The sequence below is a fragment of the Platalea leucorodia genome, assembly GCF_965183815.1.
Source record: "Platalea leucorodia genome assembly, chromosome: 4".
Taxonomy (NCBI): Eukaryota; Metazoa; Chordata; class Aves; order Pelecaniformes; family Threskiornithidae; genus Platalea; species Platalea leucorodia.
Genome location: NC_138826.1, coordinates 44,985,513 through 45,045,037, shown reverse-complemented (window position 1 = coordinate 45,045,037; position 59,525 = coordinate 44,985,513). Strand labels below are relative to the sequence as shown.

The 59,525-nt window shown below is 41.2% G+C and overlaps 2 protein-coding genes across 2 annotated transcripts; both read left to right on the top strand.

The window, feature by feature from the left end:
* Window positions 1–9,467: 9,467 nt before the first annotated feature.
* On the top strand, window positions 9,468–27,438 carry LOC309589007 (DBH-like monooxygenase protein 2; the record flags this gene model as incomplete). Its single annotated transcript, XM_082308842.1, is given in 13 exon segments — window positions 9,468–9,632; window positions 12,681–12,827; window positions 16,374–16,457; window positions 17,683–17,850; window positions 18,803–18,865; window positions 18,869–18,905; window positions 19,690–19,856; window positions 21,667–21,758; window positions 25,413–25,509; window positions 25,726–25,785; window positions 26,798–26,920; window positions 27,029–27,060; window positions 27,216–27,438. Coding segments are annotated over 13 exon segments (1,458 nt in total).
* A 4,561-nt stretch (window positions 27,439–31,999) lies between these two features.
* On the top strand, window positions 32,000–52,054 carry LOC309589287 (killer cell lectin-like receptor subfamily B member 1F). The gene is made up of 7 exons (XM_082309271.1): window positions 32,000–32,103; window positions 33,769–33,837; window positions 37,542–37,631; window positions 45,307–45,372; window positions 46,286–46,428; window positions 47,092–47,204; window positions 47,821–52,054. The coding sequence occupies exons 1-7, from the start codon at window positions 32,022–32,024 to the stop codon at window positions 47,963–47,965; spliced, it is 708 nt and encodes a 235-aa protein (XP_082165397.1). The 5' UTR covers window positions 32,000–32,021; the 3' UTR covers window positions 47,966–52,054.
* Window positions 52,055–59,525: the final 7,471 nt, after the last annotated feature.

The following is a 59,525-nucleotide window of genomic DNA, read 5'->3' as shown; positions in this document are numbered from 1 at the left end:
TGAAGTAAAATGAAATAGAATAGTAGTAATAGTAATAGTAATAGTAATAGTAATAGTAATAGTAACAGTAACAGTAACAGTAACAGTAACAGTAACAGTAATATAATACAATAATAATATACAAAGCAAGTGATACACTATACAATTGCTCACCACCCACTGACTGATGCTCAGCACGTTCCCGAGCAGCGATCGCTGCCCCCCAGCCAACTTTCCCCAGTTTATATACTGAGCATGACGCCATACGGTATGGAATAGCCCTTTGCCCAGTCTGGGTCAGCTGTCCTGGCTCTGCCCCCTCCCAGCTTCTTGTGCACTGGGCAGAGCATGGGAAGCTGAAAAGTCCTTGACTGGTGTGAGCACTACTTGGCAACAACTAAAACATCAGCGTGTTATCAACATTATTCTCGTACTAAATCTAAAACACAGCACTATAACAGCTACTAGGAAGAAAAATCAATGCTAGCCCAGCTGAAACCAGGACAGAAATGCAGCTGCTACTGTAGCAGTGATATTGCAGTAGTCCCAAGAGAAATAGGTGTTCATAGGTGTTAAGAGTCACCATAACAGCAAACTCCCGCAGGCTCTTTGTGCAAAAGGAAAACACAAAGGATATGAACATGGTCCTAACACAGCTCTAATATAACAGCGAGTAAACAAGCCCTCTGCCAGGGTACAGAGGTGACTGCGCAACAAAAGGCCTACAGCAGGTGTGCTCTCCTACTGAATAGAAAGTTAATGGTAACAGTCATCTCAGAGAAAATGGACTGCACAACGCAGTGTGACCATTCTCTTGGCTTCAGGCAAATCCTGGGACTCATGAAGAAACACCTGGAAGATGAGTGACCCAAGCAGGGCAATGGCCCATTATTGAGTGTAATTGAGCAGTGAATTACAAGGGTATTTTGACAGGCAAATATCATCCTGCTGTGGTGCAGACATTACTGGCAAGCAGGCCAGCTTGCAGTAGCAGAATTGTCTGTATCTCTGGCTTCAGAGAGGCTCCTTTGCAGCTGAACCCTCCTGGAGACTATAAAACGCTCCCACTCTTCACCAGAATGATGTACTGGGAAAAGTGAGTTCTGTTATGCACCGCATTTTGGTGATTGCACAGAATACCCAGGGTGGGTGAGCATCTTGTAGAATGCAGGCAGAGCTCCTATCACATTTCACAGAGGAGTCCCACCCCTGGTGGGAGCTGAATGAAGGACTTAGACTCATCACCAGTTTTAGGGAATATTCAGATAGGTTTTTGCAGATATTTGGAAAATATTTTGGCTGTTTGTTTGCAAGTAACACAGAAGATAAGAAGCAAAGGGTTTATGTTTAAGTGCAAACATTCAGTGTGGACTAAGAACAGCAAGAGTACTTATCCTGATACCACTTAACATAAAAGGTCAGATCCTTATACTTTGGAACTATAATTTGTACTGTTTCGATTCAGTTCATTCTCCATCTCTGCTGTGGTACGTTCACTTGAATGCTTAGGCTGCTCCAAGTTAAAATATCTGTCTTCTCATAATTGTGCACTTGTGTATTTGTCTGCTCTACCTCAGAGGCAAAGTTTGGCATCAATTATATCAAACTGCTCTTGGTTGTATTGCTCAGTCCTAATGAAGCTGTAAACCTCATTTGATGTATGGGCTGGAGCTGGGCTGGAGCTGCATTTTCTTCACAATTAATACATTTCAATAGCTTTTTGTAGTAAGCAGCACCATATTACTTCTCATGGCATATGCTGATGGGTTTTTCAAGGCATTCATAGAGTTGAGGGAAAAGTAACAAAGCCACCTAAGACTGCAATTCAGTTTGATTATCCTTCTATTTGCAGAAGGCAGACGGATGGTGTTTCACTGTAGCTAGCTGGCTGCCCTGCATTTCGTGTCTTCCCTTCCTTGCTGACCTGCTGTTGTTTTTTTAATTCCTTCAGCCTCCACAGTGGTTTCCATCTTGAAAATCTTTCCTAATAAGGGCTCTTTTCGATAACTGTTAGACTTTTTTCAGAGACGACAAAAATAAATAGAAATGACTTGGCAGAAAGATCTAGCCCTCAGGTATCATCACTGCTTTCACATTTCTCTGCAGAAACAAGCAGATGCAATAGATACAGGTAGCATTCTCTTCTCTGTGCTGTAAGATGACAGCCTTCAAAATGTTGAGAAGATAACCCTGACTCCCGCTCTGCTTGAGCCACCCACAGATCAGTAATGGAGCAGGCTCATAGAGAAAAGAAACACTAAGTGATCAATTTACTTAACTGAAGAGCCCAAACCATGCATCATGTTTTGTTTCTGTATGATATGGTGCCATTTTTAGCTACATTTGCCAAGAAAAGGAGGTGGCTGCTTTCTTTTCTGTCTCTGCACATTGATCTGCATATCTTCCAGTTGGTGTCCTCTTCCCCTGAGCTCTTCAACTTATTAACAGGTATTAGCTGAGGTAGGCAGAGGAACAGTGTTCTCAAAAGTATTTTGCTTCTGTATGCTACAGCTGACAGAGAAGTGAGACCCTCTATTAGCATTACCAGTGAGGGAAAGGCAGGAGAATGTGGTTATGGTCAGTTCTGCTGGCCCACTGAGCAGCATGAGAGTGCTGGCTGCCTGGGGAGCACATGCGTGATTCTGCATCACTGTAAGGATATGCTGCCCCTTGACGAGGAGCTGGGCGAAACAAAAGCCATAGGGAATGTGGGACATCATAGACAGAGCTGGGCATTTTACAGCTGAGATGACTGATTTGGGGTTTAAGGCTAGAAGGGGCATCATGGTATGGGGAAGCGCTGGGAAATTGTGTCATTGTGTTGAAGAGAAGTTGCAGGACCCAGCACTGTTGCAACAGTGGGTATTTACAGAATGTAGGACACAAATCTTTAGGAAATCAAGCTGTGAGAACAAAGGCTCAGTGAACAAGCTGTTACACCTCTTCCGTCATTGAAACCTCATTAAGAAAATGTTGATTGTAAAAAAATAATGATAATGCATGCTCCTAGACCTGCTGCCTTTCTGGAATTGAATGCATTTTGCAATAATTTCACTTTACCACCCTTCCTAGGAGGCTGCCTAAGTATAATTGCTATAAGTCAAATGCACAGTCACTGCCAGAGCCCAGACCAGACCATGGGGATCTTGCCATATTCTTCTTCATGCTGGATCCTGAATTAGTTCTTTTATTCAGGGTCAATAAAGATATCATCTGCAACCATCTTGAAACACCACAGTCCCAATTCACATAACGCAGAGGTGCAGCTGGTCGTGAGATGTTGCCTGTACACTGGTTTTGGATCCTTCGCTAGTGTTCTAATGCCTTCTAGTGTCACTACAGGTTGCATGTATTCAATTTTGAATGCATTGCTAACGGCTCTTCTTTAACCTCTCCCCTCCTATAAAAGAGTAATAAGTCCACCAAATACATCTGACGGAACAAAGCGTGACAGTGGTGAGATCTCTGTTTGTATCTAGAACATTGTATCTTAACCTGGGAGCAGAGTGCTTCAAGGTCATACCCCAGCCCAAATAACAAAAACTCAAAAGCACCTTATGTTATATAAGTGTAGAGTTGAGCCATGAGAATACAGCAGTATGTCTGTACTACATTGAAAAAAGAGTGAGTTTAGCAATTGCTTTACTGAATCAATGCAGCTAAGAAGCTCTCAGAACAATGTACAAGAAACCTAAAGCAGAGATTTTGCAGCTTGCTCCCCACTGCCCTTGTTTTGCATGGTTTTGATTTCACAACGCACAGTGCACACATAACATGTTATTACTCATGTAACATCTGTGTGAATAAGCAGGGATCATCTATCCTGGGGCAAGGTGCTAACCAGGAGTATAAATTATTTGTAATGCTGGCTTTTATCCATGTATCAAACTTTTACTATCTATTTATGAGAAAAAAAGTTAATGTTTGTCAGACTGGACGGATTAAAGCCATTTGAATTTTTCAGTCTGCAGAGAGACTTGGCAGAGAAACTGAGAGATGGGTCACATTATTTCCAGATTTTTTTTTTTTTTTTAAAAGCAGAACTGTCATAGTAAAATCATTGGTAGAGACACTTTCCATTCTCACCTTTCCATGCCTATTTCCAGACAACACATTGCTCAAACAACCTCTTCGCTTCCTCTCATGATCGTCCTGCTAGAAATGAATCTCTGGTTTTGCTGCCTGCCCAGGTCTGTGACCTCCACAAGTAGAGACCCTCCTGATTACTCCTGGTCTGCAGTGCAATGGTTTATCAGCAGGCATAAATTTCTGCAGCTATAGGTATACATGTGCCCTCCTATTTGTTATGTGACACAGCAAAAGCCAACTTGTCAGCCTGGGAACTGGTTGTCTTTCACCCTCTATCCTTCCCAGTGCTCTTAGCACTCAAATGTCAAGTCTGTCAGCAAAATGACTATGAAGACACTGTATTGTTTATACCTGCTCCAAGAGACCTTTATCCATAACCTATGATGCCCCTGCCCTCAATAGCCGGCCTGTTGGCCCTTTGAAGCTTGGGAAGGGAAAGGAGGCAAAAGGACTACAGTCCTGCTATTCCCCCTTCCCTAAATATCCCTCACATGCTCTTGTACTGTCTCTTTCCCTTCTAGCCTACTTTGCAAATTACTTAATATAAAGAGATTGATCCCCTCTCTATCCTCAGAGTTTTGTTTGGAGCATCCAAGATTTTCAGCCTGTGAAGAGAGAGAGGGCTTTTCTCAGCTACAGTGGGATGACTGCAGGAATGAGAGTATTTGTGCAACACTGCAATGGGAAAGCATGCCAATAGCAGTGAAAGACCTGAGAAATTATGTTAAGCAAAGGCGAAGTCCTTTCACGGGGTAGCTCATGAAAAAACCTCTGTCAGCACCTTTCCTTCAGGACGGCATGCTTTACTCAATGAGGAGCCTGTATCTCCTCTGCTTCTTGCCATGGCCTCCCTGTATGATTTCGTAGAAGCAGTCCTGCAGATGTGTGGCAAAAGGTAAGTCAGCTTGGAACCATCTTTCACAATGTCTACAGTTTTTTGAAACCTAGAGGATCTGGGATGGATGCAAACATGGAAAAGGAAGGCTGTCAAAGAAGTCCAGCAATGTGTGGTGCTGAATGCAAGGATATTTTTAGCCTGGCTACCAAAGGTTCAAGTTGTCACTCTGTCTGGGTATCAGTCTCCAGTCATTTTTAAACCTGCTGGTTAATTTTACTTCAAATAGTGAGCATAATATACTAACATATCATACAATGCCTTATAAGGGAGTATCACCCATCTCAGTATGATATAGTACTGTGCACCACACTGCAAAGTATAGCAATCATCTAAACTGCAGCAGCTCATAGGGCAACATGTTGCAACATAATGCATTTCCCAAATGACAGTAGTCCTGCATTGTCTTAAGGCCTCCTAGAGGACACAGTCAGGGAGAAGGATGGAGATGGGGAGGGACAAGAAGTGCTTGTCATACTTGAAACCCGAATTGCTGAGAACTGGGAAACAAAGTTAGTAAATTTTCTAATGCAGCCTTGCTTCTGCCCTTTTCAGCAGATAAGCTAATACACCACTAATCTACACACTTGCACTGTACCAATATGCCTTGTCCAGAGAATACGGAATGTTATAATTATTGCAAGCACTGTAACAAGTTCTATCAAGCAAACCTTGTTGTGGGCATGAGGCACAGAGTTCAGCTGCCTGCACTTATTCTAGTCTTGAAAACCTTGATTGTCTCACTGACATCCCCTGCTTCTTGCCACTGCTTACAACCCATTCATTTTCACCCAGGGAATTCCCTTTGCCACTGTCCTTTCACTTGCCTTTCATTAACATCCTCCTTTTATGTTCCCTTGGGTAATACAGCTAAGACCTTTTAAAGGAGGGTAATGAACTGATGTCAAAATAGTGGATATTCTGTTGACTGTGTATTGACTTGAGATACAGGATTGAGCTTCAAGCCTTGCTCCAAATACCACAACACATAGTCCAGAAGCTGGATATCAACCTACCAAATGTCCTTTCTTAATAGCTCATTTGGGCAATTGTTTCTTTTTCTCTTTTTTTTAGTTCTTAATTCCACTTGGAACTGAAAGCCTTCCCTGACAAACCGGTGTCAGTGTGGTATGTCTGTGTGAAAAGCTGTGGTTTCAGTACGTGCACATTTTTGGAGAAAAATATTTCATTTGAAAAATAAGTGACCAACTGTACTGTTTTACTGTTGTTCCCTTTACTGTCTAACAGGCAGTTGTCTTCCCACCATTTTGCTCTAAACCAAAATATAGCATATTTCCACAATTTCCATATTCCCCCCCAAAAAACAAACACAAAGTGAAGAAAAGGGTAGATTTTAATCTTAGTTTGAGCACAGCTGCAGAGCAGTGGTGCTTAACACCTTGATAAAATGAAAGATAAAGTCATAAAATGGTAATTTAAACCATTTTAAACAGCAATATTTAGTTTTGCTCCTGTCACCCATCATAGCAGAAGTGTCAACATTATTAGAGGTAGGCTCCTTTAACTATCCTTACACAAGAACATTGGCAGAAGTAGCTGTTTTTAAAATGCTGCCTTTCTCTTCTCCCTCATTAATCCCTCATTCTGAGGAGATATAAATGTGTTGTCCAGGCTTTTTATTGTCACTGCAGGCATGAATCTCTTGTCTTAACATATGCATAAATAGCTATTTTAGATGGCCTCGTGACTGAAGATAGCCACACAGAGCTGACAGAGATGAGAGAGGTATGGTAGGAAACCTGTGCCCTCCTGGAGCAGCAGGTGAGGCCAGGTGACGTACAAGCGGGTATCTCAAATGGAACTAGACACCTACGTGTGGGCAACTGAATTAGGTCTCCTAATTCAGGGCTCCTGTGACAGCTTATGAATAGGGATGCACCTGTATATGTTCAGACCTCTATATACCTAGGCATGTTACGCTCAAATTCAATCCTTCCCTAAAAGTCTCATAGCTAATCTTTAGCAAGATTTTGAAGTTTTTCACACTAAGTTTGGTTTTGGGGGTATTAGAACTGAATGTATCGAAATGAGTGATTAGCTTTATACTAAAAAAAATGAGAAGAAATTTAAAGGGTATAGAAATGTTGCATTTTGGATTCATTCCACGTCACTTAAGTAATTTAAAAAACAGTTGTTTGGTCTAAGTTAGTCTAGGTTCCCTCTACCACTGATCATGAAGGCAACCTAAATAAATCCTTTTGACTGGATATCCAATTTTAACAGCTGGCAGTCTTTGAGATGAAGGTTGCATTTCTTTCCACATTTCCAAAACAAGACTCTGTCACTTTTTTTTTTTTTTTGTAAAATGCAGTATTTTGTTAAAAATTGGCCTAAAAGAACAAGCAAAGGTGTTAAATAACCTCAACAGAAGGTCAAATATTGTGAAATGAAATACTGACATTGCTTCAACTGGTTGTAACAGGAATCCTATGCTTTCTACCCTGCACTGCAACAGGGAGTTGTTGAGCTGAGTGTCAGGGACATGTGTGCTGCCAGCAAAGGGTTTCAGCAGTGCAGTCTTCAGGGTCGTTTCAAAAGAGTACAGGGCATAACACTTTCATTCTTCTTCATCTCCCGAGTTTGTTGTACATCATTGTAATCCCCAAAGAGAAAACATCACTGCTTTCCTCTTCTTTCTGTGTGTCTCTGTCTGCCACACGAGGCAGATCCTCAAAAGTGCTGTTGCACCCCATGGTTCTGACCCTCCTTTCTTTTCACTCTTGGTTCCTCTATGAGGACTTAGTTTTCTAAAGGAAGGTGTTTTATCTTCTCTCCTCTACTCAGGTCATCTGTAATTTTATAATCTTCTTTGGCATGTTGCTCACTGCCAATCTGTGGTATCTTCCTGTTCCTGGATATCTCCTCCCATGCCCCTTGGCAATGGCATGCAAACACCACATCCTGCTCCATCAAAGAAACCATGCAATTCTAATCTTTGTCACACAGCTAAACCATCCCTCCTCATAATCCCAGGATAGTAATGTCTTCCAACAGTGTCTCAGTTGCATTCCCTAATCTCATGCTCCTTTCCATATGAGAAAGGGATTTTCTGCTTAAAAGAGTGGAGAACTAGCAACAGTGAAAATTTCACACACCAGCAGCTCTGCAAGGCACCCTAATGCAGCCATGCAGATTCCCTTCCCTTTTTTCCTTCCCCCTTCATCGTTAACTCTGTCTTTTGTTCTCCCCACAGAGGGGCTGAAGTCCCCCGGTTTTGATATCCTTGTGCCTTGAAATACTCACTTTGCATTACCATATCCCTCAGCTCTGCCTAGTGTCTCTAGAACAGTGTCTTGGGCCTCTCTGGAGCAGAGAAAATGTAAAATGTTGGCACTGTATTACATAATTCACAAAAGAAACCACAAATATACTTGCTGTCTACAGCAGGACTGTCAATCAAGTAACCTGGGATTGAAGCAATCTGTATGGAATTTGATCTGTTTAAGTCCTGTCCCTGAAGATCAGATTAGATATCTCTCCTTCTCTGCTAGTCATCTGTTCTGCAAGTACTTGTCTCAGCAGATTAATACAAATAGGCTTTTCTAGGCTTTCCTAGCAAATGTTTCCAAAGTAAATACGAATAAGCTACCACATCCTTCAAAATCCACAGACCCAGGCTATGTTTTCTAGTGGATTATGCAACTGGGCAAATTGGAGATGAGACGCACAAGGCACTTCCTGGCAGAACCAGTTGGAAACCTGCTGAGGCTCTTTGTTTTTCATATCATTACACTGAAGGTCTTAGGCAGTGCAACAGATGGTGCCCTCCTCTCCTTCCACTCATTCCCACCAAGGTATAGTGAATGGAGCAGAGGCATTTTTCTTATTCTGCTATTCCACTACCATCCAGGAGCCCCTTTTTATGTGCCACAGTAGCTTCCTCTGATAAGCCGTGGCACTAAGACTTACCAGCCCATTCCCAACAAACTTGCCAATAATCATCACACCAGTTAATAGGATGGCATAGTCAGGGTTCATTTCAGCATTTGCAACAGAAAGGCAAGTTAGTCAGAAGAGCCCCTTTTCCTTGGTGAGGAGAGCCAGAATTCACCCACCCTGAGGAGTACTGGGTAAAGCACTTTGTTGCTTTTTTTGGTTGTGTGGTACTAAATAGCTCTTAAAAATGTTTTAAGAGGTATATGGGATGGCCTAGTACAGTTTCACTGCGGCAGGGTGCCAGACATATTATGTAAAGTGTTGATCTTTCCTACATGTTAAACTGGATATAGAACAGTTGGTTTCCACTCCTCCTTTCTGGCAATAGGCCCAGCCTCATGCCCTTCTATATAAACTGGACCTCTCATAGCAGAATAGCTGCCCAAGGTATCAGCAAGACCCCGAAACTGCAGTGGTCCTGTTGATGATGGCAGTTCTCTTCTCAAGAATCAAGGGTATGCTCTTCCTCTTGTTCCTCCCCTGCTTTTGTTCTGGTCAGCCTGCACCTACACTGCTGCGTTTCTCCATCTTCCTGGATCCTTCAAACATGGTCTACTTCCGCTGGGACCATGAAGAACAGGAGCTGATGACATTTGAGCTGCAGGTCCATACAACTGGCTGGGTGGCATTTGGATTCAGCCCTCATGGAGAGTTGCCTGGATCTGACATCGTGATAGGAGGTGTCTTCCCAAATGGCAGCATCTACTTTGCTGTAAGTTGAAAAGACTTCCTCTGCATCCCCCTTTGCCAAGGGTCATGTTCCAAGTATATTGGCTTGAAAGCATATGGACTCAACTGGCTAAAGATAGATGTCCAAGGCCATTTGAGATCCTTAGTTGGCATGGCCTCAGACTGACAGTCCAGGAGAGCCCAGGTCTTCTGCAAGTCCTGTGTCATGCCTGCTAGCCCCATAACAGCTACCTGATACACCCTATGGTATCCCAGATGGCACTAGGTTATGTTTATTAAGCAAATAAACTGATCCCACCTGCAAGTCAAAACCACAGCTAGAACAGATTAGATATGACAGAAGCAACCACCTACCATGAAGCTGGAAGAGGCTGCTGGGAGTGTAAGTTCTGATTCATCCAAACCAGAGGTCAGCTGAGGCAGGAGTCAGATGCGAAACTCCCACGTTTTCCGTCATTGAAGCTCTTCAAAGGTTACTTTACTTGGTTTCCTCTGTAGTGAGTAAAGACATGTGTTCACCTCCAAAGGTTGCTTCTTCCTGTTGGTCTTAAATGTCTTACAATGGTCTTAAATGTAAAGGTAGCCACTAAGGATAGATGCCTGATGTTAAAACAGTTGGAGTTTAAAGGAACAAAATGCCACTGAGGGTGCTAAATAAAAAAAAAAAAAAACAGGCTGTTATTTTGTTTTGTTTTGTTTTGTTTTGTTTTGTTTTGTTTTGTTTTAATCATGAAAGAGAAACAGATAGTTTAATGTTATCCAGATACAGAAAGCAAAAGAGTTTACACTGGTGAAGTCTTTGCCAGTCACAATGATCTTGTTTTGTTCAGGTGTTTTCAGTTCCCTTTTCATACAACAGTAAAATGTGTTTTGCATTAAATATGTCTTGGTGCTTGTCTAAAATGGGTGAACTTTGGAGGGGGTGGGGTAGCTAGCCTTACTTACATTATTAGTTGTTTGCAAAACCACTTTTGTAATACCCAGTTTTGAAATCTCATTGTGATTGTGCCACAGACAGGGAAATTTTGGCTGTGAATGATGACAGGGAAAAAATTGTGATCAATTTAGAAGAAACATTTGTTCTTCACTTTTTTATAATGATTTTTTACAAAGTAATTTGGGATAAATCCGAAGCATTTATTTTCTCCTAAAAGAACATCCTGAAAGGAAAAACTGAAGTGTTTGGTTTCAAAAATATTAAATATTCCATTATTTTCAGAAGAGATATTTAACATTTTCAAAGTTTTTCTGCATTGGTAGCTGAAACTCTTTGTTTATGTTAAAAATAATTTTTGTTCTAGAAAAGTTTTGGGTTTTTTCAACTTCTTTACATATCAGAAAATATCTCCCAACTATTTAGGTCTGGAGACATTCCAGTAATCAAACACATTAATGACCACAAAAATCCACATTTGCTCAGTAGGCTGTATATCACACCCACTGAACCTGTGGAACAGACAGTTTGAAGGAAAAACATGCTAGTTACTGTAAATGGAGTTTAAGTGAGGTTTTCCATTTGTGTTCTTCCTTCTAACCCTCTCTCTCATACATCCTTGGGTTTTGTTTTAATTTTCCTCTTTACTACAACCATAACAAGTCATTATCTAAGTAATGTCCAATGGGTGAAAAACTTACCCAAAAGGCTTGTTTTCACAAAGTTGCCAATTTTTTTCCAGCTGCTTACTGCCTTCCTCTTTCATAAGGTATATTTAATTTTAAGTATTTTATTTATTTCAAAGTAGCTCATTTGCAGACTACTTATCTTTGAATTTTGATCTTTTAATGAGTGCAACATGTATTTCAAAACACTAGGAAAACAAAAGCTGTATTTATTGTACGTATGTATTTATTGTATTGTATGATATGTCCCTCTGTAAATGGGAGCATTTGGGTTAGAGAAAAATTGCTCAGAGTATTCTGAAATTCCAAATCCATGGATAAATTCAAGAAGAAGAAGGGATATTAGAGGAGATACTGGGAAATTTAGCAAAAGCTGTAAGCAGCTTTTGAAATAATCACTTAAAGGAACAGAGATAGGAGGAAAAAATACCAGGAAGGATTTCACATAAAAATATTCTTCCTTGACCAGACTGTTGTCTGGCAAAATTTTTCTCTTCTCTTTTATCCCTCCAAAGTTGAGTACTACAGCAAAACTTTTCAATGTAGCACTTAACAGCTGTACATTAGGGAGACATTTGCTTTATTATGTTTCAGGTTTCTCTTTGAGAGATTTTCATCCGCTGACTTCTCATTTCTGGTCATTTGAGCTCCTTTGCCACAAAAAATATGATGCTATCCCAGTCAGTCAGCTTGGAGCTTTACTCCTTTTTAACCTTTTTCTCTTTCCGTAGCTGTGTGTGTAGTCCCACCTTTTCACCTCGTATTTTCATAGCAGCAGTTATTGTGGCCCATTCTGTTCCCAGTGAGATTTCTACAGTAATTAGACATTTAGATGCTTTTCAAACTCTGCCTCATGTTTCTGTGCCTTTTTACCGAGTAACAATTGCATTTGATGACCTCATTCATGCATTATTTGTCTTTTTCGCTATGCCTATGCTGCTAAAGCTATTGGTTAGCTTGTAGTTTCTAGGAGAGCTTAGCATCCACAATAAGGCCCAGATTCCAGCTGGTATGGAAAACCTAAGAGTTAAAGTTGAAGTTTTGATATGCCCAAAATATTTTACTTTTGAACTACCTCTGTTTTTCACCAGGGCTTATTTTACTTCCCACCCTGTGTGGTTGAGCCAGATGTGCTAAAATGCCCCAGCGTGCAGCAGGTCACTCAGGGAGCAGGGAAGATCCTTTAGGATCCGTTCTATCCAGGCCATCCTCTGGGTGATGGAACCCAGGGGCTGCTCTTTCCCTGAGCAGCTGGATATAGCAGGGACTGGATGTGAGTTCACTTCAATTGGTTTGTGGAAATCATCAGTGAAAGCAGAGGAGCTTTTTGGAGAACGAAATGTTTTCATAATTACTGAGGTCCCACCAGTGGTGCTTGGAAACATGACTTCTCAGACCATAGGAAGTTCGTCTCTTCTCTTTATGCTTTTGACCACTGTTCCTTTTCCAGGATTGTCATGTGGTAGATGAGGCAACCCTTGAGGAAGATGAGAGCCAGGAGTACCAACTGCTGTCCGTGACAGAGAATGAGACCTCCACCACCATGCTGTTCAAACGCCACCTCCGGACATGTGACCCAAATCACCTCGATATCACAGTAAGAAAGGGGACTGCTCAAGCAACATCCCAGACAAACCTGCTCTCATGTCCCACTGTATTCCCAGATCCCCAGGATCAGATCTGAGAATGGCAGGTTTTTCTTACAACAGTGCAATAACAGGAATATACAGAAAAATATGGGACCATATGGCCACATTTATAATGCCCATTTCAAGGGCACTGTATTTATGTATTTGATGTTTTCTACAATGTTTTCCATCAAAGAATAGGGAAGATGATATAAATCTCAACATTTTCTTAAGCTTGAACACAGCTCTTCAAAATTTTGCTCATTTCCCTCTCTCTCTCTCATTTGCCACATATAAAAAACCCAATCTAGTACGGGAGATAAAGTTTTTATTTGCCTAGTATAAGGCAGTATTTCGGTAAGAATTATATTTAGAAAATTCAGAACGTTTTGATAATTTCAGTCCTTCTCTCTTGGAAGAGCTTCATACTGGTATGGACTGACATTAAAAACTTGGCCAATCCAAATCGGTATTTTAAGTCAGTTTTCAAAAATATGCTTTGCCAAAGTCGCAAGCACGTTAATGCACACAGTTTCAGAACTCTGCATACATATACACTGTTTACACCATTTCACCTTTACTTGAGGGACCTCTGGACAAATTAGCATTATCTAAGGTTTAGCCCACTCAAAAATGTTTGTCCAGAATTAGGTGTACATTCACCATTTTTCCAGAGTTCAAATACATGTGCAATTGACTGGATAGATGTCTTTGTAGTCACAAACCTTCTTAATGACCTTTACTAATTGAAAGAAATATAATCCCATTCTGAATGGGATTAACCTAGAGAGTTCAGTGGCTACTGCTGCCGCCACATGCTGGGGCAGATGCAGGCAGATCATTGATTGCATTCATGCTCAACAGTAGCTGCTAATGGGGAATCAGAGGACTAGTTTTGTTATCTTTTTGTGTAAGTGCCCTAGTAATCCTTTATAAAAATTGCCCAAAGTGCATTAACAGTGTATACAGATAAATGAACTGCACCTGCTTTCTCTAGGATACGCAAAGATCTGAAAATCTGATCTTTAGCACCACTGTACAGCTCCCATAGCTAGAACAGTATCCAGACACTCAGCATCTAAACATTTAAACATAAAATGATGCAGGTTCTGAAATCTTATCAAATCCCTTACAGCTCTTTTCCAGCTTTCTTTTATTTCACATACCAACACTTTAAATCCATACATGTTTCAATAATGCATGTGAAATGACAGTGGGTACAGCTTTCCTAGGGTCTTTTCTAGCCAGCACCCTCTTTTGGGAAAAAAAAAAAAATCATTTCTCTGTCTGGACAAGACAAATCTTGTGTGTTAAACTGCTTATTGTCTATTGTGTGTTCTGGCGTATTGTCTGAGTGTCTGGGTACGTACCAAATACAGTTATATTATTTTAGATTACTTTTAATTGCACATGGTTAGTATGTGGATTGCATTTTAATACGTGTAGCGCTATGAGGCATGTGATGTGGGGTGAATACCTGTGTGTGTGGTTGATGGGAAGGAATGAAGGAGACTTTCCAATGAAACACTCCCATTACAGATGGACACAGCACGCCTCGTTACTGCCTTTGGTGCTGATGACACAGTCCAATTCTTTAAAGGCCAAAGATTTTCCAAGTCTCTTTTCTTGATGAGGTACAGAGGCCCATCTGACTCAACTAACCCCAAAATATTCTTCACCTATGACCTGAGGCTGGATAATGTAAGTACTGGACAAGAGCTTTACTTGGCATGTTAAAAAATCTCCCCTTCTTCTACCCTTTTTTGCAAAATTGATCATGCCCATGCTGGAGGTTTGGATTGCCCAGGTCAAATAATGGACATGACTGATCTTGGAAACATGCAAATAGAGCTGGCGAGAGTAGGAATGAAGTGGGAAGGGAAGACTTGCTGCGTGGAGGTGTCCTGGTTTCAGCTGGGATAGAGTTAATTTTCTTCTTGGTAGCTGGTATGGGGCTGTGTTTTGGGTTTAGGATGAGAACAATGTCGAGGATACACTGACGTTTTGTTCTTGCTAAGTAGTTGCTAAGTGGTGCTCACCGTGGTAGAGGACTTTTCAGCTGCCCATGCTCTGCCGGGTGCACAAGAAGCTGGGAGGGGGCACAGCCAGGACAGCTGACCCAGACTGGCCAAGGGGCTATTCCATACCATGTGACGTCATGCTCAGTATATAAACTGGGGGAGTTGGCCGGGGGAGGGGTAACAATCGCCGCTTGGGGGATGGACTGGGCATCGGTCGGCGGGTGGTGACCAATTGTAGAGTTATCACTTGCTTTGTATTACTATTGTACTATTATTACTTGTTATTATTATTATTGCTATTATTATTATTACTACTGTTCTATTTTTATTTTACTTTAGTTATTAAACTGTTCTTATCTCAACCCACGAGCTTTCTCCTTTTGCTCTTCCGACCCTCTCCCCCGTCCCACCGGTGGGGGAGTGAGCGAGCGGCTGCGTGGGGCTCAGTTGCCAGCTCGGGTTAAACCACGACAGGAGGGTAAAGCGCTTATAGTTTAGGAAAATGCTGTAAGGTGTATCCTGTTCCCTTGACTCTAGTCAAACACAGGTTGTGGTGCTATTGAATCGCAATATCACTATTAACTTGGGCATGTATGTATACAGGTCTATTGTCACATCCATGTAGACCCATAGAAAAATATCTATAATATACTGAAGATATTTACTGATTCCCATCTTAGTTTTGTGGGAACTACACAATATCACAGAGAAGAGAAATAATGGCAATACATTTAAATGCTTTGTGACAAGTCTGGCTAAGAGCTCAGAAAATGCAATGCGCACTACTGCGTGCGCTGCCTCCAGTATTAACTTATGCAGCATCTCAGTGTCAGATATAAGGATTTACCAGGAGAGCTGGAGGCCCCCATTAGCATCACGTCGTGGTACATGCGCCATCCTTGTCAAATGGAGCCCAAAAGTATCAGCTCAGTGTGTTATTGCATTAACACCTTCCTTCTTTAACAGCATCAGCCCACGCAGTCAGCACTCACTCAAGACAGCAGCATCTGCTGATCAGCGTGGGCAATATTCCATAGTAAAGAAGGGCACTATTTTTATGTAAAGATTTGTGGGATTAGTGCTATCATGTGTTCTGCTTGTGACTCCAGAAAACAGGCAATTAAAAATGTTGATTGAACAGAATGGACGTTTCCTATGCTCAGTGCATGTTACAATAGGCAAATTAGTAATGCAAATCCCTTTCGGAAAAATACAGAAAAAATCTGAAAGAAAAAGAATTTAAGACCTGGTAGAGCTGACAAATGTGTTTGTCCTTCACCAGAATAGAGTTTCATCTTCTTGACCCTTTAATCCTCTCACTCATTGCAACAAAAAACCAACCAGATGTTTGCTAAATGCATCATCATTCCTGCCCCCTCCACTTCTGGATCTCGTTCTCCTTGCACTGCCTCCCTTTGGCTTCTCCAGTTCCCTGTGCGCATTATTGAGTTGCCAGGGGAACCTTCAGGTGACTCGTGTCTGTTTCTTTTCCAGTTTGCTGTTCCAGTTGAAGAAACCAAGTATGCCTGTACCTTCATCCCACTGCCCATGGTCAAGCAGAAACACCATATCTACAAGGTAAACTTGCAGGCTGTATTAATGGGGAAAAAACAGGACAGGACAGACTTGCTCCTTCAATCATGAGTACAAGTCTGTCCTTTGCAGCATTTTAGTATAAATTTGGGAGCATTCCATCTGTTCTTCACTGGTATTGGGATGAGCCAGCTAATTTGTCCGGCTTGTGTGGAGATAAGCTCTGTCTTGTTTCTAGCTTTGGAAGTACCTCTGTCTTTATGTACATCACACCCGAAGAAACCTTGCTACAAGCCTGATGTCTCAGCGTAGTGAGTTCAGGCCATGTTACCTATTGGTATCTTTGAGAGCAAAGGATCCTCCAGAATCTTCTATATTTGAAAGGAATTTTGCTTTTGTTCTTGGAAATTGCTAAGAATATTTGTATAAAAAGCAAAACTAATATTTTAGCAGTCCTACTTTCAAGATGCAATATGCAAAAAAGAAGAACAAAGAAAAGAAACAGGAACTTTCCAAAGCAAGCCTAGCTTACTTCTCAGATTAAGATAACTTTTTTTCAAGGTCAAGCAACCCCTCTTAGTTTTGTGGGTTTTGAAGGTTTAAAAACAGATGTTCCACTGCAATGGCATAAGGCAAAATTTCATATGGAAGAATTTCCATGGACTGGAAAACAGAATTTGACAGGTAATCCTACAGAACAAACTCATGAGCTTTAGTTAGTTCTTGTGGTAACATCAGGATTTTGAGGCCTGATTTAATCAGTGCTGTTAAAAAGTTCAGTGATTAATAATAACAGATCCAGGTTATTTGTGGGGTTTATTTTAAACTATTTTGATCATAGTACTTTTGGCACAACTGAGGGAGCAGTGAATTATAGTGAACCTGAGATCAAGGTCCCTTATCTTGCTTTGCAGCCAAGAAAATGGTGTATGAGGTAAACTATTTACATTTCTAGTCTGGAATCGCACTGCCCAGTGTAACAGGTCAAATAGATTCTATGATTCTGTGATTCTATGACAAATAGACACCCCTGTGATTCTGATTAAGGGGAGGCGCTTTAGAGGAAGATCCAAATCCTTTCTGGAAAAATGGACTCTGCTGGGTGCATACCGAAATGAGTAGACAAATCATCATCCAGTTTACCATCCATTTTGAGAATCAGATTATATCTCTTTGCCTAAGCTATGGTTAACTGCTCTTTCTGGCTGCCTGAAAAAGAAACATTTTAGGGTTGACAATAACTTTTTTTCACTCTTTCTCTTGGTTACAGTTCGAACCTGTAATAACACGCCACAACATAACCTTGGTTCACCACATTCTTGTTTATGCCTGTGGCAATGCCAGTGTGTTACCCAGTGGCATAGATGATTGCTATGGAGCCAATCCAGATTTTGCCCTGTGCTCTCAGGTGCTTGTGGGCTGGGCTGTTGGAGGAGAGGTGAGTCTGCAGGGCTCATTCTCTTCCCCATTTCTTATTATGAACAGCAGTACCCTTGTTGTCAGCTTGTCCAGTAAGACCCCACAGTCCTGCGGGGCCAACCAAACTGGGGCCGTTTCCTCATACTGTCCCCACTTGACTCTACTTCTGCTGCATCAGGTGATGCTGGTGATTTCTACATAGTTGTCGATACTCTGTGTATGTGTGTATGTTATTATCATACCCGCATTAAACAAATTTTATATGTCACATAGGAAAGCTTTCATTCTGACCTTTTGATAACGTTGCCATTAATTTCACAAAATTCTACTTGTGCTAGTCTTGCGTAACAGAAAGTACTGCAACTACTTTCTGTTTTTTTTTTTTTTTTCTACTGGCTCTGCCTCTTTTTCAGCAGAGTAAAATTAAAAGTTCAGTGAAATTGGTGCTTCTGGCTGAGTGGCCTAGTTACTAGTCAGTGCTACACAAATTTTAGCATCTATCTTGTGATGGTCCCTTTGTCTTTCAGAGCAAAATTTATTTTGTATTTCTATAGTATGCATGTACATGGGGATGAAGAGAGGAAGGCAATAAGTTTTAGGCAAAACCCTTATACTAATTTTATTCAGATTTTATATTGTGCAGTGCCAATACTGATATGAAAGTTGCTGCAAGAGTATACCCATACTATAACTATTTTCTATTAAATATAGTATAAAAATGAAACCAATCAAAAGGTTAAATGAAAAATAAATTTTGAAAATTCTTCCTTGTTCTGATTCAGAAAGAAAAGAAATGGAATTAGCAGAATTTTCCACAACATTTTGATTTCTAACAATGTCTAAATAAGTATTCAGAGATGCAAGAAAATAAAAACTTTATTTTTGTACATTTTCAATCAAGAAACAACAGAGAAGAGTTAAAAACTACCTACTTCGTATAACTTTATTCCTCCTCTTCCTCTTTCCACAAGTCTTATCAATTTCCAGATGAAGCTGCAGTTACCATAGGGACACCTTGGGATCCTCAGTACGTCTGACTAGAAATCCATTACAGCAATTTTGATTTGTTACCAGGTGGGTAATGCTGAGCAGTTGCCTGACAAAGAACAGCCTCAGGATGGAAGCCTCACACCTCACCTACACACCTATTAGAAACCAGCTTCTGTATGAAACACGTCCATATGTTGCTCAGTACAGCCTTCAGGACAGTAAGAAGAAACTGGACTGGGCTCCCATTCAGGAAGAACTTAAACAAACTTTAAAAACATAGGTAGTTATATCTGCTTAGATAAGACACATCTTACCATTGAAAAAGCTGAGCACATCTTCCTGCTATGATACTAGCAGGAGTATTAGGGAAAACGTCAGGGAAATGTGGGCATCATGGGAAAAACGAGCAGAGTAGGAAGGGACAGAGTGGCTCTGGAAGAAATAGGTGTACCAAGGGTCAGGATGAAGTCCTGAGAGCCTAATAATACCACCTCAGGCTTCTACCATGACCTCCAGCACGCAATCACTACGACAGGTGATGAAGAATGCCACCACGGTATTTGCTATCATTTTACAGAAGAGGAAACAAAAGTGTGGAGTGATTTTATGGGAATCATCTGAGACTATAAGCAGGGCTGTATCCAGATGCACTATGAGAGAAGATCTGTGCACCTTGCATGACTTTGAGGCTGTACATTACAGTGGACCATACCACAGGGGTAGGGTGGAAGGCTTAGGCCTTCCTGTTAACCTGTGCCTTCTCCCAACCCGTGACTGGGAAAGAGACACTATATGTGTTGTTGCTTCAGGCCCTGCTTCTGTTGTTTCTGCAGTCATTGCTGAAGGAGTGGTCAGTTTTCTTTTACAGGGTTGATCGACAGCTCAAGGGTAAGAATCTACTATACTCTGGAGCTATGGAAATACGACGTGGGGGTTCTGCAAACAGGCACCTTCACTTTCCCTGTGCATTTCATTCCTCCTGGAGCAGAATCCTACAGATCTTATGGCCTTTGCAATTCCAGCCAGTTTGATGAAGTGAGTGTGGGGAAAGCCATAAAAAATCTTCCTTGATCTTTCCCACTTTGGGTTTCCATCTTGCTCTAGACATGTCCAAAAGCCATTTGGTGCAGGGTGCCATCTTAGCCTCCATTTCTGTGTGTTGCAAAATGAATATGTATTCCAATAAAACTGCTCAGCAGAGACCCAAGATTTGGCCCAAGAGCATTAGCAGAGCTGTGTAAGCATGTCAGAACCATGGCTCGAATACCCATTCACCCCATCTAAGTGAAAGGGAAACAAAACCCAAGGGTATGTAGTGACTTCCCAAGTTTGCTCCACCACGTGCAAGAAGCCTTTGTCCTGCCATAGGTGTGTGGTACTGGTGTAGGAAGGCAGGTACTAGGCTGGGAGGATGTGGTGCTCTCTCTCAGGTCAAGAAGATACCTCTAGAGTGGAGGTCTAACATCCCTCAAATCACAGCCAAGAGGCTGCTAACAATAATCAGCTCTGGTGGACTGTGGGATCCAGGGGATTCACATGTCCCTCCAGGACCACTAGATGTGAGGTTGCCACTTTCTCCTTTCCCAGGCCCAGCAGGTGCTAAGGCTGGGGGCAAACTCCGAAGATATAGACACCCCCACCCCACCCAAACACACATACACTCAGACAGCAGACTCAGCTGGCCACAAACAGATCAACACAGACAAGAGTACAGTACCTTTGCAGGCATGAACAAGGCCCACGCAAGCATGGACAACACAAATGACCCAAGCTTCTTCCTCCTTTCCGACTAATCAGGCTTAAAGTTCACTAGAGGAATATAACCATAAGCATGCTCACTCAGCTCCCATATGTAATCATATTTGTTGGTCCCTCTGATTTCTAGTCCAGACCATAAGTCCTTTCAGCATCTGTGCACGGATCCAGGGCCCTTTTACGCAGTCTGTGGCCTGGACCTTGGGTTTTCTAGCTTGACGTTCCCTAGTGCATCATCCCACCCCAAAACCACAGGCACGCACATATACACAGTATAGAGAGCACACTCACACAGAAAATAATTACGAACAGAGTTTAATAAGATAGTCTAGATTGCAGCAATCAGGTACCAGGTTTGGTCAGACACACAGACTGACTGGCAGTCTGCTCAAGTACAGCTAGACTCTCCTCTTCCTCTCTCCATTTTCCCATGTTTGTTCCTCTCTTTCCCTACCTTTGACCTCTTCCCTAAGCATCCCACAATAAATTTTGCACATTCCCACAATCCACTTAGAACATCCTGTAAGTTTTACACAGTCCCACAATTTCCCTCTAACAACACATAAATTTGCTCCCTCTTATGAGGCCTAAGGTAATCTCGTTTTTCTTCTTTTCATCAATTTTCAAAGACTTTCTTTGAACCTTTCAAAGTTTACATTTTGATGGTTCTTTTAATGGCCCATTGATCAGTGTCTTACGATTTCTGCTTTTAGTCTTTCTATTATCTGCACTTTCTTAGAGTTCATGTATCTGCATGTTTAACTTATTACCTCTCCTGTATCTTGTCTTAGATTTTTACATAGCTGATAGCAAGGTATGCTTACAGTACCCAGCATGAAATATCACAAACTCAGACAACTATGCCACAGTACCTAAACCCAGAAGAGCAATTTTCAGAAAGGCTCACCAGAGCAACCTTTCAATCAGTAGTGACTTACATGAGGAAATGGGCTTAAACCTCCCTTTTAAAAAAAGATGTTAAGCTGACAATTATGTGAGTTCCATCAAGCTTTTGACTTCATGGGCAGTCCTGAAATGCAGTGCTAAGCTCTTACTGCCAGGCTCTGACCTACTTCATTTTGAACTGCAGATGAATGGGATGCTGGTTCCAGATCTGCATGTCTTTGCTTACTTGCTTCACACCCATCTGTCTGGCAGAGGAGTGAAAGCTGCTCAATACCGGTAAGAGAAGCAAACTCACAATATTGCTGCCCATGCCACAGGATTGGTCCCTGCCTCTTGGACTAGAGTGGATCAGAATGATGTTCCCAGGTTAGTCTCCATCTGTCTGTCAGTGCAAGAGACTCTGCAGTGTCTGAATTCTAGTACAAAGAACTAGCTCCTCGGGAAAGAAGGGTCAGCTGAGCAGAGAGTATGAGACTGGAACTGTGCCTCCTGTTAAATAAAACAGGCACAGGCAGTGAGCTCAAGCACTGGACTGCTGCTCATCCACACTAGTTAGCTGCTAGACATTGCCCTTGCATAGCTTGATCCTGCTAACCAGACTCACACTGAGGCTACACAGGCACAGTTTTGGGGATTGTATGTACCAGTTCCCATGGCTACATGGGCAAAACTACACTGGGTTTGGTTTCCTTCACCATCCTCCCACACTAAAAACTTCAAAACCCCTATGCACTCTGTGATCACACCTCAGCCCATGAAGCATGAATTCTCAGTTTCAAGCTATGAAAATAGCAAATCATGCTCTGCAGCATAGCATTTGAACATCACTTCAGCCACTTAAAATTTGAAAAAAAAAAAACAAACAAAACCCAGAACTAAAACCCAACTGTGCTTTAGGCCAAAGAGGCATCACAGAGGTCCAAGTGCTTTGCAGTATAGGTATAAGGCCTATCTCCTCCTTAGGTTTCTAATTTCAGAATAACCCAACATGAGTCAAGCACCACACTGCAGTTACAGGGAGGCAGACATTTAGTCGGTGCCAGTGAGCCAGAGAACAATGCGCAACCTTATGATATTTAGTAATATGAGTGTAGCCCAAGATGTTGTCGCGACACTCTAATCTTGGAGTGCTCACTGTGACACCTTCAAGATCAAGTTCCCTGCCTGTCTACATGGTATTGCTGGCGCATGCTCTGGGATATGCTGAGTCCCATCTGGAATGGCAGGGGGAAACTTCGGCATTGCCTTAGATGGTTGTGCTCTAGCGCCAAATCCCCAGACCCTGCACTGTCTCACAAACTGCCTCACATGCTGATTCACTCTGCAGAAACTCTACACATACTGAGTTGATCATGTAGGTATGCAGGGAACCTGAACTGTGCTGTAGGCAAGCTGTGGAAGACAGGAGTGCCTGACCCCCTCACAATCAATGCAAAGCTGAGTTATGAGCAGGGCAGATGTTGTCTAGTTTGGCTTCTAAGCACACATATGAAATATCATTCAGAAGAATCTAGGTTGTTCCAAGGTAGCACATCTGCCCTTGAAGATGGCCTTCCTCAGTTATCCTTAAACACCAATGCCACCCTACAATCAAACACGGTTTAAACACCCTGGCCCTGCACCTCTCTACCTACTCCCCAAGGAATGGGGCCAAGTGACTAGAATCTGAATCTGAATCTGAATTCTCTCAGTGCCAGGAGGCACACAAGGCGCGAACATCATTCTTCCACTTCGATCGGTCTGCGGCTGCGTGCTCTGGAGTCCCAAGGGCCACAGCGCAGTCTTCTGTTGGTTTTTTCCTCAAGACATGACTGATCCAGTTCCATCTCCTCCTCCTCACTTCATTACTGATTTTCTCCATCTCCAAGTTGATGCTTGTCATTTCTGCAACTTTTTATTTTTTTTCCGGGAGGAGGTAGTTGGCCTCCTGCCCAACCCCCATGACTTGGAGGGCCAGTGGTTTTTCTGTCAGGGTGGCCTTCCCTTAGGCTGCGTTGGTTCGCGGCACCTTCTTCAATTTTATCCGGTGCACCCTCCAGAGAGGGATCCCCTATCCACCACCCAGGGGACGCGCCTTCTAGCCGTGCAGCCCCAGCCGAAGGAAGTGACTAGAAGATCCTTCAAAAGCAACCTCAGAAAACTGGGACTAACACAATTGTTTGATGAGTATTTTCCCTTCTCTGGCCACTAGTATCTGCAAAATACTCCCCTAGCAGCCTCTGCAGCCTAACTGTGACGTGGCAAAAGCAGGGGAAAACTTATTAAGAACCTTAGGAAACAAACTTGGTCTGCTATAACTAAACTAAATAAATGGGCATTTTGTAACTTGAAAGGTGCATTGTGAATATGTCTGCACCCCAATTATGCCTGTTTCTCTCTCTCAAGAGTAGCACATTATAGCTGGCAAACGTGGTTCCCTCTTGGTAAAGGAGCAAAGCAGATATCAATAAAGCCTATTGGCTTCAAAGCCAACCCTCAGTTTCAATGCTAGTGATTTCCAGCCCAAACTGGCCTGACACTTGGATTTCTATGCTAGACAGCAAGAGAAGAAGAGTGAGCCTTCCTCCGTCTCACTAGCTAGCACCTTCCAAGTGCCTGCTCCAAGTAGCAGGGAGTGATATAATCAGGAGAGTTTTCCTTAGGCTTCAGAAGAAAATGGAAGGTTCTGCCTCTTTGCTAGGAATCAATTGAGGTCAGTCTAAAGAGGACTAAGGCAACAATTCAATTTACTTAGGATGAGCGTATATCTCAGAAAGGACATTTACAGACTTTTTCATGCAAGGACCATGCCCTGAAGCCATCTCAAGCAGAGGCTCCAGAGCAGAAGGTCAAGTGTCTGAAACACCTTCTGAATAGAGATGATTTAGCAGCTGGAGTGACTTTTTTTTTCTGGGATTTCCCCTGTAACACGTAGGATAACTATGTTGTTCTTAGTCACTTGTCCAATTAGCAGACTGGTATCTTTGATAGCAATTTAGGGGCAGGTCTGTCTTCTTTTTAGGTGTTAATTCCAGAATACCCCAGCATAGGCCGAAAGACACACATAGCCAGTATGAGTGACTTAGCCAGAGTTATTTTGTTCCAGACAATAGCAATAGTTTTTGTCTCCTGCTTTTTATGCAAGTTGCATGGTATACATGAACCATCTGTCACATGACAGAGCACCTTCTTTCTTGCCTGGCCTCCAAGACAGGTCCCTCCCTCCTGAACCCATTTTGCTATAAGGTGTAGCTGGACAGTGGTGTGAGCCTACCAGTTCACCTGCTCAGAGCTGCCAGCGGTCACAAAGCAGGCCTACAACAAGCAAGCAGGGTGTGCGACAGCTGCAGGGACAGCCTGGCCATGAGCACTACAAGGATTTGTGGGCTGGGTGCCTTGATGCATCTTGCAGTGTGCACTGTGGAGGTACTTAGCAAGACCTAAGGACCTATAACATGGATGGAGAAGCAGTGCTCAGAGACCACCTAAGAAGCAATATCACAAAGCACTGTAGAAATAGCAAGGAAGAATTCACATGTGATACTTCTACATCTGCAAAGGAAGTCCTAAAGAGCCTGCCAACTCTACTTTGCTAGGGTCAGAGAGTCTTTTTATTTAGGACAATGTTTTGTAATGCAAGTATTGGGCCTCTTACTTCTGAGATCCCAGACTGTCATCTGAAAGGTGAAACTTTCAAGACACAAGAATTACTAAAATGCAAAAAGTCCATATTTGGGCTCCAGACCAAAGAGGGTTGGGTGAGAAAGTTCAAGTGTATGTTTGAGACCAACTGTCGCTGAAAATATGTTCTGTGAGTTATGGTACAAAAGAGATCAGGCATGATTTCTGGAGGGGCTTTTTCTCAGCTCTGTTTATTTCATTCAGGAATCGGTTATTTCACACCCCTCCCTGGAAACATTATAACTTTCTCCCCTCATTTGTCTTCCCCAGGAATGGTGAGCAGCTGGGGATCATCTGTGAGGACAATAAGTATGACTTCAGACTGCAGGAGATTCAGGACATGAAGGAAATCCTCATAATCAAACCAGTACATTCCTCCCCTGGGACGTAGCTGTGGGCAGGCAGGCTGGGGAGGTGACAAGCACCAGAGATGTCAGAGCACCTTGACGTATTCTGTCCTTCATTCCACCTCAGGCTGTGGCCCATTGTTTTCACACAGTTTCCTGGTTCCCCATATTGCGAGTGGTTGTTTTGCGTGCTTTGCCTGTACGGCTCTGACAGCGTGACCTACTGTGTTCCCTAGGGGGATGAGATCCTGGTCGAATGCAACTTTCAGACACTGGATCGGTCAGGGATTACTTTTGTAAGTTTGTTTTTCTACCTACAAATCTTCCATGGCTTTTAAAATTAGTTTAGCACCATTAAAATCTTTTGGGCAGACATATCTCTCTTCCCCAAGCAAATATGTCCCTGGCCAAAACTTCTTGTGTCAGACACAATATCATAGACATACTGAGGCATGCCTTGCACAGTTGCTCCATGGCTGGAGAGTACCTCTCCAGCAAGACCTTCTTACTATAGGCTTATGAACAGATCCTGAAGCTATCTTGCGTCTTAAAACTATACAAGATAATTCTTGTCCAAAACGTCAAGTGCAAGTAACAAAACTTGCAGCTGATTTAGTTTTCAATCATTTAACACTTGGATTTAGTGGACAGGCAGAAGTCAAATACAGAAAATGATGTAATCTGGCAGCTGGGTCTGATTTGGACTTCTCAAAATATGCAGACATACTTTTTAGTTCCTCTTATTCAGACCAGGCGTCAGTTTTGCAGAACTTAGCATGTAAACAATTATTGTCATACTTCTTTTAAAGCATATGCTGTGCAGGGGAGTTAATGACATTGCACTTAGAAATGTGCACAAGAAACTGAGATTTGACCTGAAGAGGATTACAGACTGTATATTCACAGAGAGCAACACCGTTTGATTTGATTGGGCCCATTCCAAATGTAGGGATCAACTGAAAAATTCTGATCTGGATGTCACACTCGGTTAATTCCCTGAATGTTTTAGTTGAACTTTCCAAAGTTTCCGATTTGGGGATCTTGTAGACTGAAATGCAAATATAGTAGTCTTTCTGAAGGAGAGAATAAGTAGATTTATGTTAGAAAACCACAGAGCAGCCTATTTATCAGACTCTTATGAGGATACTTAGTTTCTTTATTTCTAACTCTCAGACAAACAAATTAATTTTTTTTTTTTTTTCACCAGACAGGATCTGCATGAGCTGTGAACAAGAGTGCTTTCCAGAGGAGAAATAGTCTCCTCGTTGTGTATCAGCAGACCTCTGAGTCACCCTTGTGTCTTTGCAGGGTGGGCCAAGCACCATGAATGAGATGTGTCTCAGGTTCCTCTTCTACTACCCTCATAACAACATCTCCAGTTGTATGGGCTACCCTGATACTTTGTATATTGCACATGTACTCAACCAGGAGGCCTCAGAATGAGTCCTGAGTCAACATGTTTCTGGAGGTAGCAGAGCAAAATGTAGCTATGAAGAATGGCAAAAGGAAAAGATACTGAAAATGAAATGTTGCTGATAGGGAAGAAAGAGCCATGTATCTGGATCTCTCAAGTTGAGCTCCCTTGTTGCAGGAATCTATATCAACTGTGCTACTTGAACGATCTTCTCCTTTATCTTGTTTTCTCCTTCCTTTCTTTTTTCCTCCTTCCTCATCTTCTAATTGTTTGCTTTCTCCACCTCCCCATTGCCCCTTACTCTCTCCCCAGTGCAGTGGATGGAATGATGGACATGGACTTTGTTGACTGGGACAATGAGACTGTCAAAATTGCAGAGAAAGCAGCCAAGGAGGCAGATCAAGTAGTCATGATTAAAACCATTAATGTAAGTCCCCCTTCTGAGCAATTTGTGGTTGGGGAAATGGATTCATCTCTGATGTTCCGAGAGAAAGCACAGCTGAGAGACAGAGCCAACACACAACACCTTGGGTAACACCAGCTATTCACAGCTTATCCATGGCTATAGGAACTGAAAGGGATTACCTGAATTATGAAGTCCTGTCTCTTAGGCTGCAGTTGCAAGTAACTGTCCAAGATGTATTTAGTTACCACTTAACTTTGAACTTAAAAAGATAAAAATTCTTCTCCAAAGAGAAAAAACACTCTTGTGTCTTGATAATATAACAGTGCCTAGGGGGTAATGCCATGGCAGTGCATTTTTGACAGAATGAGCACTAAAATAGTGCTGAAGGTCCCTCAGACAACGTGCATACAAAGGGAGTTAGGATGATCCAGAAAATCCACATACATGGGACACAGCTTCCTGGCTCTTACTTATCTGTCTGCATTTCAGTGCATCAGTCTGGTACCTACTCATCTTAGAGGTAAATTAGGGGAAAAAAATCTCTTAAATTGAGAAAGGATCAAAATTCCATCTTCTTCTCCTCTCTCAGAGAGCTTCTCTGCTGTCAGAGGGGAGACCCATGTCGTGACTTTCTCTGAGATGGCTAGTTACACATTCAGACAGTAAGAAAACTGACTAAAATGCATCCAAATCTTGCAGTGTTATGCCAGAGTCATGTTGGTCCCAACTTAAAAACAGATCATGTAATTTTATTTTTCCCTTTTTCCTTCGATCCCCAGGAACTCCAGAGAAACGAGAGTGGTCTAATCAGAGACATTAGTATTCCAGAGCGGGCTGCCTGTCACAATATTTCTGGACACCTCTCACTGTCAGGTCTGAGGGCCACTGAAGACCTTTGACCGCAGTGTGCACTCCTGAATCATCAACCACCAAAGAAACTGCTTCGCTTCCTCTTCTTTCTCTCACACAGCTGGTGTTTTCTTGGCTTATCTTGGCCTCTGAGTACGGGAAGTGAGGGGCAGAATACCAGAACAGATCACTGGCCCGCTGAAGAAGTCTCTGTGATTACCACCTGGTAGCAGGGTATTCCAGATCTGATGGCCCTGAACATGAGGGGATATTTACATAGTAGAAAATTATCTCCCTTTGGAAGAAATAGGTTCAACTAGCATTGGCATTTATTTTATTTTCATAAAAAATACTTTCTAGTATAGTTTATTTTAAACCAGAAAAGCAATGTACTATAATGCAGTAAAGACAGGAATACAGTCATCTCTTCAATAGCTCCTGCTTAATTATTAAATCCAGAGCTTTCATAGATGGGCTACTATATGTATTTGCTCACTGGCATTTCAGTAATCATTATCTAGTCTCAAGCTTTCTACATACTTATGTCAGTATAGAAAACTAGGCTCCTTTGTTATTAAATAATGTGTTTGATTCTAAAACTAGTCCTGCCATATCCAGCAAGAAACTGTATATTCCAATGACTGCATGGCAGGGAATTTACCTGCTGATTGCCAGGTAATAATGAGGCAATGACTTTGTGTTTACTGAAAAATAGACCTTATACTCTGTCATATAGCAAACCTATGAATTCCAATTTTACAAAAGCTAAAGCATTTGCTCTTCTCTTTTCTTATATTTTTCCCCAATGTATACATGAGAATTAGAAGAGCAAATCTGATGATAGTTACATTCTTTGTCACTATACTGACTATTTCAAATGCTAGTACTTTTCAAGAAATTTTCTCCCCACTTTCCCCAAGGCAGAGTCTCTGCTTATTTTGACAATAATTAGTACACCAGGTAAAACCACCCTTGGACTTTAAAAGCAAGCATCACAAAACAGAATGATTAGGAGGGTAACTAACCACACAGAGTGGATTCATTCCTTATTTGGCTGATGAACATTTATTAGCTAGTAATTATCTCGGCTAAAACTGAAGCATGGACAGAAAACAAAATAATATTTGCCTTGAAGGCAAGCTCATGAAGAATCCATGAGATTCCGAGAGAACCATCCAGACACAGAGAGCCATGTCCCAAATAAAACATACATTACTGAGATCACGGTGCTGTGCTTAGTAACATGATCTTAATTCTCACTAAACAATTTCCCCTTCAAATTTCTATGGGAATATATCACATTCCTTCTCGCTCACAGCATAGTCAAGTCACAGCAAGGCTGGTGTGATACTGAGTGACACATTCATTGTCCCTTGTACATAATGAGGGCAAGAGGCTTTAGAAGAAAAAAAAAAAAAAAAAAAAGAAATGAAAAGAAATGAAAAGAAATGAAAAGAAATGAAATGAAATGAAATGAAATGAAATGAAATGAAATGGAAAAGAAGGGAAGGGGAGGGCAGGGGAGGGGAGGGGAGGGGAGGGGAGGGGAGGGAAGGGAAGGGAAGGGAAGGGAAGGGAAGGGAAGGGAAGGGAAGGGAAGGGAAGGGAAGGGAAGGGAAGGGAAGGGAAGGGAAGGGAAGGGAAGGAGGAATATTTCAGTTGGAAGGGACCTACAATAGTCTTCTAGTCCAACTGCCTGACCACTTCAGGGCTCACCAAAAGCTAGAGCATCTTATTAAGGGCATTGTCTGAATGCTTCTTCAGCACTAATAGGCTTGCGGCATCAACCACCTCTCTAGGAAGCCTGTTCCAGTGTCTGACCACCCTCTTGCTAAAGAAGTGTTTCCTAACATCAAGTCTGAACCCCCCTTGACGCAGCTTTGAACCATTCCCATGCATCCTGGCACTGGATCCCAGGGAGAAGAGATCTGCACCTCCCTCTCCACTTCCCCTCCTCAGGGAGCTGCAGAGAGCAATGAGGTCACCCCTCAGCCTCCTTTCTCTTCAAAGTAGACAAAGCCAGAGTCCTTGGCTGCTCCTCATAGGAGATGCCTTCCAGCCCTTCCACCAGCTTTGTTGCTCTCCTCTGGATGCATTCAAGGATCTTCACATCCTTCTTAAATAGTGGGGCCCTGTGCTGGTTTTGGCTGGGATAGAGTTAATCTTCTTCACAGTAGCTAGTATGGGGCTGTGCTTTGGATTTGTGCTGAAAACAGTGTTGATAACACAGGGATGTTTTAGTGAGCAGTGCTTACACAGTATCAAAGCCTTTTCTGCTTCTCACCCCACCCCACCAGTGAGTAGGCTGGGAGTGCACAAGAAGCTGGGAGAGGACACAGTCGGGACAGCTGATCCCAACTGATCAAAGGGATATTCCACACCATATGATGTCATGCTCAGCAATATAAATCTAGGGGATAGAAGAAGGAAGGGGGGGACATTCGGCATGATGGCGTTTGTCTTCCCAAGTAACTGTTACATGTGATGGGGCCCTACTTTCCTGGAGATGGCTGAACACCTGCCTGCTGATGGGAAGCAGTGAATTAATTCCTTGTTTTACTTTGCTTGCGTGCATGGCTTTTGCTTTACCTATTAAACGGTCTTTATCTCAACGCATGAGTTTTCTCACTTTTACTCTTCCGATTCTCTTCCCCATCCCACTGGAAGGAGGACTGAGCAAGCAGCTGTGTGATGCTTAGTTGCCGGCTGGGGTTAAACCATGACAGGCCCAGAACTGCACACAATACTCAAGGTGAGGCCACACCAACACTGAACACAGTGGAATAATCACCTCTTATGACGAGCTGGTTATACTGCGTTTGATGCACCCCAGGATGTGGTTTGCCCTATTGGCTGCCAGGGCACACTGCTGGCTCATGTTGAGCTGGCTGTCGATCAGGCTGGGTGATCAGGCTTCTCCTGGCAGATTATATCTGCTGTCAGTGCAAAACCCAAATCTGGTAAATGCTGCTATAAGCTACGATATTTCCTCTAACAATGATTCACAGCACAATGTCCATGTACCTGCCACTTCCTGCCCTATGAAAGCAATAGTCATGTGGGAATTAAAAGTCTGGAAAGCCTAGGGCTTGTCTTGTTTAGACCAGCCTATTCTAGTTGCTGCCTTTGCATATTAAGCACACTTTGCCATTCCTGAAACAGGCTGGACCAATCCCACTTTACGAATCCCCATTTGCCATCAGAATTTACCTGCAGAGGGGAAGAACATTTTTCTGAGCTGCACAAACCCCACATTCCTCAGGACACAGCAAGTCAGCTTGGTTCTGGTTTAGAAGAGCTGCAGACACATGGCAGAATCCCAAAGTGTGGCAGGGTCCTGTTTCAGCAGTGTTGAGTATGTTTCTCTATGGATCAGGGGCAAATGTATCATGCTTTCAGATGTTCGCTTTTGAGAGTACTGCCTTCTGGACTCCACATGGCTGCTCCCCGTGATGTGCCGTGGGTCCACCCCGAGAGCTTCACTCTCCTTCCTGGGGCTGACTTCCAAATCTTTGTACTTTTCTTCTCCTTTCCATTTCACGTAATAAAGTTCGTCTTTTCAAAATACAAAGAGGGGGGACAGGGACAGGGTGTCAAGATTTGGAAACTCAAAATACTACTAATTCCAGAACCACTTCCCAACAAAGGTGACCACAAGGCCACAACCTTACATTTAACATGCTACTATCAAATGACCAATTAGAAGTAGGCTTTCCTTCTCATTACGAGTTTCTGCATTACAGAAAGAGTAAAGAACTTCCTCCTGAAGGCTAGAGACGGAAGGGAGCTATTAGTCATCCTCAGTCTAGAGTACCACTTTAAAAACAGCAGCGACGGGAAAAAAAGGAGAAGGGGGAGCAAGAATGTCAGAAAATGTCATTTATGCTGACTTGAACTTGACTGAATCAACCAGGCCCAGACTACAGAAGATCACTGATATCCAAGGTAGGTCAATTGGTCTGCACTGAGCTTTCTTTGTATTCTTCGACCTCCCTAACACACATTTGGAAAGAGTGCCATGGAGCACCAAAGCCCCAAAGAGGACGAAGGAAATATGGGGGACAGAGCTGTGAAAAATCTGCAGGTGGGGTGTCCACATAATATTTTTACCAAAATAAAGGGGACTGTTATAAGGTTATTAAGGTGCAAAGGTGAGGGGGAGTTTCTTGTGTGATAATAAGAGTAGTTTGTATCAATTTAGGAGATTATTCCACAGCTTAACATCAATTGGTCCTGAACCAGGCGTGTTCTCACACAGCAGACTCCAATTCCTGCAGCAAACTGGTCAGGAGATTGAGTGCCTAATGCTTCTGTTGTTCGAAGCAGTCTCGCACATAGCCCGTTCCTCGCGTGTAGCCTGTTTCTTGCATGTAGCTGAGCATAGTAAGCATTGCTTTGGGTTTTTTTCCTCCTGGCTTTGTCTGTACAAATTACTTGTTTAATAAATCAAGCATAAAATGTTTCATGGGCAGATTTAGTTTGATTTAGTATAAATGACTTTGTAAAATTCTAATCTAAAATTTATCTTTCTTTAATGCAGTAAGAATTATTACATAAACTTTTGCACTGGCTTTGCTACACCTGCATAAAATTACATCCTAAAATAACAGACTTCATACAGTATGTCTCTGTGTTTAATTTTATTTTTTCTTCTCTTTCTTTTTGACCTTACTATCTCTTTAACAGAAATAGTAGTTTCTATTTCTTGCCATCCTGTGCTTGTCTTTTGCATAAAGTGTGATTCCTTGGCATCTATTTTCAGATGGCTGGAGTTTCTAATGCCCCAAGAAACAGTATTTCTATCACCTCTTCCAACAGATTATTTCATGGCTAAATTGGCAGGCACCCACAATAGATGCCTCTTGATTAAAAGTTCCATTTTCCTTATAATTTACTCCTACTTACAGCTTTTATACAGTTTTTTATACAGTTTTTATAGTATTTTTATGAATTTTTATGAAATTAATTCCATAAGCCAGAAGAATGCACTTACTTAAACTCATAGAAAATATTAACTCTGTATGGTGGTAGAAACAAAGGGGCTCAGTGCTGTATATCCGGATGACTTTGAATGTTTTATAAAATTGCAACATCATGTTTCTTAGTTTCTACCTCCTTTTTATGCATCCCTGCTTTCTTCCATACTCGCTTGTATTTATTATCTGCAGATGTTAGAATAGTTTTCACTTTTCTCACCATCTTATTGTTAACTAGTAACCCCTTCAAATGTAGCATTATCTGCAGTTTTCAGGTTTGCTTTGGTATTGTAACTATTCTCACCACTCGCATATGGATGCAAATTGAATAAGATTATCAGACAACCTTAGACAGTTTTCTCCACTTCTGTTTAGATGTAAAATGTGTGTGCATGTGCCCATGTCTCCTCTGTTATTGTCTGCACTGGAGAGAAACCACATCTGTTTCCACTTACAGCAAGTCCTCCCAGGTGTGAATGCAACAGACAAAAATATTATTTGGGCATAGCTAAACATGGTCACATAAATCAGCTGCTGTCATGTGTTTAGCATTTCTTATCATTTCAGTCATTTTTGTTCCATTTAAGTTGTTTCCCAGCTTTCTTTGTTCTCTGTTATTTTTGCCTGGTTTTAGGTTCTACGTATGCAGAAGTAAAAGTGCAATCCCTAGACACAAATGCTGCAGCTAGCTACACATCTTCCGGTGAGTTTTTAGCTGTCTGCTAGAATGATATGAATTTAAACAATGAACGGAGAGGAGTCCATTCCTTATTTTCTAAAAATGCAGTGATATAAAACCGTATGGGAGATAGGAAGATACAGTTTTCTGCTTTATATAGCCAGAGCAGGGGGCAGTGCATGTGTTGTGTTGTATGCAACTAAACACTTATTGGCTTCACTGGCATAGGAACACAAAGATATTTTGGGCCAGACCAAGAAACCATCTAGCCCAGCCTCCTGTCTCCAACAGCAGGTATAAGTGAACAAATAGATATGAGTAAGAAGAGGGTAGGCATATATGATACCTTCCTGTAATACTTTCACACGCATGCATCTACTCAGGGACTTCCTGAGACAGATGTGTTTCTCAGTGGATTTCTGTTCTACAAACTTGCCCAATCTCCGCTTGGTTCTATACACAGCCCTGATTTCTATAACATCCTTTGATGAGGGGATCCACAGTTCTTTTTGACATCACACAAAGAACCAGCTGCATTTTTTCACTCTGAGCTGGCCTCCTATTAGCTTCAGCTGATGTTCCCTGAAAGAGACAGTAAGCAGCCAAACCCTATCCAAGGTCTCCATGACACTCAGGATTTTATACGACTCTGACACAGCCTGTTCTTAGTCATCTCTTCTCCATACTGCAGAACGCTAGTCTACATTGTCATTTACTGCTTCCCTTCTCTGAACCTTTTCCTATATGTTTTTTGAAATAGGGGTAGTAGAACTGCACGCATCATTGAAAGTAGAGGCAAATCATGGATTTATAGAACCATGTGGCAGACAAAACATCCCTGATTTTTGTTCATTTCCCTTCTGAATAATTCCTAACGCATGAGGTTGTAGAGTCTTCATCCTAGGAGATATTCAAAACCTGACTGTGCATGGTCCTGGACAGCCTGCTGTAGCTGACGCCACTTGAACAGGGAAGTTGGACTGGGTGATCTGAAAAGGTCACTTCCAATGTAAATGATTCTGTGACTGTGTGGTCAGGACAGCAGACCTGAAGTTCACAGATCTCCTCTAGAACTTTTTTATTTTTTATTTTTAATTCACATTAGATCTCTTACCTTCTAGGCCCTGCGTGCAAAGATAGCTTTAAGAGTGGGATTACAAAACGGCATTATTAATCCAGCTATCTCACACCTAATGTCTCTTGGAATTTGTTACTATATCCATTTTTTTACTTGTGCCATAGGTCTTCCAGTTCATGCAGCTCCTCACAAGGAACTCCCCTGAAATGGAAGATCCACCCGGTTCTTACTCAGTCAGTCCTGATACGAGGGATTAATTCAGCTTCTCTACTATGGCCTTATCTTCTGAATGCTTCCTGGATAGCCTACAATCCACTGGCCCACAGATCTCTAGCAACATACTTTCTCTTGATGTGTTTGAAGACACAATGTGTTGGAAACACATGTGCTCAAAACCACATTTGAAGTCTTTTCCTTCTCAAATTATTTTCTGTCTAATTGGTTTTTCTTATATATAATCTTTGATCTCCCAGGGCTTGTGATACTTTCTATTTTCTTCATTTGATGTCTACAGCTTTGGAAAGTTAACGATCTGTTTCTAATAGCTATGTAAACTTCCTTTTACCTGTTCCCAGACCCTTCTTAGTAAGTGCCTTGTATTGGCTATGTGTTGCCAGGATGCTGTCCTTCAATAATATATAGTCTGCCTGTATGGATTCAATTCTTTCTTAGCATCCCTTTTTAGCTCTTTTTAATAAGCTTCCTGTAGTTCCTCTCTTTTACCCATTAGCACTCTATTTTTCCTTATCTAGTCTAGTACTATGATGAATCTCTTCCTTTTAACCACTTCCCCATATACATAGCATATTGGGATGCTGTTCAGTTACCTAACCACAGGTGTCCAGAGCCATCTGGGAAGCATCAGGACATTCGGTCTGGCTTCAATACGCAAATATAGAAGGCCACAGATTCTTGGAGGTCCTGTGTAACATCTTCCAGGTCTGTGCAGTTATCTGATACATGAGGGTATCTCAGCTGGCAGAAGCCACCCATTTTCAGACACCTGACATCTGAGTATCTTCCCAGCTTTTTTTTTCAGACTTGTAGAATATGTGTAGAAGCAGGTGTGCCATAGTTGTAGTTTGCTTCTTAACTGTTTATTTAAATGTTTCTACACTCTGACCTTTCCTTTTCCTGAAGACACAGTGGTTTTGAAGTCACACGTAATGGTAATATCACCTTAAACTGCTCTTTAGCCTGTGTGAGCTTCGCTTTCCTCATTTTAAGAGTTACTTACAACATTCAGCCCCTGCCAGCTTGCTCTTATTAATTTTAGAAGTTACTTAAAACCTTCTAGATGTCATGTCCAGCAGCTTAACTCCCGCATAGTTAAGATGAAATCTGTTCCTCCAGAGTGTTTGGACACTCTGTACCAGATGTGTCCCAAATTCCCGAAGAATCAGAAATCTGGATCCTTACCCCATCTTCTCAGCCAGGTGCTAATATGCTGCCTTCTCATTTCTCCCTCCAGTCCTGCATAGGGCACCGGGACCATTTCTGGAATTGCCACCTTAGGATTCCTGGTCACCAACTTCCTTCCTACAAGCTTTCACTTTACCACTAAAACTTCTCTTCACCCTTCCCAGTCTTGTTGGTAATGACATGGACTAGCGTATCAGTAGATAGTTTGCACCTATCAAACAGATTTGTTGATTAGAGCAATCAACAGGTTTTCAGGGTGCAACCATTTCCTGACAAAACCTCCTCAGGCAGAAAGCTTGACAGCACAGACTTCTTCTTGTGTGCCTTCTTCTTTCAAAGACTGGTTGAAAATCAGTCTAGTTTAATACTATACTAAGTATGACAGCTTCTTAGCATTTCAGTCATTCAAATAGTAATGCACAAGTAGGTGTGAAAATGAGGTTACCAGACAGAACAGACCAGATATTGACTGCAGTCAGGATGAAGATGCAGGATGGTTTCCTCATTTATCTAAAACTGTTTACTTTACAGAGCAGGGGTAATAACAGCAAAAACCTTAATTTGGTTTTCAGATCCTACTTGTCACACAGACACCATAAACTTCAAAGACAGCAGAAGCGGTAAGTAAATACTCTAGCAGATATGTGAAGCAGGAAGAGATGGAAAGCTCTCTTTTTAATTCAGTGTCTGATGAGTCCAGTCAGGCACTGAGCTTATTATTTGTCCCCTCTTGGACCTGCTTGTGCTCTATCACACCCAGCCAGTATCCACTGAGTTGGTGGACTAATGAATATTGCAAGGATCCCCTTGAAGTAAATCCTAAACAAAAGTCCATAAATAACAGTCAAAACAGAAAGAGGAGACAGTTCAAATCCTCTGAAAAATTTGCTTTGTTAGGGAGGATAACATAGCAGGACCTTTATCTGGTAGGTTGTTTGGATTTTGCTTCCACAGTATTTTGAGAGAGCAGATAAGGATCTCAGTGAGCACTTAACTCTAGTATCAAGTGCAGCAGAATTTAACCAAGTATTCTAGGCAATGGCAGAAGGGTTCAGGTTGAATATCTGTCATGGAAAAAAAATGTGCCCACAACGTACAGCACCAAAGGGCTTTGCCTAACTTGAAAGAGTTGTCTCAGTGTGAGCCTGAAAAGGGCATCTTTGAATGAAGGCAAAGGTTTCCTTTCCCAGTTGATCCCCTAATCTTTATTTTTGCTGTCTATCTGTAGGTAAAAGCTGTTGCTCCAGAACAAGTGTCGCTCTATTGGTTGCTGTCATAACCCTCCTACTGATCTTAGCGGTGTGTCTGATACTCATATGTAAGTCCTGTTAAAAATGTAATAACTGCAATTAATTTGTGACTCTCACCCACTGACTGACATCTAAGTTATGACATCCAAAACCAGTAGGAACAGAAGGCTAATTTGAAGGCACAGGATAGTAGTTTTTAGCCAATCATGGCCGTAAGAAGAAATCTGTAAAAAAGTTGAGTGGCTTGAAAGTTTAAAATTCCAAAAGAAAAAGAAAAGCCAAAACCCAATTACAAAATGTGACAATGTTCAAACAATAAATAATTCATTATACAAATGTTTTGAAGAAACAAGTAAAGATTAGATAATGCCTGTTAATAATATGATTGCTGTCCATGAGAATATTTCAAGGAGATGATCTTGTATCATGTCACCAAGATGTCCATAACACCAAAAATCTTTAAATAAATATGAATAAAAGCTCATTTGAAACAGGTAGCTGAGTCACAACTTAAAGCAATTTGTTTGCACTTTCCTCAAATAAAAGCCTAGTACTAGGTCTCTCTGCATATATATCACTGAGTTCATAACAATCTTTGAACTACATAAAAAGATATATTTTTTTTTTAGAAATAAAGCATTCTTATCTCCATTAGAAAAAAATAAATTTTAATACAGCCACGTGGTACTTTCCTTTGAATATTTTTGAGGAATCATTTAAAAATTTCAGATGTGGTTGCTTGTTTTTCATCCGTTGATAGCTGAGCAAGCTTAAGAAGTTTCCACAATCAATCATACTCAAGTCCCAGAGTTTGCCACCTACTCAGAGATGCACATGGAGACACTCTTTGTGAAGACATGCCAAAATCCTTGATCCATGAAACTTAAAAAACAGGGTTGGGGGAGGTAATTGTTTTTTCTTTTTCAAGGTAAAGAGTAAAGGACAGATGTCTGATAGTGCTCTGACCTTTATAAAATGTAAAATACCACAGGAAGGGCAAAATTAAAAAAAAAACAAAAAAAACAAAAAAAAACAAACAACCACCACAAAAAAACCCACCACAACATAACAAGGTGAAACTAACAAGCATTTAATAGAGCTTTAAATCAGGAGTTGAATGAGGGGTCATTAGACTTTAATTCAGGTTTCGCTTCAGTTATAGTTATTTTGTTGGGTTCAGTACTGTCTCAGTGAACCAAAAAAATACTCCTAAGAAATGAGATCTAGATCAAACTTTAGAAACTAAATCAAATTAGTTTTTAATTTCAATAGCATACAGTTTTCATTTTTACTCCAAATGAAAACTGTTGCCATTTTGACCATTTTATTTCTAGGGTTTAATTTTATATGAGTTTTCCATACGGTTTTGTTTTGCCAAATATACTGTTGTTGACTAATAGCTTGGTTAAATGAACTAAACTCTCACTCCTTGATATTGCTCCACCATACAAGAGCTCTGCAGGCCAGAAGACATTTTCCATTTCTGTTCATGAAAATGACAACAATGTTACAGTGGAACCTGACCAGAAATTTTTATGATTTTTATGGTAGTATCATATTATTTTCTTTATTCTTGAGAGAAAATTTATCTGCTAGTAAGTAAAAAATTGACCCTGCAGTTCATGAGCTGGTCTTCCGAGAACAGGCAGGTTTGACTTTGTTTCAAACGCTCGTTCATATGATTTAAATTTTGCTCTTTTCTGAAACTAGAAGCTGATATCTAGCCTTAAGAAATATGCATATAAATGTATATATGAAAAACATATGATTACATATGCATGAAAAACATACGATTACCAACTTATTTTTCTGTTTTATTTTTCCCTGTTGCTCTAGGGATTCGTAGAATCATAGAATCATAGAATTGTCAAGGTTGGAAAAGACCCTTAAGATCATCGAGTCCAACCGTTAACCTAGCACTGCCAAGTCCATCTATACCATGTCTTCGAGCACTGTATCTATCCGTTCTTTAAATACCTCCAGGGATGGGGTCTCAACCACTTCCCTGGGCAGCCTGTTCCAATGCTTGACCACCCTTTTGGTGAAGAAGTTTTTCCTAGTACCCAATCTAAACCTCCCCTGGCGCAGCTTGAGGCCGTTTCCTCTCGTTCTATCACTCGTTACTAGGGAGAAGAGACCGACCCCCACCTCGCTACAACCTCCTTTCAGGTAGTTGTAGAGAGCAATAAGGTCTCCCCTCAGCCTCCTCTTCTCCAGACTAAACAACCCCAGCTCCCTCAGCCACTCCTCGTATGACCTGTTCCCTAGACCCTTCACCAGCTTCGTTGCCCTTCTTTGGACACACTCCAGCACCTCAATGTCCTTCTTGTAGTGAGGGGCCCAAAACTGAACACAAATGCTATTTGAGAACATCAAGGCTTTCTTTGCCTTCTCCTGGAGAAGCTGGCTGCACATGGCTTGGATGGGTGCACTCTACGCTGGGTTAAAAACTGGCTGGACAGCCGAGCCCAGAGAGTGGTGGTGAATGGAGTCAAATCCAGTTGGTGGCTGGTCACGAGTGGTGTTCCGCAGGGCTCAGTACTGGGGCCAGTCCTGTTCAATATCTTCACTGATAATCTGGATAAGGGGATTGAGTGCACCCTCACTAAATTTGCAGATGACACCAAGCTGGGTGGAAGTGTCGATCTGTTGGAGAGTAGGAAGGCCCTACAGAGGGGCCTGGATAGGCTGGATCGATGGGCCGGAGCCAACTGCATGAGATTCAACAAGGCTAAGTGCCAGGTCCTGCACTTGGGTCACAACAACCCCATGCAACGCTACAGGCTGGGGGAGGCGTGGCTGGAGAGCTGCCTGGGGGAAAAGGACCTGGGGGTGCTGGTTGACAGCCGTCTGAACATGAGCCAGCAGTGTGCTCAGGTGGCCAAGAGGGCCAATGGCATCCTGGCCTGTATCAGGAATAGTGTGGCCAGCAGGACCAGGGAGGTGATAGTGCCCCTGTACTCAGCACTGGTGAGGCCGCACCTCTAATACTGTGTTCAGTTTTGGGCCCCTCACTACAAGAAGGACGTTGAGGTGCTGGAGTGTGTCCAAAGAAGGGCAACGAAGCTGGTGAAGGGTCTAGGGAACAGGTCATATGAGGAGTGGCTGAGGGAGCTGGGGTTGTTTAGTCTGGAGAAAAGGAGGCTGAGGGGAGACCTTATTGCTCTCTACAACTACCTGAAAGGAGGTTGCAGCCAGGTGGGGGTCGGTCTCTTCTCCCTAGTAACAAGCAATAGGATGAGAGGAACTGGCCTCAAGCTGTGCCAGGGGAGGTTTAGATTGGGTACTAGGAAAAACTTCTTCACCGAAAGGGTAGTCAGACATGGGTACAGGCTGCCCAGGGAAGTGGTTGAGTCCCCATCCCTGGAGGTATTTAAAAGACAGGTAGACGTGGTGCTTGAGGACATGGTTTAGTGGTGGACTTGGCAGTGCTAGGTTAACGGTTGGACTTGATGATCTTAAAGGTCTTTTCCAACCTTAACGATTCTATGATTCTGTGATTCTATGACTAATGCACCACACAAAATTCACAGTGTTAATTTGCCCCAATTAGAAAATAACATATTGTTGCTTTGTTAGGTTTCAGTGCCTTTGAACCGTTTTCAGTAATGCTGCTGTCTGAATCACTCAGGCAGATTTTAGAGCTAAATGTGACAATGCTCCAGGAGAAAATCTTGATCCACCATTTATGTGTTGTAAATTGAATTCAATCCAGTAGGAGAACCAGCGGGGTGGTGCTCATTTTTGTAATGCATACCAGTATGCATTCATTTCTAATTTTTCACAGAAATAAATGCTTTTAAATTATGTTAGGTAGTTTTAGTACCAGTATTTTGTACTACTATATATTAAAGGACTTCAGGGTATCTTTACAAGCAGTTCTGCAAGCTTCCACCCTCAGGCTCAGAGTATAGGCAAAACCCAGCTTCTTCATTTTCTAAAATGAAATGGTCCTTGTATTTGTTCATATTACATTTTTGATAACTTTTCCTGAAGAGTAAATTCTGTTTCCCCCTCTTCTAAACATGTGGTTGCTTCTTCAATTTCTCAATTCTCAGCTTTAATTTCATTACTTCCACCATGATTATCTGTTTTAATACTCTATAAAATATAATGCATACTTTATCATGTGTAGCTCTATGTACAGGTTTGGATGTAATTCTATATCCCAGAGATTTAAGAACCTTTGTTTTCAAATGTTCAGACATGCATCTTTCCCCGTTTTTTTTTAATAGTGATATCTAAGACTCAACTGCTCCTACACTAATATATTGGAAGTTAATCCCTAAAAGGAACAGGGCAAATAATACAATTTAGTCTCCTCAAAATTAGACTTTTATTGATCAACTTTGATCTTTGAATTGTAAATGTAAAAGCAGTATTATACATTGCCAGCATTTGGTTTTAGGTGCTAAATCGAAACTTTTTTCTCACAACTCCAAAAGTCTAGTTCTTGCTTGGTATCAGGAAAGGAATGTAGATTAGTAGGACTTCCTAGGCAGTGTGTTTTTGAAGTCTATAGTGGCTTTTACAAGTCATACTTCAGCAAATTGTAAAAGAGTAGTTCGACAACCATTTTGCACCAGGAGATGCCAGCTCATTATGATCCCAGTAAAAAAAAAGGCACTCAGACTCCGTAAGGGATTATTTAAAATGCTATTTATTAGAGCTAATGTTGCAAAGAAAGAGAGGACAGTATAGAAAATCCTAAATCCCTTCAGACGCTGGCAACCCTGAGCAAAATTACAGAACAGAGGAACTTGGTCCAGGGGCTCTGTTTTCTGGGAAAGCAAGTATATACATTTCCTAAAATAATACCATTATTTCATACTTATTTCCTTTTGTCACTCACTGTCTGGCTCTAGGCTTACAGAAGGAGCTAATGAATCCTTTGTACTAAAATTGAGATTCATTTATGTCACTGCTCAGTTTGGAGCCTCTGGTGGTCCTTGAAATCCTTCTGGACAGATATGTGGGGGGAATTGATAAGACAAGCATATATTTTTTAATTATTTCCATGATGTTGAGCATTTTACTGAATCATTTAATGTAGTAGTTGAGGGGATATTTCAGCCATTAGGGGTATTTGTATTTGCCAGCCAAAAAAAATCTATATTCTCTTTATGATTGTCATAGCGCTAAAAGTTCCTTCATTTTGGCTATTAAGAATTCTCTGAGATGGAGTTGGAAGAAAAAATCCCCACATGTTAAAGGCTGGTCAGGTTGCTTCTCACAACAGGCAGACGTGTGTCTAGTGAAAGGTTTTCCCTTTCCTGAAAACCTTTGCCTTGCCAGTATTCTTTGTTTCTTGAGGAAATAATTAACTTCTGCAGCATTCTCTGAAAACCAAATATTTTATTGGAATGAGATATGCAATCAGAGCACAAATGCTCCTCAGGATTTTTGTCAATAAAAATTTGGCTACAGAGGATGTATTGGAAGAAGAGATGCTACATTTACAATAAAATAAGCTATTTTTGTCAGAGGTGGGTACAAGGCAAAAATGGATCCTCTGTAACAGAGGCGCTCATTTCTCAGACTCAATAGTTACTTCTTGTCAGCATAGTTATGACTACATTCTGGTGGGCTGAACCCCTTCCAAGATATCATTCCTACTGCACTATAGTGTCTTGCATCTGTAAGGATGCATAGGTACTAGAGAAGTGGTTCTACCCCAAGGAAAGTAAGAGCTCAGGATTGCCACCTTTGCAGTTTGGATGCTTTGGGCTAGTAATCCATCCTTTCACTACCAATTTTCAATGTCCAGAAGAGATTAGGTGTCACCTAATCTAATTGCCACTCCACTTCTTTTCCCTCATCTTATTTTTGAGCTTAATGCTTATAAACAAAGTTCTTCCTTTAATATTCTGGGGTTTTTATCATTTGCCTCTAGTACGAATTCTGCAGAGATGTCAGTTCTTTCATGCTCCATGCCGTTCTGGTATAAGTTTCTTAGAACTTTCTTTAATTCAATCTTTCTTTCTCATTTTATATATTATTTTTTTAAAGGAATTTATCAATTCTGGTTTCAACTATAAGAATTCTACCCCTACAATTTTTAATTTAATGTTTCTTTACTGTTATTATTCATCCCTTCGTTGTTCAACTCCAAGTAACCTCAAAAATGCCTCCTTAAACTTTGTTACAGACAATTTAGTAACTCCCAGTCAGTTGACCTAATACCCATTCATGGCACGGGCAATTTTGTCTTTAAAGCTGAGGTTTCCTGAGCGCGAAGCTGGGAGAATATAAAGATTTTCTTACTGCTACACGGAGTCAGCTGGAATAACATAATCCTCCTTTAGCCTGTTAACTGAGAATGATCGCTGAACTCCATACTTTCAATAAAATCTAAACCCTTGAGGGAGTTTCTAAACTGATAAAACCAAAGCCCTGAGAAGACATGAAAAATACATAAAAATCACATGAGTTTCTCTAGTAAAGTAAGCATAAGTTTATTTCATCTGAGGCCTCGGCTACTTTCTTCACCCTCTCAAAACTCTTTTATTCCTTTTCTCTGTGATAAATTCAGGCAGTCTAGCTAGTCATCAGATAATAAAAATACATTTGTAAGCCTCCCTCCATGATGCCTATTTCTGGGAATCAGAAGCCTTCTGTGGAGCAGAAATCCCTCACAACCACTGTGTCAGAAGAAACAGGAAAATCAAGGCTATTTCAGCCTGGCTATCTGCTTTAAAATCTAAAATGAACACTGTTGTCTCATTGTGGTCTCAGGGGAGTGTTGTGGTTTAGCCCCAGCCAGCACCTAAACACCACACAGCCGCTTGCTCACTCGCCCACCCCCAGTGGGATGAGGGAGAGAATTAGAAGGGTAAAAGTGAGAAAACTCGTGGGTTGAGATAAGAACAGCTTAATAATTGAAGTAAAATAAAATAGAATAGTAGTAATAGTAGTAGTAGTAGTAATAATAATGATATAATAATAATAATAATAATAATAATAACAACAACAATAATAATAATACAATCATAATATACAAAGCAAGTGATACACAATATAATTCCTCACCACCCGCCAACCGATGCCCATCCCATCCCTGAGCAGCATTTGCTGCCCCCCTGGACAACTTCCCCAGACTTATATACTGAGCATGATGCCATACAGTATGGAATAGCCCTTTGGCCAGTCTGGGTCAGCTGTCCTGGCTGTGCCCCCTCCCAGCTTCTTGCTGGCAGGGCAGGGGAAGCAGAAAAGTCCTTGACAAGTGTCAAGGAGTTAGCAACAACTAAAACATCAGCATGTTATCAACATTATTCTCATACTAAATCCAAAACACAGCACTATATCAGCTACTAGGAAGAAAATTAACTCTATCCCAGCTGAAACCAGGGCAGGGAGCAACACTGTTAGACCAGCTTCCAGCTGGGGCACAGGTGTGCTCTGCCTGAATATCTCACCTCAGTTGTTTTGGGATAGGAGCAGACAGTGACTGCAGCAATTTCTTATTGCTGTAGTTATGCGTATACTATACACCACATTTACCACTAATCTGAAAATATGCAGAGCATTTTTTGTCAAGTTTCAGAGTTAGTTAGGCTCTTTGGAAATCTGCTCCATAGTATGGTACTACAGGTGGGGTTTTTTTCAATGGAGGAGCAAAAAAGTGAGGACTAGGCATCCTGTGTGGGGTGGTGGTGGGGGTCAAAGAGGTCCAGAAGAGCTCTAACAGTGTATGGCAAAATGGTCAGTCATTCAAAGCAGAAATTGTATTCTTATTTCCAGATCGTCCAACTGCAAGCAGACCACCTGACTCAAAAACATTCTTCACCACCTATGAAGAGACACTAGGTAGGTAATACTATGTCATTCAAAAGACAGTTTCCAGAAGCCTGTTAGATTGCCTTTTGAGGGGGAGGGGAGTGGTGGGTGTGTATAGATTTTGTTCAGAAGAAAAACAAACAAACAAAAAGTCTGACATCTCAGGAATAAACAACCTTATCTTGTACACTCATAGGATGACCTCTCAAGGCCAGAGACATTTCACATTTTCATCCTCTTTAAAAGTAGTGCTTGGTCAGCACTGCATTACTGTTTTAGAGGGAAGAAGAACTGATTTACTCCTCTCATGCTAGCACAGAGGAGCCCATGGCTAGGTGAACGGACATGAATGTAACAGTCCCTTTGGTACCACAGCATTGTAGTGAGCATGATGGATCCATGTGCATGTACTGCTTTTCAAACACTCCTCCATTCTTAGCATTTTAACTAAGTGCAATTCTCTGCTGTTTAGGAGCTGCTGGATAACCAACTAAATTATATCAAGCAGTCCCTGTCTCCCTGAATCATGTCACCCTTTCCAGATCCCTTTCTCTGTTCCTCCTGGTACCCTGCCTGGCAATGGAGAGAAATGTTCTTTCTTTCAGTAACATCACTATTGCCATATTTTGTAGCAGGCAAATAAGACTTTTGAAAACTGAAAGCTGCTTTTTCCCCAGACCATTTCTCTTTATCTCCTGAGCACAGATTTAAAAGGCAGGATAATGTTATCTGTGATTCTACTTCTCTGACTCATGCCTAGTGACTCTTGGGCTGGTATTAGCTACCGAGACTGGCAGGGATCCCTGGTGGTCTGGTGAAAATTATAAGCAGGACCACACAGGTACTTTTCTTGCTGTAACTTACTCTCTTACCTTTCTTTAGTAATGGGATCCTTTTGTTAGTGTAAACATGATTTTTCCACACCTGTTTTTCCCACCTGCAGGCTGCCCCCCATCTTGGGAAAAAAAGGGGGAAAAATGCTACTTCTTTTCTAAAATCCAAGAAATAAAAGACTGGAACGCCTCCCGTAAAGAATGTACTGACATGGATTCAGACCTGGTGATCATTGACAGTGAGGAAGAACTGGTGAGATCTAAACTCATGGGGCTGCTTCTAGGGTTTCTTGACCTGTATGCCAAAGGGCTGATGTGTTACACTTGTGTATTCTCATATTAGATGTCTTTGGGGGTCTATAATCTACTGCTAGCCATATACACCAAGCACCTCTGTATGGTAACAAACACCTTCACAGTAAGATGCATCTTGGTTCTTGAAGTCTTGCATCTGGAAGCTTCTCTCCCCAGGCATGCTCTCATGGGCAGGAGCAAACTCTCTGCCTACCCAACTTATGTTTTAAAGGGATTTAGCACACAAACCAAGACCAAGCAAGTCGAACAGACACTTATTTGTGAGACCCATTGCTTTGATGAAAGCTGAAAAGGCTTTCCCATCACTATCAGAATTGAAAAGTGTCTCCAGGTATCAGGTCACACCTGGCTAATTACAATGGATAGCTTTAATGGTATTACAGGTGTATTATTCTATTTAGTCTATTCCTAAGAAACCCCAGGAAGAGAGATGAGATTAAATAAAAGTGGAAAAATTCAGCCTCTGAAGCTGTGGGAAGAGATGGGGTGGCTGGATGCACACTGTTCTTTCTGTGTTGGCTATTTAGGACTAAGCTTTCTATGTACCTCTGGTGAAGAAAATGTAATTTTAATGTATTATGATTGTTTGTTTCCTTTCTAGAATTATCTTGTTTCAAAATCAAGGGGTCATTACTACTTACTTGGTTTCAAATACTCGATGAGCGAGAAGAAATGGAAATGGATTAACAACGTGGAACATCATAGCGCAGTCAAGTAAGCTTATTCCAGCAAGTCACTGTGATGCAATGTCTGGAAACAGTAGAAAAAAAACAAAACAAAACAAAACAAAACAAAACAAAACAAAAAAACCAGAGCCAACAATAGGGAGTGTAAGCAAGATCAGGGATTGCAATGTGTAGAAACCTGATTCCTTGAGATTCAGGTGCTTCAGGACATCCCTGTGACAAATCAAAGGGAGCCCATAAATGAGTCCCATGGGAACACAGGCATGTCACATCAGGATGGCAGGAGAGGACATAGCTGTAGTTCTGTCAGGGAAGGAGGAATCTGACTAGATGGAGTTCAGTGGGGAAAGAAAGGAGCAGGTACAAGAGAGAGTGTGATGTCAGCACCATTGAATGGAGGTTACCAAAGAAGGGGAAGGTCTCTGGATGGGAAAGCATAGCCCATATACTTTTGTTGAGGTCTAGGGAAGAAAATTAGGGAATGGGAGGGAGACTCCAACAAGGCAGCTTCTAATCCCACTGACAATAATATAGCTTAGCAGCAAGGCCAGGTGCCACTCTGTCTTTCATGAAAGTGATACTGACTGCACTGCATCCATCTAGGTCAGGAATGCAACTAAATCTAACTTTCTCTCCCTGTTCAGCTTTACTATAAAAGGACACCCTAACTATTATTGTGCTGTCATTGGACATGGCAATGTAGAAACTGCATCTTGTGGTGGATCCTCAACAACAGAAAATATGTGTGAAAAAGCTGCAAATATTTCAGAAAAGCAGACGGAGAGCTAAAAACAAGAGGTCCAGGCAGGAATGTCATTCCCAGCTTCCTGTACGAATGGCAGATGGGATTTGTCTCACTTATCTTTAGCTGCCTAAATATCTACTCAAAGAGACTCTTACAGGCTTCGTTTAGACACCTTGCCAAGCCTTAGCACACTCTTTCCCAAGATGAGTGTCCAAGACTGGATGAATCCCCCTCTAGAGGAGCCTGCATTTTCACACATTAGGAGTTTGGGTGACTTGCTCCTACCAGATGCCTGACTTTCAGGCAGCCACTGTTAGGTGATATGAGGCCAACCTCAGTGATAGGTGTGATCACAAACAGATCCTATCTCTCATAGACACATGCATATATACCCATATATTCACAATCCTGCTTGTGCACAAACGAGACACTTCAAAGCCTTGCCATGCACTGGTCTTCCCTGAAGCCACAAGTGAAGGTTGACACATATTTATATTTTGGATCCTGTAGAAAAGTGCAATCATCACACTCATTGCCATATGTCATAGATATGATTGACAGGACAAAGTCAAATGTGTGTGTGTATAAATGTTACTCTGTAAAAGACTGTCTATGTTAAAAAACCACACTGGATACCAGACCCTGTGGGGCTAAAAACATGATTCACCAAAACAGAAAATATCCTACACCACAGCTCTCTGCATAAAATCACCACAAATCCTGTGTAGGTCAGGGAATGTATATCAGATTTAGACTTAGCCCTGCTGGAGAAGGGCACAGGATGAAGAGCAGCAGAGACTACTAAAGCCTGAAAAACAGAGTCACCATAATAGCTCAACTGGACAGAAAACAGTCAAATCAAAAACACAGTTACCTGTGAAGAAGCTGGTGAGAAGTATGAGAGTGACCTACAGAGAATGACAACACAGTGGACTGTCCTGTTTTTCTTGGATACAAAGAAGCAAATCATGCATGAAGGTTTTTTCTGCACAGAAAAGTTAGAGCCAACACCAGAAACAGGTGGTATCAGTAGAGCACAGATGTGACCAGCAAACAGGGAATATTACCAAAGCTCTTCCAATGTGCTTCGGCGGCTCTTGGGACCCCGGGGCTTTTGTAACTCCGAGGATTATTATTCTTACCATGTCCTTTAAGGCAGAATCATTCCTACTCAAAATGGTGCCATTCATGGCTCTCTCCTTCATCTGCAGGATGGAGAAAGCTCTGTGAATTCCTTGATGAAGTGACAGTGATGTCATACTTTCCCACTGAAAAAAAAAAAAAAAAAGTTTTTGCTTAATCAAAGAATTTCTACTTGGAATGTTGTAGCCAAGGGTAGTGAAAATGGAATCATACAGGAAAAACTCTCTCATTCTGACGTAAAAGCACATTTTGACGTCCCTCAGAAAGCAATACTTTTTACTGCCCTCATTCATCAAGATTTTTTTGAAACATATTTGTAGTTCCCCCACTGATCTGCAATCACCAAAGAACAAAGTAAGAATATGTACCTGTAACAGAATAATCTCAATGGCAGAAACCAGAATCTAAACTATTATTTCAGCAGGAAGCTGTGCTGGAGAGGCTATTTGTTTGTACTCAGTTTACTGGAGGGGGTGGGAGAGGGCTCTATATTGTGTTATGGAGCAGCCGGGAGGAGGGCTGCCCTTTTATTTTTATATTCCAGCTGCTGCCCTTTAATCAGGTGGGCTCTACTGAAGGCAAGGGGCAGGGAAATATCTCTTCCCTGGGAGACACTGGACCTAGGGGGAGTTTGGAGGCTTCAGCAAGCAGCAGATCCAAGCAGCTATGCATCAGCGGTGACAGAAAGGGGGAAGATGCCCTAAGGCCACTGTGGAACTACATGAAGTCCATCAAACCCAGAAAGCCACAGGAAGTCACAGGACTAAGGAGCAAACACTGCTTACAAGGAAATCTCTAGCAAGGGAGGAAGTTTGATTTAAAGTGGTTTATTTACTCTGCCTCTGCGCTTTCTTTGTTCACAAAGTTATCTTTTTCCGATTTTGTTATCCTAGTTTTTAAGTAAACCTTAAGTTTACAGTTTGGGATTCTTTGATTATCTTTTGGCATGCCCACTGCAAGGAAAAGGTGAAACATTTCACGCTAACTCTGACTTGGTCAGGGTCTCATCCTGATGCCAAGGACGGGGAATCCCAAACCAATCCAAACCTAAACTCTCAGAGCTTCTGTGATCGGTGCCTGCAGAGAATTACAAGGCTGGTTTTAATTCTTTATGCAGTTGGCCAATAGGCTGACACTCATTTGGATAGCTCAGGCTGACAGCGTCAGCCTCATAGGGCACATCCTAGACACGTGGCAGGCTCCATTAGTGACCATTATCAAGAATAACCTGCAACTGAGAGACACCTCCAAGAGGTGTTCCCCAGGGCTTGTCCTATTTTTGTAGACCTATATTGCAGGGCGTTTCAAGAAAAATCTCCTCAGCTACATTGCTGCTGATGAAGGGGCTAACCAAGTGAACCCAGGGTAGTCGCAATGCAAAAGTGGCCCTAGGAAAGTGTGCTCAGCATGCTGGCAGTGAGGCGCAGAGCTGAAGTCTGCCACAGAGCGGCATCCTGGGGATCTCCTTTGTCAGAAGGGCCATTCTTTGCAGCCCTATTTACACCACCCTGTCTACCCTTGGGCCAACAAAAGGCAGGGTCTTTTTGGTTTAGAACTATTTTCATGCAAATTCTCAGTAGCTTTAAAATTAAAATATACATAAATGTATATCTGGATTGTCCCATTCTTGCAACAATGCTATCCCCTACAGTCTGTTTTAGAACAGTAGGCAATTTATGCTCCAGTCACCGACTGTTACCATATTCCACTGAAAATCTACATAAAAACATTTGAAAAACCCTCAACATTTACAAGTCAGGAAATACCAGGTTTCCCAGACACTCAGGATTGACTGGGTTACTCTGCCCAGTTACTGAATGGGGCAATGTTCCTCCAGCCTCACTTCTTTAGTTGGTGAGAGTTGTCCTCTCCACTTTTAGCTGTGATGCCGCTGACATAAAAACATGATTTCTGTGCAATTCTCCCCCTGCTTAGTTTGATTTTAGTTAACCAGAATGATCCCTTCATGAAAGTATCAACAAACAGAGCTAAGTGGCTGAGAACATGCTGAAGAGAAAATTCACACATTAACCCTCTGAAAAGCTTCCTTGGTTAAAACTGTTTGCTGATAAAGCTCTTCCCACATTGCATTTTAAGGAGGTGCCATTCTGAAAAGAAGAAAAAGCCAATGTTTCCTTTTCTGCTGATTCAACTACTAGGTGAGGAAGAGGACCATGGGAGAAGGATAATTTCCAGCATAGGAAATGGAAGTGTCATCCATACAGGGTTTTTTTTGTTGGTTGGTTGGTTGGTTTTTGTTTGGGTGGGTTTTTTTGTTCGTTTGTTTTTCCTACTCCTGATAACTTATGCTTTAGCATGTTGAGTACATTCCACATATTTGGAGAGGAAGTTACCAGACTCTACTGAGTCTCTAATGAGCATGTACAAACTGAGATACAGGGAGGCTGTATTTAGGGAAAAGGGTAATTTCCCTATCAAATTTCTGATATCCATTGGTGGAGATACTATAAAGTTTCAGCGAAATGGTTGTATATGTACTTTTAACATGACTAAGAATGTGGGTTTTTTCCTTATTTCAGCATTGGAAATAACAGAATTATTGAACTGAGGATTAAACTATAGGCATTACTGTTTGTTCCATCTATAAAGAAAAATGTTTCTAGAAGTGCCTGTTGATATTGGCTTGCCTTTAAAAGGCCAGTTTTGCTCTCTCATTTACAACTTTCTTTGTTAAGAAAGGGACCCTTCTATATGAACAGAAATGCTTGGCGTAGCCCTGACTGGTAGGAGTTTCCTACAGACCCCCTTGCTCCTTCTGGTCCTAGACTAGAGTCTGAGTGCAAGCAAGAGGTACAAAGGCTTCCTACAATTAAGCCAGCGCTTGAACTCTATGTTGCAATTAGTATAACTATTTTGTCTAGGTGTGATATTTTCTTGAAGCAGATTGGTCAGTTATTAGTCTCTAATGTACATCTGATATAAGGTAGCTTATACCTGTAAAGCATATCTCTTTCCTTCATGAGCAGAGTGACTGTATAGTAGCTATGCCTGTGTGATTAAAGTTTTAAAACGTTCAGCATTATAAAGGCCTAAAAATGTGTGAACCTTTGATCTTGAGGGTTCATCTCTAAGAAAAGATGAAGCTAGGCCTTTATTTGGCTTCCAGGCTTTGTGGGTGTTTACATACATATATTTATGTTTTTAGAGAGCTAGACAACCCCAGAGTATGAATAAAAAAACCAACATATTTGAAGGACCATATTTTTGGAAACATTTTTGCTTTCATTTTTGAATTTGGGAAATCAGCATGGTTTGCTAGAAAAAGTAGCCTTATGATAAAAATACCTCAACAAAATCACTGAAGAGAAATCCAGCTGGACATTAAGGCAGTTAGGTGCTAATCAGAAACTAAACCACTGAAAGGTAAGCCTCACTTCTAGTGTCACCAAGATGTTAGGTTTATGTGCTAGAGATGGAGACCTTGGATGTGTTTAAAAACAGACGAGGTGTTTTGCTCTGAGGAGAACTGCAGTACAGTTTTAGTGAGGGAGGCTTTAAAGAAATGAGTTCAAAAGGATACTAAGTTAGGACAAAAGCTTTAGACTGTGGCAGAAATTACTTAGGAAAACAGCATTTCACATTTTCAAATAGAAAAGGAAACAACATAGCAACAAACAAGTAAGACATGCTCAGGTTTCAAGGAGACGTGAGTCCCATGGGCCTCTTTTAAACACAGGAATATATTCTGAAGGAAGTCAGTGGAAAGGAGTGTAAATTGTAAAACATCATCAAATAGAAGAATTATGAAGGCTGGGACAAAATTTGAAGATCAAACAACGAGACACATAATAGAAAAAAATAATTATTTCAACTGTGCAGGAATCCTCTGAGAGGATAAAGTGCATTTACAGAACAGATTAATTGTAGTTTTTAGGAAAAACATGAAGTTTGCTGAGAAAGCAGTTTCTCTGCGCTGGGCTTCAACACACCTTGGGTTTTTTTGTAATTAAGATACAAACAGAAAATTGTATATCAGGAAACTTAGCATTGGAATAAACAATAGCACAGGACCCAATACTTTGTCATGTTCTTAATGTGCTTAGGAATTCATTTTTTTAACTGATGATACCATAGGTGACTGTAAAAACTTGCAACTGTACTGAAGACTTGAGGGTAGCAACTGTCATACTAACATGTTTTATTTAATCTCAAAAATTTGTTTTCAGATGTAAATTATTTTCCCACTTCCTGCTCACCATCTATTCCAGGTCATTTAACAGCAACTTCCAGCCTTGCACAACACTTAGAGATGTTTTACCATTAACTGAAATATGTCAGTCACCTCTCCTGTCACATAAATCAACAACAGGATTTCATCTTGCAATTGCAGTTACTTCATTTCTTCAACAAGAATTTCACAATGGGATACAATGAAAGGCTTTTGGAGAGCCCGGCTGGCTCCCTGATTGCCATCTTGACTGTAGAGACAACTGGAAAAGACAAGAGAAATCCAGTTTTCAAAAGCAGAAGTCATGCTTGTTGAATTCAGTTTTGTATCAGTGATACACAGTGACAATTTTAAGGAAAAGTAGCCCACAGACTAACCCTACTACATCTCTACGTTACAAGCTAGAGGTGGCAAGGAGCATACAGGCAAACTAAATATTTGCTATTTGCTCCTTAATTATTCTATACAATTGCTAAGACTAATGAGTCTAAAACATGTAGTATTCTACTGGACAAGCAGGAGAATAACACAATATCCAGAAAATAACTTGTGCCAGTATTTTACAAGTTTGTAATGAGGACTTCAGATGGTAGAGCTGGAAACACAGAAGGGCCTAGAGAGGACTTTGATGTAGCTTGAAAATGGAAAAAATATTGACACAAAAGTTATTCTCTGGGAGAATTAACACAGTATAAAAATGAACGTAGGGTATGTACTAGTCCAGCATTAGAGGTCAGATCAATTAAAAAATCTTCATTTTCCCCCAGGAATTTTGATTCAGCTACACTTTGTGCCCTGTGAATAGCACATTATTACTTTATGCCAATAAAATTCAGTAAAGCAGGTATCATTGCTGTATACTGCAAAATCTGTCTAGAGTACATGTTGTTCGTCCATTTCCTGACTTACCATGTTTAATAGTTTTTCCCCTCTCCTTAATACTGGATTACTGTATGACACAGAGACCTATTTCATAAAAGCTGAAGATGCCTCTGCCTTGTCTGTAGAGCTTGCTCATGGGATGAGTGAGGAAGTTGGATTTCGTGTTGGTGGCTGAGATGAAGCAATGCCAAACCTTTCCTATGGAAGCCCCTTTGCCAGTTCAGGAGGACATATGCTCAAGGCAGATTCTGACTAAATCATGCAAATTAAATTTAGAAAAATGTCAATGACACCATTACCCTTATAGAAAAAAATCTGCAAAAGCCACTTGTGATACCTACATAAACAAAGGATCTTGAGAGACCAAGAAGATGTTTTCAATGCACCTTTGCTGCATGAGAATAGCATCCATTTCTCTTGGATGTGAGAGGCAGGTTCAGAGCATGGATAGGCCTGTTTGTTGTTCAATTTATTTTTATAAGTTTGAAACTACTCATTACAGGAAAACTAGGTATAATTAATGCCATTTAGTGATGTTTGATAAGAGACGTGTGTAATGTGTAGTCATCTGTGATCCCAGAGGACGCTTCTGGGTCACAAGCCTCTGCCAGCTGGTGTTAAAGCTGGTGGTAAATACCGTAACTCTATGGCATCTGATCATTCCCATTTCCTTTGCTGACTCTAAAGCACCCAGTCTTCCTCAAAGGGCCAGTAAAGCATAGATGCAGCCTTAATGAAGGGGCAGCACCTTCCACTTGCTGTCAGATGAAATTTATTCTGCCCCAGGGCTTCTGGAGGATCACTGACTGCTACGGACAAGGGACCAGCTAATGCTCCCCAAGTACCATCTCTGAGAGATATTGCATGTTCCTTATAGCTAGACAAAATACAGACTGCTAGACTCACCTCAATAACATAAGCAGTTTTCAAGTAAGTTTTGAAGGAAAAGGTAATACACATCACAGAGGTCAACTGGAGAAAAAACCCAACATGAATATATTCACAAGGATAGCTCATCCTGGTCAGCTTTCTTTGAGTAGATGACTGACTCATCTGAAATCAGGATTTTATTAAAACATTCGATTAGGATTCCACATAGGAAATTATTAACAAGCTTTTTGGAAAAAAATATTGTGTTCAATACATTCAGTAGTGGCCTTGTTTCAAAATATAGACATCTGCTAGTAATGTCTAAAGTGACATAAGGTTATGTTTGTATAACGCAAGACTGGAAGACAATGTCAAAATGGGTGAAGATCCAAGCCTAATACAGTAAGAACTGCATGACCTGAGGTGGACTGTAGTAAAAGAAACTGAATGAAATGGAACAGCAGAAAGTGCAGTGGTACAGACTAATAACAAGACTTAAACTGGGAGTTTAGCAGCTGGAAATGACAAAAGACCTGTGCACCGCAGTCAATGCTAAGTGACAGGGAACCACCAGTGTAGCAAAGCTGCGAAAAAAAAGTAGTGCAGTCCTAGAATGTATTGGATGAACATTTCCAGTAGAGATGAGGCATATTAGTACCATTCTACAGGAAAAAAGCACCCTTATCTGCAGTAATATGAAGAGTTCAAGCCACCCATGTTGAACCTGAGCATCAGCTGTGACAAGTACAGAATAATAACTAGCAGAGCCAGAATATGGAGAGGATGGATCTTACAAGAGATGATTAAGAAAGCTTGCATGGACTAGCTTAGTGAAATGACACATATGGAGGAATGCATTTATTGTCCATAAGTGTATCAGAATTGGTTAGGATAGAAGGAGAAAAGTTAAGGTGAAGTACAAATGTGGCATGAAGTGAGGAATAAACTGTCCATCTTAATTTTAAGATGAAAACTTGATTTAGGGTAAGATATGTCAGGATTGCATTGAAAACCAGCCCAGTGTTAAAAATAAAGCCTGTTCAGAAACCATGTATTCATTTTAGGATATAAGTTTGTTTGTTTGGGTTTTTTTAATTTGTCTGAAGTCTATGTTCCCTAATTTCCAGACCTAGTTTTTGAGAAAAATTAACTTGAAATCATAAATTTGATGTTCAGATGGACTTTTGGCTGTGTCTCCAAGCAGCTGAGACCTGGGGCTCTGGATTTCGCTCTGAAATGTACAACTACACAAGGAGAATTTTATGGATAATTGTGATCGGAAATGGGGCAGTAATACCCAGCATTTGGGCACTGGACTGTGCCAAGCTCCTCCAAAACACAAGCAGTTCATCCATTCATAGTAAAATAGTGCCTCTCTATGGAAAGGGCCAAGGTCTAGTTGTAACAACTCAGAGGAAATTAATTAAAATATTTTATATTCTTTACCTATTTATGTATATTTCACACTTATGGAACATAATAACTTTAGCGTCTTCCTGAATTCAGAGTCTACCTGAATTCCAGCCCTTGTAGTTGTTCTTATGCCCTGTGACAACCCAGTGAAGTTCTCTGCTGCTTGATTTTTTTTTTTTCCTTTCATGCTTAAACTTCTGCAAATCCTTCCGCTGATAAAAAAAATAATCAGTGTCTTTTCTCTTTGGAAAAAGATCTGCAAGTGGACAGGGGAAAGATTATTAATGTAATGTCTATTCTAGGAAGTGAAAAGGGCCAGTATCCTTTTCTGACTCAGATGACATCTGATTTGACACAACTCACTTCTCTGCAACAAAGCTCTCCTTCCAAAGCAGTTTGGCTGCATGCAAACTGCACAACCAGAATAACCCTTGGCACATGCTAGTCACAAGATCATACTCTGCTTTTTGTGGGAGAATGCAAGTGTTTCAGGCTAAATCTGAGCAAAAGAAAGTGTAACGACTCAACAGCACTGAATTTTAAAGCAACCTGTAAGCAAGACAATACCCAGGAAGGTTTTGCTGCTATTCTTATTTCTGCTCTTCATATAGTCTGCTTTGCCCAGTCCCTTTTACACTGCAATGCTTTCCTTGAACACAGCTCGAAGTGCAAGTACTGAGGTCACAGCCACAGAACAGGACCTGGTTTAGCAGGTGCAAATATATGATTAAAAGATGCTTTCTCTGCAACCCAAACACAAGACAAGAAAGAACTGATGGAGAGAATGAAGAAATGGATGTGATTCTGTGATTGCACCATTGGCCAAGGAATGGCAAACCTGTTACCTGGACTATCAATGGAGATACCCTCCACCCTCTGTGTGTGTGTGTTATCATTTGCATTCTAACTACATATCTGGTTATATCAAGGGAAGGAGATTGTTGATGGTGCAAATTTCTACTTTGGAAAAGAGAGAAGCACTCTTTTCCTTCATTATAGGAAATACCAGATATGATCAGTTTTCAACCAATGAGTCCAAAGGCCTCATCATGGAAACTCTTGCTAGTATTATCTTCTAGATGTGTAAGGTATCAACAGACATAGAGATGCACCGGTTAAGAAAGCAATGGGCATGTTGATAGATAAATTAACAGATGGCTAATATTGGCATAATAATTTAATAATAGATCTTCTAGCATATGAATGGAAGATACCTTGACATGCTACTTTCTCACAGCTTTCTTAGATGAACACAGTATTGTTGAGGGGGAAGGAGGGAGAGTAAGGAAAAAACTCATTAGAATAAGCTTGGGAGTTGGAAATAATCCTGTCCCCGGCAAATGACCAGAGGAAATGAGAAACATCTCATAGAAATCAGTTACTCATAAATAATTGACTGTGGTTTTGCATATTTCAGAGAAGGCTGTGGACCTTGAGAAGCATGTGTGTGTGTGTAAAGGATGGCAAAGTTGCAAGTCTCAGTAGGATTTAACATCCATTATACAACACAGAGCATGACTAGTAGAAGAAATATCATTCATTTTCAATGACATTCCCAAAAACAGCCTGGACACAAGACAATAAGGATGAAGATTCTGACTTTCTTTTTTTTTTCTCTTTCTTATTTCAAATTGAAAGTCTAAAAGCAACAATTTCAGCTGTGCTGTAATTCAGCTAGATGCTCTGAATGATCTGTCTTGTGCTGTCCCACCCTGTCAGATTACAAAAGTATACTTGACTTCCATATTGGACAGGAGTCTGGGATAGGAGACAATGCCAGACCTGAAAACTAGCCACAGGGACAGGTGCCTATAGACAAGCATGTTCCTACAGATTAATAAGAATATGGATAGCATCACTATTTAATGGTTTAGCAAGTTCCTTGGAAATGGATCTGACTTTGGCAGATGAAACTGCACTGATTTTGCAGTGAAATGTAGAGATTCCAAATTTCTATCATTACCTATCAGAGACAATGAAAATTTGTGTAATTAAGCTCAATGATATGAGAAGAAGTGCAACGCATGACTGTTTAACAGTTTCTTCCTGCCTCAGTGTATTCTATGTAAAGGTCTTACGAAATTCATCTTGAAACAAACCACTTGTATGAGGATGTAAGTTGAGATATTGTTGATGGAGAGCACCAGAAATGAGAAAATGTAGATGAAGCTTCAAGAGCAGCAACTGAAGCTCTATCCAAGGCTGTTTTAAAAATCTGCTCTAAAACTGTCCTCAGATGTATCCATCACCACTCCACCTATTTTCAGTGGCAGAGTAGAGATTTTTGATAAGCCAAATAGCTTTACCACGCAGATACCACGCTCAGGATTCTCACTGCATTTCATCTTGAGAGAGATATCTTTTACAGCATTTCATTACTTTAGCTGACGCATAATAGTTCAGGATTCCTGCTTGAAATTTACAATTTACTTTTGACCATAACATAAGGGTGATATCATATAAGATTAGTGAACCATTTTTCTTTTAGATCATTTGATTGGTACTGTATCTTCAATTGTATCATAGTACATTAAGTTTAATTCCTTTTATTTACACCACAAACACCTATAACCTTGAAATCCTCATTCTCATTTCCTTATGTTGCATTGCAAAATTCAGGTTGTGCAACTGAGAAGTAAACATAGTGTCTGTGAGGCAATGGAAAATTCTACATAAAATCTGTTAACAAAAAAGAAATCAGCATCAAGAAATGTATATGGGAAGGATGATCAGTGTGAATCTGGAGTATTTAAAAAACATTTTTAAATGGCGTCAACAAATGCGGTGTCTGTCTCTTATCCATTGGACTTCCTGATGTAGCAGTATATTTTCCAGTACTGCCCTCTGAAAACACTAAAGTGAGATGATGTCACTGAAAAAATACCAACTTCAATAGCAGGCAGCTCCTACAGGACAGACCCAGTGAAATTCCAGAGCAGCAAGAAAGGGGAGAGAATAAGAAAAACCAAAAGCGAGAAAACTCATGGCTTGAGATGAAGCCAGTTTTATAGGTGAATGTAAGAGGAAAACAGTAAGTGATGCAAAAGCAGTCACTCACCACCTTCTACAAGCAAACTGATGCAAAATCAGTCTCTGAACAACAGCCA

Coding starts and splice junctions, on each gene's coding strand:
- LOC309589287 (XM_082309271.1), top strand. CDS start 32,022: ATGTCAGAAAATGTCATTTATGCTGACTTGAACTTGACTGAATCAACC. Junction 32,104..33,768: donor GAAGATCACTGATATCCAAG/GTAGGTCAATTG, acceptor GCCTGGTTTTAG/GTTCTACGTATGCAGAAGTA. Junction 33,838..37,541: donor AGCTAGCTACACATCTTCCG/GTGAGTTTTTAG, acceptor GTCTATCTGTAG/GTAAAAGCTGTTGCTCCAGA.